The following is a 72,089-nucleotide window of genomic DNA, read 5'->3' as shown; positions in this document are numbered from 1 at the left end:
CTACAGTAGGAGCAAGGAAAAGGTGGTGAGCATTGTACCTGTTTATAAATTGGGTGAGTCACCAGTACAGTTTGTGTAACCATGCTTTGTTATGCTGATAGGTAAACAGAAGGCTTTAGCCTACCCACAGCTAATGCAGATACTGTTAAGGAAGATGACATCTGCTGCAAGGTGGCATTTCATTTGGTGAAGGATGGAAATTCAACTGTGACCCCTTCCTGTTGTTTAGAAAATGGGAAAAAGTGAAGTGGGAAAGTTAGGTATGCAATTAGTGATTTATTTGCTAGCACTTCACTGTTTGCTGCTATAAACTTATTCTAAGATGGGACTGCAAGTTTAACAAGCTGGAATACCTACGTGAAGTGCACGAATGTATCATGCTTGATTATAATCCTGTTGGACCAGTACTTGAGTTGACACTGTATCCCAGTATGACTATGGGCTTTTCTGCACAGTGTAGTTCAAGCACCTGGGCACAAATCACCTCAGTCCTATGGATATGTCACTGCATTAGTCTGGGACTGTATCCAGGTAAGAGACAAGAGTGCTCTCATAAAAAATCACATTTCTAAACTGCTTTAAACCTGCAGAGAGCTTAGGCAATCTGTGGTGACCTTGTTTCTAATAAAGTCAATGTGTAAGGATGAAATATGGGCACGTCAGAGAGATGCAAGTAGCCGATTTGAGGAAGAGCTAGGGCAGAACGAGAGTGAGGGGAAGGAAGAACAGGATGGCTATGGACTGCCATGGTTTGCCAGTTCAAAACTGGAAAGCCTGAAGCACTCTGGCAATTTCCTTCTGGCAACCTTAGCTTCCCTCTGTCTACAGGGTTGGGGAAAGCTCCCCACATTGTCCCCTTGAAGGAGCCTTCCAAGGAGGATGCCTTTGCCACAACCACCATAAATGGAAAAACAGACTCTCCAGCTCTCAGAGGCAGCATCACCTCTATTTGGTTTAGAAGTACATTGCCTGCAGGATTGTGTCTTCAAGAGCTACTGCCAGAATGCCCTGTGTGATGACTCATACCCTCCAGGTGCACCCTGCTGCGTTAATGCTGCAGCAAGAGGCAGTAAAAGTGCTTTGCGCTGTGTTGCATCCAAGGTTTGGCATCCATGGGAACAGATGGGAGGGAGGTATGAGCATGGATGGGAGCATTTGCAGTTTGCAAGGCTGCGGTGTCAAGCATGTCTCTGAAGAGAGTGCCAGGTGCCCTAGGAGTTGGTGTCTCTGTAGAGAGCTGGGCGCCTTGCTCTGAACCCTCAGGTGCCCCAGCCATTAGCATGGGTAGCCCACTGCCTCTCACATCTCATAGCAGTACAGCTCTGGAGTGGGAAAAGGCAGCTTTGTCTAAGCCAGATGCTCATTCCTGCTCTCCCATGCCCAATTTCACACTATAGCAAGGATGTAACAAAGTAATTACGAAGTTGATGTAGGAAGAATGTTTAATACTTGAACAGACAGATGGTTTTCTACTTAAAAGGTTTATTTATATTTCTTGAAGCAAAAAGAATGGGGTAAACAGAATATAAGACCTCACAATCACAATTTATAAACTATGTATTATATATATCTGCCAGTATTTGTGTATGCAAAGGTAGATATAACAGCAGGAAAATATTAGGGCTTCAACTGACAGTGCTTAGTTAGGTATACTCATAATTTTTTATCAGTGTAGATGCATTCATATTAAAACACTGAATGTATTTATTGAATTGTATGTTAGGAAAAAAGATACATTTGAAGTGATGCAAAAATTACACATAGCTTCAGCCTAAATTAGGACAGGACTCTGAGTAAGTCTGAATAGCAGAACTCTTCAGTCAGATCATGACTTTTCCCAAAGTCACTTCTCAGAGTATAATTTTACTTTAAGTACAATTCAATCCACTTACGTTTCACAGTTATAAACGGTCTCCTTTTTTTTCTTATTGCATAACATTTTGTGGCTTCCGGCTTACATTTCTCCTTGACAGACTGAACTTAACTCAAAAGGAACAGATACTTATTTTTTTTTCTATGGGAAGCTTAGCAGTGAAGTGTGCTTCCTTCTTAAGCTCTGTCACTGACAATTACTGGAAAACAAAATCAGGACAATGTTGACTAGTCCAAAGTTCCTTTTCAAAACTACCATCTGCAGTCAAGAGCTAATTAACTTGCTATATTGACTCAGAGTTCCTGGGGAGGGGGGTGGGGAATCAGAGGAAGTTATCAGCAAGGCTGTTAATGCAAATTTCTTATTTACCAACTTGCTGTTGGTACTTATTTACTGCTTGGTAAGAAGTACCACATACTATTAGCGAAATGAAAAATGCGTTGCTTATAAATTTGAGATGTTTTCATTTAGAGTTGGCTTTAATGGCTCTTTATTTCTCAGTGTCATTAATATGCAAATAGAAAAACAATCTTGTATAAGCAGTGATCATGATTCATTTACCTGAACACATTTTCTGGTAGAAACGGTGGAACTCATTGTCATGAAGAAATAACATATGTGGAGGTAGGGAAGAGAAACTAGCAGAAAGGGGATATATTGTGTTTTGGATGCGTAGGGTTGAAGTTTCTGTAATGAGAACGAACAGTATAGAAGTTTTTCAAGAAGATCTCACAGATTCAGTAGCTATTACTGTACCCTGCAGATCTAACTTTGTTTGTGAGATGGCCCTGCTCATGGGTTTGCAGGGAGGTGTGCTCATAAATATCTCGCTAAGATAGGTGATCGTGCTTGCATACTGCATGTACTGGAGTGTCACTGAATGGCAGGGCTCTCTGGTTCCTGACACAGGTCAGGGCACCATCCTGGAAGTTTCTGTGGCAGCTTAGGTTTCTTTTAAGGAATAAGGAGTGGATAGAGGCCCGTTGAAAAACAGAGATCCAAATTTTCATTTGGCTAGTGATTGAGTAGTTCATGACATCTTTACTGGTCGCAAGTTTCTAGAATACCATTTCAGTGAACGCCTGACTGAATATTTAGGAAAGGCAAGGTCTGTAAGACCCTTGGCTTACCTAAATGTATAGGACATATTTAAATTTACTCACTGCAGTTAGTTTCACTCATTTTGGTGAGACTATTTTCTGTCACATTAGACTTGAGGACTTTATACAGCAAAGGAAAATTGGTATAACACAGATCAGATAACAGAGACTAAATGAAGCATTTCCTGCACTTCCCTAAACCCTTTTCGATACATACAACTGCTTAATAAAAACAAAAAGCTTTGAGCATTATGTATATGTAGAGTGTGTGAGCACTACACTGAAATAACACCTAGCACTTTGGGGGACAAAAATACCTCCCATATCTGGGATAACTGTTAAAGAGTTCATTTGAGAAAGCTGGTACTGAAACCATTATCCCTTTTTGGTATTAAGACCCTTATTGCTGGGATCTTGCAGGTGGCTCTCTGCATATTTGAGTGTCACGATTTAATTAAGCACTGCACAATGTTGATACAACTGAAATGGAGTCTCAGGGCCCAAGGTCCTGACTCGGAGCACATTAATGCCATCAACTGTCACGGTTCTGGTTCAGGCTATATATGAGTTGAAAATCTTGAAGAAACCTTCCTGAACTTTCCAGGGAATGTCAAAGGCATGAGACAGACATATTTTTGCTCTTTACAACACAAAAGTAGCTTTTCATTGAAATTAAATCCATCATTCTGCTTATAAAGTATGTCTCAAGACTTTCCAATTTCCTTTATTTTGAATAACTACTGAAACAATTGAAGTATGGAAGAGAAGTATATTTACAGGGAAAAGAAAGCTGTTATAAACTATCATGTACCCTAACAGAATGCAACACACCTACATCACTTAGAAAAGCTTTTTCACTAAAATACCATGTAAAAAAAGAAGTGGCAAAGGAAATAAATTGTATGAAAAGATGAACATAGCCTCCCATGTTCGTGTTTCTGCCTCCCTCCTATCATCTTCTTTTGCTCCTCTTCCATATGTGAGGGATCCTAGACTTCTGTTTTGGTTTCCCAAAGCATTGTCTTTCCTTTGCATGTATTCGAGAAACTACTTGATCCACGTAGCCTGACTTATTAGAGAGAGAAAAGAGATCACCTCGCCTCTGAGAGCAATCAGTTGTGTGCAGCCATGCCCTCACAAAGAGCAGTCATCAGGAGAGGAGAGCGAAGAGCAGGTCACAGAGGCAATGTCAGATGGGAGATGCTTTCCACAAGGATCCTTGGGGGTGGTGACGTGGAATTCGCTGTGGCTTAACAAGCCACAGAAAGCTGGTGGTCAGTGAGCAGGACTGAAGGAAAGGACCTGGTTTCCAGGACACAAGGAGGCACAGGCAAAGGAGGACATAGGCAAAGGAGGACACTTAGTTACAAAGTCCTTTTCTTGATCTACTTCAGTTTGAATTTTCTCTTTTTTCTAAGTTCTTTTGTCCATGGTCTCAGAGCTTTAGCTCATTTGGGGTTTCATAATGATTTTTTTGTTAAAGTCATATACAAAAAATTAATAAATGATTGCATTCTTTTGCCATGAGAATAACCAACAAAAGTAAGATTTTACATTTGTTCCTTTCTTCCTCCTTTCCCTTAATTTTCTGTCTTTTGTAAGTGCAGAAAATAGAGGGGGCAGGAAGACAGGAAATAAAAAGTTGAAACCCAGACAGGGCAAATTATTTTTGTCACTTGTGTAGGAAAATGAAAAATAGTTTAAAGGTTTCCATCAAATTACATTGAACACTTCAGTTAAATTGCAGTTATCATTTGTCAGGAGCTCTAGTTTGGGAGTGCCTTTTTGATTTATGAACTGCAAAGTTATTCATTGAAAGAATATGCAGATTTCTAAGCTCCGAAAACAGAAAAGTGAGCAAAAATTTAAAATTCAGCTTATCAGTTCGTTGAGTTACTCAGTTACAGCATCGGTAGCTCACTTTTGATTCTGGGCAGTGACCCCTAGTGTCTTGCTTTTATGGATTCTCTGGTGGCAAGAGACTTGAGCTGCTGAGCTAGAAGAAGAAAACATGATCCACGGGGCCTGGTGACACTGCAGTTATTGCTTCCAGTTATCGCACTGGACTGGTGTAATAGAGTCTGTGGAAAATTGCTCACTGTGCTGAACTGGCCAGAGAGGGGACTGATATGAACTGTTGCTCCTCTGTAAAGATAATAGTGATTTATTGGGTTAAGTAACAAGGCTTATCCTGCTGACACCAACCACCTCAGGGGCAACACAGAGAGAGAGAAAGCATTAATCATGAGGACAACAAGGTGAAGCTATTTGTAGCTCTTGTGTACACCAAGCCAGAGGTGTTTTTCAAGGTACTGGTTGGAGCAAACAGTTGTAGTTCTTGGCTTCTTGTCTTTTGTTTTAACTGGGACTCATGACAAAATAAAGAAATGCCAAGTTCGGCTACCGTTTCAGGAAGTTACGTAACATACAGTCTTTTCAACTCACTGGTACAGTGAACACAAATGAGATACAAATCTGTCAAGAAAAAGCTCCTAAGCAGCACTACCTTGCTGATGGCTATTTCACATATTTTGAGCTCTCCACCTTTGTTCAGTTCTGCAGAGCATAAACAGAAGTTTTGTCTGTCCTTCCCAAGGGGCTCCTCGATTAAGATGAATCCGCAGAGCAATGCAGACAGAGAAGAGGATTTCTGAAGGGTATTAGTCAAAGATAATGCAAAGTTTTCAATGTATACCTGAACAGTTGCTACTGGGGAATCACCACTCACCCCCTCAACAAAATCGCTGTGATTGCAAATACAAAGTACTGAGATGAAAAAGATAAAAAAGTGGGAAGATTTGGGAGTAATGAATACGATTAATGTAAACATGGTTATTATTTAACCATGCTGATGATACACAACATTAAGTAGATAACAAGGTCTGGTACATGTAAGTGAAGCCTACTGTCCCTATAGCGTTATCTCTGAACACTCTGCAGAAGAGGAACATACAAAGGTCTCCATTTTACAGACAGGGAAATGGGCGCCTGGTGAGCTGATGTTGTTTATCAAGCTGTTCGACAGACAACTCCAGCAGTAGGAATTGGAGCTCATGCTTCTTAAGGCAAATTTGACTTTCTATCCACAAGGTATTTTATTCTCCGTTTAAGTATATTCCTCAGTAAAACATCCATTGTACAGAAAAATCTGTATTAGGTCAGAAAAATTATTTAGGGAAAAGACTATTAACAGGGATATTGCTTATTCTGTCACTTAATATACTGGAACTGCAGAAAGCTTGTGAGGCGTAGCCTTCTCTTGGTACATATAAACACTAATGACATTCGTTAAACATAGGCACTGAGAGGGCGAGTCACAGACCATTGAAATGAGTGGAAAAGGCAACCCTTGGTTTTCATAAGCTTTGTATTCACTTCTGAGAAAGATGGCCTGGGCAAAATCTCCTTTCTCTTCTGACTGATGCACAGAGCTATCCAAGGGGAACCACTAATGTAGTAAAATTGTATCAAGCAAGACATCATAAGGAACCATGCTGAGCAGTAGTGCCTAAAAGGTTTCTTTTACAAATATGAACCTCGTTTCACTTGTGAAACTCACCATTTGCCTACAAACCAAGATTTTTTAAAAGGGAAGAAGTAGCAAAAGCAGGTATGACTTATGATAAATCAGACCCAAAGTTCATGTATCTGATCTGATGAACTTTGCTTTAGGGATTTGAAAATGCCCAGATCTCATTGTTGTTTTGGTTAAAAGCTACTGTCTAAGCTGTCTCCTGTTGTGTTAGGTTATTTTGCTGCAAGGTAAATGATTCAATACGAAGACATTCTGCAAAGGCTCCTTACCTCAGCACGGAGCAAACTATGTCTTCAGCAGTTTACTATTCATAGCTGCTGACTGTGTCAGGAAAAGTCAAGGGCAGAGGAAAAACTGAGATGCTAGATCAGGTTCCACTGGCACAAATGATCAGGTGCGGATTTGCAGAGGGACATTTGTCACTCAGGTTTGATGAACCAGTTTCTGTTTCATAAGAAACTGGGATTTTTTTTTCCCCTTAGAGGGTTAACAGATGTTTATATATCAAAAGTACTCTAAGTCTGGTTACTGCTGAATGTCTCCAAAACCAGGCAAGCAGCCACCCTAGCTGTAGCAATATGTTGACGTTGTAAAAGGCTGTAGGTATATATGAACAAAAGAAAAAAAGAGAGGCGCGTGCTGCACTGCAGACAGGTGACAAATAGTTTTAAATACTAGCTTGGTATGCTACGGGTCAGCTAGATGGCATTTAACATGCTATTCCTACCATGTTAAATACTAATTAAATACTTTTATTTCATATGGTTCTCTCATCCAGTAATATACCAACCCTTTTCAGCCTTTCAATAACAATTTAACACCCTCATGCCAAGCTGTGGAAAATTATCTTGCAGCTGCAGCATCTGCTCCCAGGCTAACTCTGTAGCTAGCTGTGTTTATGGTATTAAAGCCAGGCCTTCATACACTTCTTTGTTAGCAGCTAAAGGACTGTGGGATCTCTCATTTCCTCACCAATTTTCAAATGAGAGGTGTTTGATTAGGATAAATGTGTGTTTGTAATATTTTAATAACAAAAAAAACAACCCACAGTAAAATTCCTAACTCGTCCTCTTCATAGGAAATTAATATTCATGGCGATGAATGAAAGCGTGTGCCCATTTTGGGAGAGAGAAACTTTCGGAAAAGAAGAGCAATGACATCTTTTTGCTGGTGGTCACAATTTATTACATGTGATACTCTGCTTTTCACTTATATTGATGTAAATATTTTGCCATGGATACTTTTCAAACAGAAAGAGGGCAGAAAACAAGGCTGTGTGCTACTTCTTCTGTTGTTTTTAACCCTGGAATATTATTTTTTCCAAAGCAACAAATAAAGTTATGTGTCCATCTACTAGTACCTTGAAAGAACATACTTTTCCAAGACTAGAAATTTGTACTACTTTAGGCAATGTCAAAGGTTGGCAGAGTCCCTGATCACCTCTTTTTTCAAAACAAGCAAACAAACCAGAGCAGGCTGCACATGTGGCTCCCAACCAGCAAAACACATACGTGCGCTGTGCAGAACATCTACTTATCCTTGGCTAAGAAGTCCGTGGCTTCCAGGTGATGAGATTACAGGCCTTTTGTGTCCCTGCTGTGCACTCAACACTGCTTTCATTTTCAGATACTGTCTTTAATAATTCATTATTTCTGCTGCTTCTAATCATAGAGATCTCTTCCTGAGAGAAAACCTACCTTGGTATTTTCTGGTGATAATTTCTTACAATTTTGTCATCTATGGCCTACCAAAAGAAAACGGTTATGTGTTAGGGAGCTGATTACTTAGGAATGTATTAACTATTCTTATTCTGACCAACAGTTGTCCTAACCAAGAACAATGGCAATAGTCAAAGCCTGAATCTTTTGCAAAATTTATACAAAGAATGATGCATCTTAGCAGGAAAAAATGAGAACAATGTTCTGCTTTCATGTTAGATTGGATATGGATTTTGTGAGTAAGAGGTAGGATGGCCTTTACAACAACTGCAGCATTTTTTTCAACATTCCAGAGATTTTATTTTTTTGGCCTTTCTTAAATAAGGGTGAAAAAAAAAAGTAGATTAAGAACTACTCTTCACAGCTCGCTTTCTCTTAAATTCATAAACAGTCACTCACAGAAGCACTGATCCCTCAAAAGAATTCCATGTGTAGATAATCTTGTAATAAATTCTGTCCCATTATGATGTTATTTTCTGTATCTATCATCATTAGTAAAACACAGCTGTATATGGGTATAACAAATTAGAGCTGGTTAGGCATCATCCATCTTTTCCTCTCCTCCAACAAATGCTGTTTGTGCAAGCCTGAATGCTTCAATGAGAGAATTTTAATTTTGCTAAAAAGGAACAAAAATCATTGAATATTTAAAAACAAATGACCTGGTGAAAGGTGAGCAGCCAATGAACTGAAATCAACATTTCTGAGAATCCTGTCACTTGAAGACAAAAATCTGGTTTTGGCTGGATTTCGTCAGTCCAGGGGAGTGGTGATTACCTGCTTGCAGTTTTTTGCAAGATATAATTCCAGAATTTTTGATCACCTTGAGTTGCAAGAGAACTCTTATCATTGCCTGATTTTCTTTGTTCAGGACTATTATTATAGTACTTTTCATGTTATTAAAAAAAAAATTAATATTGAAAGACGGTCCCAAAGAAAGCTGATTATAGTAGCTTCATCCTTCCTAAGATATAGGAATGTTTAAAATACTCTTTACTTATCCACTTACAAGCTCATGTAACTGTTCAAATATACTAATTTCATTTACAAGATAGTATTGTTCCTATTTTATGATCACATACTGAAAACCTATTATTATATTTCATGATCTTATTTTAAGACTATTACATTTATCTTTGCCTTTCTACATTACTACCACAAATACACTGCACTTACAGCCTGTGATTAGTTCTTTTATGTGTCTCATCATATTAAAAAGGTATTATAGAAATTAATATCCCAAAAATAAGTTGCTGCTGCTAACATATCTGGATGTTTTCCACATATATATTTTTGAGTAATTGCTAAACCAGGAAGTCAAGGTATAGATAAATGTTGGGATGCTATATTTTAATTGCCTTTCTCCAAACTTGTTGCTATCCCAAAGATATTCCTCTAAGGATGGGAATACAATTCAGTTTGTATGAGACCTTGACAATGAGAGGCAGTTATAGTGGAGCTGGCTATAGAAATGAACGGCATCTTGGCGTTGGTTAGACATTGTTTTCCCTGCAAATCTCAGCTCTCCGTAGACTCTGGCTTTGTCCCCTATTTTCAGTCTGATCATACATCTGTAGTGGAGTTTTGAGGTGTTCAGTGCATGCCAGCTCAGGCATTAGCATATAAGATTCAATAAACTGGTTGTATCAGATTTTAAAAAATGCTTCCTGGTGACAAAATTTACTTGTTCACAGAAAGCTCACAAAGTTACAGAAGGTATTCTGAATCTTTGAGTCTGTTTTCTAAACGTATGTTGGCACTAAAATTTCAATACTAACGTACAATTACACCTAGCGTAGACAAGGTTGATGAAGGCCCTTGATGATCAGAAGACATGGCATTTATAGGAGGGCTGCATTTCCTTCTGTAGTTTATTCAGATGACTTTTCAACAGGAGTTGTTGGGAACATCAGGGGCACCTATGGGTACACCACAGCCCCATGCATGTGCAGTTTGTGTTCTAGGGTGGAGGAAGGTTCCTGTCTGTGAGCTGGTCATGGAGAACGGTGGAGTTACTGGACAGATTGGTTACATAACACCACAGCGAAGAAAGATTCGATTCAGATGACATAGAGTGAAATATATTCCTCGTTGTCCTTTCTTTGCTACCGGTTATACATTTTCCTTGACAATGGAGTATCTCATTGCTTATTCAACAGCCTGTGTTCCCTCCATCCCTTTTTACTGCAATCTTCCTCCCCTCACAATTGCCCTAAGCAGTAAGTTTTTTAAGGAGTCAGCCTGGCATCGGCATGATTTTATTATTAATACTGCTTCTTCTGTGTGGTTTAGGATTTTCAAGACAATGTGCTTGAGGGAGGTCGGCTGAGCCGGGCCCATCCATTTTTCTCTCTTGCAATATTGCTATAAGAATGATTTTGCTTCATCCGATCTTGCTTCTCAAATTCATGATTTTTAAGACAGCCACTCAGCTGGTGTAAGTTGAAACCATGTTACTGGTGGACAGTTCAACTTTCGCCTGAGGAAAATGTGCCTGTTTATTCATGAATCAGCAAACTTTCCAGCTAGTCTGCGAAGGAACTTTTTCTCTAAAGCAGCTATGCTTTGTCTGGTCTGCAACACTAGAGGTGTGTTCTAACAGTAGTTACTAAAAAGACCAAGCACCTGTAACTCTCTGTATTTGACACTGAAGTGTAAAGATAAGATGAATCAATGCAACACGTTGCAAATTCAGTTAAGGAATATAGCAATACTCAGAGCAACTAACTGCTGAAACACAGCTAGGATTTTTTCTTGGAATTGAAGATGATATAGATACTTGAACTGTTAAAAGGTGCCAATAGCAGCGCAACCTTAATGAGACTTGAATTTGACTTCAGTTGTGTCAAAGATGAAAGGTAGGACCATTGGCTCAGTGGGGCAATTCCAATGCCACATGAAGGTGGTAAGAAAAAAAAGATACATTAAGTCTATGGAAGGAAAAGGCTTGACAACGTCTATAGTATTGGGTATGGTTGCATGTTAACCAACTGTATGATCACAGCACCATGGCAAAACGTTTTTATTCTTTAAAGAGTGGTAGGAGGACCTGACTGCCTGCAGAGCACCCTGACCTCAGCCCTGCTGGGAAAGCATTGCACGGGAGATCTTCTATCCTAAAGGGTTTGAACTTAAGCAGATGGAGGGTCTGTCCCCGTATAAGATCCAGTTACATGTGAAGTGAGACACACAGAAATGAGATACCGAATTTCTGTTCAGCTAGGAGTTGATTTCAGGGCAGCCAAATGCTCAGATAGGTGCTATCATTAAAAGGCTTGGGCCAAAGTGGGTCACTGCAGATCATGCAGAGAAGTGCAGCAGAGGCCAGGACTGAGTGAAACCTGCTGGGTCCTAGTTTAGTGCACTAAATGTAAGATCACAGTCATTTAGCCGTCCTTGTGTATTTTATCTTTGCTCCCTAGAGTGAAATTATTTTTCCCCTGTATTTTTCCCTTCTCAGATGTTTGTATCGTACTACATCCCTTTCACATTGTTTTCCCATTTCCAGTAAATAAATGTAAATCTGACAGATTCATCTCATAGATCACATTTTCAGATCTGACAAATTTGTGTTGGACCTTTCCACTATAAAGCATCAATGTAAGCTCCCTCTCACAAACACAGTTTTCCAGCATATATGCATAAAGAGAGATGGTGAATATTTCTCCTTTTGGTACACTATCATCATTCTGAGAATTTAATTTAGTTTCTTCTAATTTATCTTTCTTTACTGCCAATTTCCAAATGCACAATTCTTTTTTCTCCAGTAGACATCACTGTGGGGACCATTGCTTCCTTTGTCCCACACCCAGGGGCACCTTTCTACACTGTGCCTTTGTGCAGCCTTAGGCTCTGTTCCCATCAGCTATCAGCTAGCCCCAGCTGGGAAAGCACAGTACTTGGCCACAACACTTTCCCATTAAATCAATAAACCTTTTTCAATGGGTCCTTCTATTGCCTTGCTCAGGATGAATGAGTGAACAAGCAGCCAGGCATATTTGTCTGACATCCTAAAATCCATGCACAAAGGATACTGGGCTTTGAGAGGCTCCCAGCTGCAGCAAGGTCCTACACCGTGGATTCGGGGTTGCCACTGTCCCCACCAACCATCCCACACTTCTGGAAGATGCTGTCCATCCTCAAGCTGGGTTAACTTTATCTGCTCCTCAACCAGCACCTGAGCTGAGGCTGTCTTCAGCTTCTGTTATGATAAACTGAAATGAAAATGCCTTGTGGTGGGTTTGCAAGTTGGTGGTTCTTCCACAGAGAGCGCTGTGGCTGCTGGGAGCCTGGGTGCTGGTGTTTGCTGATTCCCACAGCTGCCCAGTTTCCCTGCAAGGTAGGCAGAAACCCAGCAAGGTCACAAGCTAGAGCTAGTTTCACCTCTTGAGGGCTGACATATCAACTCTACTTTTTAAAGATGCTGTTTCAAATATGTGTGAGGCAAATAGAAAACCACCGTCAAATCTTCCCTCACGTGAAGTCATCCCGTAATAACCACAGGACACCTCAACCGCATTTAGTTATTTTACATTAAGCATACTCTCTTATATTCCTCTTTAACCAACTACATAAATGTGCATTTTGTCAGTTTAAAAGCAGCCAGATGTGTAAATATGTGGTTGACTGGCATTCTTGGCCGACTTGATTACCACAAATTGGCCTTTTAAAATACCAAGGTGGTGCAGGGGGAAGGCATTGCAACAAGTAATTTGTAAGAAGCCAGCCATTTTGTACATATACTGTTTCCTAGCTGTTTGTGGCCACCAGGAGAGTTATCCCTACAGATGTTTTGCAAACAGACAATGGCAATGCTTTTTGCCCCGATCCTCTGAAGCAGTCCTTCCTGACACAGCAGCACTCAGCTCCCCAACCCCCTCCCACCTCCATTACCAGTTTTTCCTCATTTATAGATGGTGTCAGCAAGCCCACAATCCTTTTTCAATTTATTAGAGTCTTTAACTGTTTTTGCATGTAATTCTGCAACTTTGTGATACAGGGCCAGCTTCCAAAAGGCACAGTCCCAGGGGAGGGTTGTTAGTGCTGTGTATCGCTCACTATTTGGGTCAAAGCTGCTCAACCATTATAATCCTGTTTCTATAAAGTACAGCGTTCCCAGCTCTTACTTAAATGAGCATTCCTTTGCTGGGCCAATGTGCTTTAATACCTTCTCTCCTTGCGCAGCAGCTTTAGGGACACGCCATAAATGAAAAGCAGATACAACGTATATAAATACAAAGAGTTCTTTTAAAATAAATGGAGGACTCCATAAAAAGGACTGAAGCACTGAATTCGGTATATATGCTGCAATATTAGCTCCATGCTTGAAGGTCCTTCCAGAATTAGGATCATTTTTGCAAGCGTTTGGCAGGATGTTTTACAGCTATTTAAAAACACTCTTTGTATCCTCAGTTACAAACATTTAGTAGTTCCTTTTAGCTACATGTTTAGCACTGCTTTTAGTATGGAAAAAGGGGAACTCCTGGAACTCAGGTCAGGCACAGCCTGCATGCATTTCATACCGCTTGCAGCTGCTGAATGGCAGAGAGAAGGTGTGATGCAAAAAAAATTAGCCATCATTATTTTATACGCTGCTGGGTAGTGGCACTAAGCAACTTACCTGAGATATTTCAAAGTCCCAAATGACCCTTGGCCTGGAAGTTTTACCTCAAGTAAGATGAGTAGCTGAGCACATCTGAGAAATAATGATCTGTAAGAGTGTGTAGAGATGATACTGCATCAGTTTTGTGAAAGGTTCCCTTCAGCACTGAGACTAAACTTGCATGCAAAGCATGGCTCCTGTAAGGGTCTTAAGAGACGCTTAATAATAACTCTTGCTTCTGCTATATTTCAATTTACAAGGCTTTTAAAGAAAGCTTGTAGTTTATTATTCCCAGGCATGCTATTTGTGTAAGCAGTGGGCAGATACAGCCCGCACTGTATGTATCTTGTTAAAAGCTTTTAATAATACATGATGAACCAGACAGAGAAAGGTCAAGTCAATGATTATAACAAGACTATATAAAATAAGTTCCATTAAAAATTAAAACTAGTTGTTTTCCTAGTACTTATAACTGTTTGTGTTGTTCCTTTGCAATATTTTAGAAACAAATTTGCTTTGTATTCTTCTAGATAGCACATTGCAGATGTGCTGAGAGTAGCCATGCAGAGTGGAAACAGTGGAAACTCTGGTGATCTGTCAGCTCGCATTACACAGTTAGCTAGTATTTGTCATCTTCTTGTATGAAGTAGATGCGTTATAGTGATGCCATATACAAAGACTGATACTTTATCTTTTCAACACTAACTGACACCAACAAAAGGAACACAAGTGCTTTGCAACCAGAAAGGGAATTTTCAGAGGTCAAGGGTGAAAGAGTATAATTTATCATTTATCTTCATTTCTGGCATTACTTTATTGTTGAAACCAGTAGGGAGTCCCAGCCATTTACTCCAACTCTTCCCTTAAAACATTTAATGACAAGTAAGAAAAAATTGAGCAAAGAGGTCTCTGAATTCAATTACTGGTGGTTTTTTATTTTTGTTTTCTCTTGTCACTAGGTAACATCACCAAGTCATGGTGACCATCTTGTCAGTTATTACACAAAAATCCTAACATTTCTGAGGTAACAAACATTTCCCCCCACTCAAATTCTGCAGAAAAAAAATATTAACAACTGTAATCTGAAGATTTTGACTATCTTAATTGTTATATCACCTCACAGTCTGGATATCACAAATTTCTGTTATTTTTTATACGTATCAAAGTTGGGCTCATGGTACCCAGCATGGACCGAAACCTGACCCTGCACATAGGGTTAAAAACCGAAGATGTTACCTCAAAGAGGTAATAAACTTCTGGCTACATTGTTTAACTTTATTTATGGCAGTGTGCATTTGGTCCTGGCCTAATTGGGGGTTAGTTATTAAATGTAAAAAGATGGTTCAACAAATGGAAGAGATGGAAAATTGCACAAAAGTTACATAACTGTGTTTCTGAAAGTCTGTCATATAATCTACCTTGCCATTAGTCTGTCATCTTCATTAGCATCAGGAGGATTATTTTGCTTTATCATACCTGTGTTTTTCCGTATAGGGACTCTGGCATTTAATTTTAATTACCTCAGCCTAAGAACTATGCCCCTAGATAAGCAGGTACAGTTGTATTCAATCTAACTTGCTACCAGGTTGTTCTATATGTCTTATAACAAATTCGTATTTTGAATTTACAAATACTAGTGTCACAAAAAGGGAAAACTTGTACAAAATTTACCATACAGGTCTCAAATGTTCAATATCCATCAGATTTCCAAAAGAACATTTCTTGCAACTAGCAAAAGCAGATGATATTATTCGATTGAGTCCTGACCCAATCCTCCAAAAATGACTGAAATGACCGAGTTTTGGATCAAACTCTTGGAATTTCTTCAGCTATGCTTTTGGCACACTGAAACAATTTGTTTGAACAATATTATGTATCTTTACACCAGGATTACAAATGCTTCAGCAGATACTAAATAATTACAGTGCTGAAGAATGAAGTGTTTCAGATTAAACAGTTCCATAAACATCTAAGGAATCCTACTTCATAATTGACTTGGACATTCAACTGACTGAGTCTCACCGAAAATAAGTGGGACCCTGATTCCTTGCTGCATATCAAAATATGTAGCAATTGCTTCTGGGAAGGATGAAGACGGAAAGTTACTGTGTATATTTTTTAAGAAGTTAAGAACCCAAACAATAGTTTACTCCAAGCTCTTTTCATTCATATACAGTAACACCAACAAAAGCAAATGACTTGAAATGATTCCAGGTTATATCTCATGATCTGGTAACTGATTACGTGATGTATTCATCCTTACTGTGTAAGGTGGCTGTGTAAGTGCTGCAACCAGCTTCCAGCTGTGCTAACATGACCTGCTCGCTGTAACAGAATCTCATAAGGGGGCCAAATTTTGCCATCTGTAAAGACAAACAGTCCTTCTGGTTTTCTTTTTCTCTCCCAATTTGAATGGATAACATGGACCACAACTAGGGATATATGAACTTCCTTAGCTCAACCAGGTTTCCTGAATCTTTGTCAAGTCTCTAAATAGAACTTAAAATTTTGCTAAGTGCTTAACCTTGGGTTTTTTTATCTCTATCCTTCTGTTCTATTTCTTCATGGCAGCAAAGGATATGGGTTTGCACAAGAAAGACAAAAAGAAGCCATAAGGCACACAGAGCTTAGACAGATGAGCTTGGTCAAATGTTGCTGTTAGTCATTCAAGGTAACACTAGTCCTAGCTGCCTGTCTTGCCCTTTTGGTGGAGGTTGCTGCAAAGTAAAGTCAGCAAAAATGAACCAGTTGCTCCTGTCAAGATCCTGGTATTTTAGTACATACTCACTGGCTTAAGACAAAACAGTGAAATCTCCCTGGAAACTGCATGGCTGAAGTGCAGGTTCCCTTGCAGGCTGCATTAGAGGGCTGGCAACCTCTGGCAGTGACACTGGAGAGAAAGCTAGATAACATCTTAAACCTTGTGAGGTTTTCCAGTGCTCATCAGTCAAAACCTGTATTTTCCTCTTTTTTCTGCGCTGAAGTGGAGGCCTGAAAAAAAGAGGATTGCTAGTTTTATGCCAACAAATCCCATTCTTGGGGATTAAATGCTCTTTGAGGCTTTATGATCCAGAATTACTGTCCCCTAGCTATGGAATATATGTCTTTATAATAATTCCACAAATTTTATAAGCCTACATCTAGCTGGGCCTCCAACCAGAATGAGAATTATAACTTCATCTGAAAAAAGGATTATGACTACACTGCCCTACCATCACAGAGAAGTTGTTCCCTGAGGACTCACAAGACAGGGCTCATAGTTGCTGAATTTCATGAAAGAAGTAAGTCATAGTGACACAGGTGCCAAAAGGAAGAATTACACCGGTTTTTCAGCTGCATGCAGCACATACTTGAAACAGCTTCTTCCTAATTACCAAAAAAGGATCCACAGAACAATGCTAGACTGCGAAGTCTTCCTTCATTTTCACATGGCTCACGCCGCCCTACTTACCACTGCAGAAAATGACCAGCTCATATAGCAACTTGTGGAGGCTCATTAACTTGTTGCTTTGTGACGCACATCTGAACTATTTTAAAGAAGTAGAAACAAAGCTCTTTCTGTGACTATGTTATCATAAGATGGTTACCCATAAATCTCTGGAAAGCCATGAAAACACTCCTCAGGGACAAAATAATTGCTGATGATTCAGTCAGAAAAGTGATAGTAAAGGTTAACTGTGTAGAAAAGAGTAATTCTCTAATAGAGTTGTGGTATAAGGAAACTAAAGTCAAAATTCTGTAGTTTCTAAAGCATGCCAGAATTGAATCAGGCAACTTTCTAAAAAGGTCAATCTAAGCCATATAAACCAAAACTGTATTTATTAAATACGTTGGAAATAGAAAAACATCTTTTTTTTAACAAGTAAAATGAAAGAGGCTAATGTATGGGGGTGAAAAAGGACTTCAGTAAGGACCTGAGGACCTTCATGAATAAATTCACCACCATTTAAAAAAAAAAATCTCTCACAAATTCTAGCCACAGATTAAGAACCTTTAACTATTAAGTAACAAGGAAAAACCCCACAATTCTATTCAGACCAAAAAGTTGATATAAGCCATACAGGTCCAGAGTAATTTGTAAAATCTCCATATAGCTTATACAGTTCTGAGAAACCATTAGATAACACTCTAGAGCTCAGCTTCTGAAATTCTCTAAGTGAGATGACAAAGAGAGATTGGAAAGGACTGTCAGAGAAAAGGTGCACTGGAAACACTGGAGAGACAAGAGGACAGACAGAACTGTTTCAGAGCTGAGGTGAAAACAAATAGCTTTACAGTGAGGTGGCCCGAGCAGGCTGAGAGGGACTAAGCAGTTTAGAGGCCATACTGGCTATGCAGAAAACGTGTGGATTGCTCTTGACTACATGAACCCATTCTAAAGAAGGTTTCAGAAGAGAGAAAAAATTAGAACAGCAATATACAAAGAAAACTGCACGCAGATCAAAGCATTCAGTGTGCTTTTGAGAAAGCACAAGTTGTACTCTAGGAGATATGCCTGCATGCTCGATGCCATTTGCTTCTCTTTAAAGTTTACCTTTGTTCAACCTTTGTGTTTGTTTTGAGCCTACAGCTACTGTACAGAAGCCATACCAAACTGATGATCATTGCCTCCCATTCCCTACATTTTTTCTAGGAATACCACTATATCCTAGTTAAAATAGAGAGGTGGGAAATCAGAACTACACTTAACATTAAAATGTGAGCATATCATGAATGTATACAGAGCATTTTAGTTTTGCTTTCTATTGGTTTCCTAGTATTGTAAAATATTCAATTTACTTTTTGGTTGTCCCTGAGCAGTCATATTCCTAGGACTTCTACAATGTCTCTGTGATCTCTTTCCTGCATGGAAATAGGTTAGAGTCGATCACTGTCTATGTAAAATTAGTATTGCAGCCCTTTGCTGGCAGCAAAATAAATCTTATTGGATTAGGGCATCTCAAAGGGAACCGACAATTCTCCCAAGAGAGATACCAACTAGAAGTGTAACTGTGTGTATCTAGTACTTAGATTAAACCATAAATTAAACCATAAAGTGTTTTTTAAAAAAAAAGTAACATCATACTGATGTTGACATCTTTAACATATTCATGAATCAAAATCAACAAATACAAGCCTGAATATAATTTGTATTTTATTTACTGGACTAAGTGACTGTTTCCTTAAAGCCTTAGACTTGTAGCCATACCTTCATCCTAGAGTTGAATGAAGGAAAAGCAAGGAAAATGGATCCATAAGCTTAGGATTACCACAGAGGAATCCAAGAATTAATCATATAGTGATATAAATCATCATCAGCAGGTCAGGATCACTCCTCAGTGCTTGAGATAAAAGACTTCCTTCAGAACTGTGCTGGATAGAGGTGGATTGATCCTTAGGGCAGTGAGGAGGGCACACAATAAGCTCACTAACCTGGACTTCAGGAGACCAGACTTTGGCCTCTTCGGGGACCTGCTTGGTAGAGTACCATGGAACAAAGCCCTGGGGGAAAGAGGGGCCCGAGAAAGCTGGTCAATATTCAAGGATCACCTCCTCCAAGCTCAGGAGTGTTGCATCCCAACTAAGGAGGAATCAGGCAAAAACACCAGGAGGTCTGCATGGATGAACAAGGAGCTCCTGGACAAAAACTCAAACACAAAAAGGAGGCCTGCAGAGGGTGGAAACAAGGACAGGTAGCCTGGGAGGAATACAGAGAAATTGTCCAAGCAGCCAGTTAGGAAAGCCAAAGCCCTGATAGAATTAAATCTGGCCAGGGACACCAAGGACAACAAGAAAAACTTCTATAGGTATATATGTGATAAAAGGAAGATAGGGGAAATGGAGGCCCTCTCCAGAAGGAAACAGGAGACCTGGTTACCCAGGATATGGAGAAGGCTGAGGTACTCAGCGCCTTTTTTGCGTCAGTCTTAATCCAGCACGTGCTCCAGCCACACCGCCCAAGTCACAGAAGGCAAGGCATGGGCTGCCAGAATGAAGAACCGCCCGCTGTAGGACATCAGGTTCGATACCATCTAAGGAACCTGAAGTTGTACAAGTCCATCGGACCTGACAAGATGCATCTGCAGGTCCTGAGGGAACTGGCAGATGAAGTTGCTAAGTCACTATCTGTCATATATGAGAAGTTGTGGCAGTCCAGCGAAGTTCCCCTGACTAGAAAAGGGGAAATATAACCTCCATTTTCAAAAAGGGAAAAAAGGAAGACCCAGAGAACTACAGGGCAGTTAGTCTAACCTCTCTGCCTGGCAAGATCATGCAGCGGATCCTCCTGGAAACTATGCTAGGACACATGGAAAATAACGAGGTGATTGGTGACAGCTGACATGGCTTCTCTAAGGGTAAATTGTGCCTGAGAACTTTGGTGGCCTTCCATGATGAGGTTACAGTGATGGTGGATAAGGGAAGAGCAACTGACGGCATCTACCTGGACTTACGCAAAACATTCAACACTGTCCCACATGACATCCTTGTCTCTAAACTGGAGATACATGGATTTGATGGATGGACCACTCGGTGGATAAGGAATTGGCTGGATGGTCACACTCAAAGAGTCACGGTCAATGGCTTGATGTCTGAATGGAGACCAGCGACAAGTGCTGTTCCTCAGGGGTCGGTATTGGGACCAGTGCTGTTTAACATATTTGTTGGTGACGTGGACAGTGGGATTGATTGCACCCTCAGCAAGTTTGCCGACAATGCCAAGCTGTGTGGTGCGGTCAACACGCTGGAGGGAAGGGAAGCCATCCAGAGTGACCTTGATAGGCTGGAGAGGTGGGCCTGTGCAAACCTCATGGAGTTCAACAAGGCCAAGTGCAAGGTCCTGCACCTGGGTCAGGGCAATCCCAAGCACAGAGACAGGCTGGGTGATGAATGGATCAAGAGCAGTCCTGGGGAGAAGGACTTGGGTGTGCTGGTGGATGAAAAACTCAACATGAGCCAGCAATGTGCGCCCACAGCCCAGAAAGCAAATCACATCCTGGGCTGCATCAAGAGAAGCGTGGCCAGCAGGTCGCGGGAGGTGATTTTCCCCCTCTGCTCTGCTCTGGTGAGACCCCACCTGGAGTACTGTGTCCAGCTCTGGGGTCCTCAGCACAAGAAAGACATGGACCTCCAAAGGAGGACCACAAAGATGATCAGTGGGCAGGAGCACCTCCCCTTTGAGTGGGGGCTGAGAGAGTTGGGGTTGTTCAGCCTGGAGAAGAGAAGGCTCTGGGGAGACCTTATAGCGGCCTTCCAGTGCTTAAAAGGGGCCTTTAAGTACAGGAAAGATGTGAAAGGACTCTTGATGAGAGAGGGTACTGATAGGATGAGGGGTAACAATTTCAAACTGAAAGAGGGGAGATTAAGGTTAGATGTAAGGAAGAAATTCTTTCCTTGTGAGGGTGGTGAAGCACTGGCACAGGTTGCCCAGAGAAGCTGTGGCTGCCCCCTCCCTGGCAGTGTTCAAGGCCAGGCTGGATGGGGCTTTGAGCAACCTGGTCTAGTGGGAGGTGTCCCTGCCCATGGCAAGGGGGTTGAAACTGGATGCTCTTTAAGAACCAAATCCAAACCAAACGATTCTATAATTCTATGATTATAATGATTGGAAGAGACGACTGATTAGTCTGCAATGAGATGGCTTCAGTAACCTATATCTACCAAGTAAAACCACTGCACTAACCTTAGGACTAAGTGGCTGTGGAGCTCTTGTGGGGAAATTGCATTCCCACCAGAAGCGTTCAAAACCACTCTTAAAAGCCCTTCTTCTTCAACTGCTTGTGAGTTCCACCACCTTGGTCAAAACCCTGGCCTCCTAGAATTTCTTCAGGCACCAGCAAACACACAGAAAACAAGGTTTGGACCTTCCTTTCTTGTACATAAAACACACATCTGCCTGAAATGACCTCTGAATCCTACCCAAATTGCCTCAGAACATTGCTCTTAGTAAATACAGCTATGTTTACCATATTCAAGTATGGACATGTCTTGTGAACATCTTGGGTCATTAGAAATCAAGCACAGTCATCTGAGTGCAATACTTAATTCCAAACACCAATGGCAGACACTGAATCTCTTCGCTGTCCTTCCTTACACATACATTTGAATTTCAAATACTAGTTTTTGCCTGCCCGTATATAGATGCTGAAGAATCGTGTTAGACATAGATATAAGGCAGCAGACAGAAAGCAATGGTAAGGTGTGGCGACTAGGAGACTGAAAAAGATATTAAAATACGAAATTGTAGACTTCAGTAAGATATATCTGGAGAAAGATTTGCGTTAATTAGGACCTAACAAAACCTAGTATTGATATTCATTACTGGCTTTTCAAAACTGTGATCAAATCAAATTTCTGGAACCAAAGACAAGGGCTTCTTGTGTGAGTCCTAGCAAAAAAAAAATCAATTTTTCACGTTGCCCCTTGTGTTTACATGTTTAAACACTGCTACTGGTTACCATTTAAAATATTTATTACAGTTACTGACTTTAAGTGCCTATATACACTCCCAACTACCTTAACTAAAACGAAATAATATTAAATCCATGTCTTTAGTTGCTAGGCATAGCCTCTATTAAATATAGTGAAAACTTTCAACACTGAGGTAATATTTGCTACTTAATAAAAATGAAATTGGAAAGTGCTAATTTATGGATTTTGTAAGCAGGGAATCCCATAGAAAGAGGTGCTTTGATGTGGCTTAAATGAGAAGAAAGGGAACGACTTCAAGTCAAGGATATCAGCAGTTTCATTAAGTCACTAGAAAATTCATGGAGATTATTAATTTAGTTCATTTATACCTCCTCCCTCTCTTCTTCCCCCTCCTGCCACCTTCCTCCCTGGCACACTCCCACATACACACCAATATTCTGTGTAGAATTAAAAAAATCATTCTTCATCCTTGGACAAAAAGGAAAAGTAATTTTCCTGCTATTCTTTGCTATCATTGTTTTGCTGTTACTGCTTTACAGTAACATGCTGTGATGCTGTCAGCTCCGCCAGTAGAGCTTTCCAATTCTCCTAGTAAAACTGAAAAATGTGAGTAGCAAGTAGAGGCATGTCCAATTTGTGCAAGAGATTGACATCCCGCTCTATGTGTGGGCTTCCCGTCTCAGGACCCAAGGTTTTAATTTGGGCCCATCTCTATTTCTAGATCTCAAAGTGCTTTCCACCTGCGACCATGAGCTCCCTCCAACCTCCTCTCTCCCCTGCAGGACAGTTGGCATAGGACAGAGTGGAGCCACTCTCCAGGCGTTCACCGTGCAGGAGCTGATCACCATCTGCCTTCGAGTCAAGTTCTAACATGACTTGAAAGGCTGTAGCACACAACCAACGTGCTCCACACCTCCTCCCTCCCCAGTGTCATCTCAGCTGCGAGAAGGTTATCAGATACTTGGAGGCACACACTGAAATGCTGTGTTTCTTTGAATTAACAGTATGTTGGAGACTGCCTTACAGTTCAGGATCAGATCCTCTGTATACAGGGAGAGCCCAGCAGATGAATCACTGATGGAAAAGAGGGGACATGCATTCAGCAACACCCCACCCCCACATAAGTTTTTCTGGAAAAAATGTGGGGGTCAGATGTTTTGTAATGATGCACAAATAGCATCATAATTTTCCAAGGCTGTGAGACCTTCTCTCTGTGCTAGCCAAAGTGACTGATGCTAAGCTCAGGGAGAGGCCTTACTTCAGATCTATTTTAGACCAGAAGGTGTTTTTAAGCCCACGCTGCTCAGCTACTCTACCACAAATGCTGTCCCTCACTGATTGTGCTACCCCTCACTGATTGTGCCGCCCTGTGCTTTGTCTAGTACATATATTCTGTGACTCATTGGAATGACCAAATAGCTCAAAACTATAGTTCTAATTTAAAAAGTGTGTTGATAAATGGCTTCCCTGCTTTTGGGTACTGAAGCCACGTTGTGCCACTTGCATTGTCCCTTACAGCAGCCCCACATGAGGAAAGCAGCACCATAATTAAAGTAATGCATGCCCTGAATCTCAGCCCACACAGAAGAGAGCAGCTAGCTCTTAGGAAAAGCAAATTTGCTTTTGTGAAGGAGCAATTCCCAAAGAAGGGCCCAGCGTTAAGTGCCCAGTGCTGTGTATGTGAGCTTGTGGGCCTGTTTCCAAAGAAACAAGGAAGCTTTCATAGCTGCCATCATGCTGTTTGAGCATCTTACACAACTCCTGCTCTTCAATACATTCAAATCCTACTGCATACACCTACCATTAACAGGCATCCAACACAACACATACTCTGAGACAGCAAAGACACATCCCAAAGTCAAGTGAATATAGACTCCAGGAATGAAATAGGGAGATTAATAGATGGCCTTGCTGTTGCATGCCATTGAACCACCTGCCTTTTCATTTCACCGATACTTGGCTGTATAGAAAGCTAGTGCAAATAAAGTGTGCTGCATCACCCATGGTGGTCACTTTCTTTGTGGTACAGAGATTATGTCAGGTAGTATTTCTTGATGTTAAGAGTGTGCTGTTTAATTATGAAGTTGATATTTTCAAGAGTTTCAACAAGTAGCCGTGACTGGTCAGTGCTGGCATGGGAATCGCTGACTTCACTAGGAGCAGAGATGGGCTAACGGCCCATTTAAAAAAACTCACTGTATTTGCATTTCCTTTCTGTTCTGACAACCTGTTGTAGTTTGACCCTGGCTGGATGCCAGGTGCCCACCAAAGCCATTCTATCTCTCGCCCCCCTCAACTGGACAGGGGAGAGAAAAATACAACAACAGGCTTATGGGTTGAGATAAGGACAGGGAGATCACTCAACATTTACTGTCACAGGCAAAACAGACTTGACTTTGGGAAAAAATGTAATATATTACCAATTAAGTAATGAGAAATAAAACCAAATCTTAAAACACCTCCCCCCCACCCCTCCCTTCTTTCCCAGGCTTAATTTTATGCCAGACTTCTCTCCCTCCTCCCCCCAAGAGGCACAGGGGGACAGGGACTGGGGTTTGTGGTTTGTTCATCACACTGTTGTGTCTGCCACTCCTTCCTCCTCAGGGGAAGGACTCCTCACACCCTTCTACTGCTCCAACGTGTGATCCCTGTCAAGAGAGACAGTCCTCCATGACTTCTTCAGCCTGAGTCCTTCCCATGGGCTACAGTTCTTCATGAATTGCTTCAGCATGGGTCTCCTTCATGGGGTGCAGTCCTTCAGGAACCGACTGCTCCAGCGTGGGCCCTCACCTGTGAGGTCACAAGTCCTAGCAGCAAACCTGCTCGAGTATGGCTCGCTCTCTCTCCATGAGTCCACAGGTCCTGCCAGGAGCCTGCTCCAGTGCAGGCTTCCCATGGGGTCACAACCTCCTTCAGGCGTCCACCTACTCCGACATGGGGTCCTCCACAGGATGTAGGGAGATATCTGCTCCACCGCCCATGGGCTGCAAGGGGACAGCCTGCCTCACCATGGTCTTCACCACAGGCTGCAGGGGAATGGCTGCTCCGGCACCTGGAGCACCTCATCCCTCTCCTTCTTCACTGACCTTGGTGTCTGCAGAAATGTTTCTCTCACATATTCTCACTCCTCTCTCTGGCTGCAATTACTGCTGCGCAGTAACTTTTTTCCTTTCTTAAACACATTATCCCAGAGGTGCTACTGCTGTTGCTGATGGGCTCACCCTTGGCCAGCAGTGGGTCCATCTTGAAGCCAACTGGTATCGGCTGTATTGTACATGGGGGAAACTCCTAGCAGCTTCTCACAGAAGCCACCTCTATAATCCTCGCACTACCAAAACCTTGCCACGCAAACCCATTACAGGAATGAAAATATTTTAAAGCTGGTGCAGTGTACATTTTTTATTTTAGGTATTTTTACACACAGCCTACCACAATGGTAAACTGTGAGAAAGCTCCACCAGAGTCTTTGTTAATCCATGGAAGGATAAACTCTGTGCAGACTTCAGACATTAAGTATTAAAATGTTGACACGCATACTAGCATGAGAAAGTAAAGAGGTATTCATGCTTCTTTTCCTGTAGCAATAAACATTCCAAGACAGTTGCTGATCAAAAGCCTACATACTATTTTTGTGAAAGATGTTTCATATATTAGGATATGAGCACTGTTTATTTAGGTTAGACAGACTTTGAGTTTATTTAGTCTCTAATCTTTGACAATACCTCATTGCAGATTTTATGTCCTGAACCCACATATATAGAAAAAGCTATAGAAAGTCTTACAGTAAAGAGGACTATAACTATTTCTGCCATCTCCTATCCTTGTTATTTGCACCTGGATGGTTGGTTTTGATCTTTTGGCCCATGTTTCTGTGCTCACACCTGCCAAAGCAGTACGAATAAATCTGCAAAAAAGTCCCTGTGGTGAAGGCAGCGGTCTAGGGGCCACTGAAATCAATGGAAGATTTTTTTGTTTGTCCAGAACTGGGTCCAAATTTCATTGCAATGTTACATGCTCAGTAAGCTTGGGGTGAAATTGAACAAATTGGACACAGCTTAACTTCATTTGGATGTTTCACATATATTCTTGGGCCAGTTCATATGGTCATTTCTGTCCTCAGAGCAGCAGAGAATCCCATAGATAAACTGGAATTATAATGTGTAAAATGCTCTGATGGTTTTTTTTTCAGTCAGTTAAATCAGCTTATTTATTTCATGTATAATGAGTGGGTATGTACAAAAATGACCGTATTTTTCTAAGTAAATTACTATCTCAGGCTAATACTAGACATTTATATGATTTGAATCAAATGTTCAATATTGATGAGAGGTGGTTGTTTTGCATTGCATATTATCCTACTTTATAGAAAAATAAATTATCTCCCTTAATACAGGCAAATCTGGTAAGAAATCTTCTATAAGAAATCTTTTTCAGCAGAAAGCATCCAATTATCAAAGCCAAGGCTTTTTAGAAAGGAGCAGATCAGAACAAAAACATCTGGAAAACACATCTTTTTACCAAAATTGTTAAAAAGCCTTGTTTTAATATTTTTCTAAATTAAACTCTTAAAATTTTGTTTCAAAATTGTAGCGTCTGTGACTGGTACATGGATTACAAATGTGCAAATAATGTAAATGCCTTTTAAAGGACTTATAATTTGAAAATAAATCTTCAGATAACCATAACAAAATCTGAGCATAAGCAGGCAACTTTTGGGATTTGAGAGAAAAAGCTGCTGAAGATCAGAAAGTTGGGGATCTGGCACAAATTTCACTTCATTACCTGTGCACAAACAAACATCATGACTGCAGAGTCACAGTAGGGGAGGTTGTTCATTTACGCACACTAAACGCAGGTTCTTTTTGTGATATACAAATGATATCAAGCTTTTGCTCAAAAGACCAAAGTCAAAAAACCCCCTTCTAATAGATTTAATTGCATATGATTTTTAAAGCATATTTTACAGTTTTCTTTCCTGTTAAAGGCAGAAAGAATGTCTCTCAGTTCTAGCAGATCTTGCCATGTGTTCATTCGTCATCATTTGCCTGTGAAATGTCTCATGAAGTCTGTATTTTGAATAAAGTCTTCCTACTCTTTTCTTTCCTGATAGCTTAAAAAGAAGTAAAAGAGATAGGAAGGAGAGAAGGGGAGAACAGGCAACCCCTTTCTACATATCCCACCAGCATCCTCATCTGGAAATTCCCAGGACATCAGGAGTTTGGCCTTGGCAGGAACAAGATAAAACCAGCAATGACAGTGTCTTTCACACCCGCTGGAACTCTTGTGCTACCAACATAAGAACTCCATTGCACAGCACGTAATATTTTGTATTTTTGGATTTACTTTCATCCTGAAGAATACTGTGCCTTTGGAAACTAGGTTGGAGGGTGGCAACCATTGAGCACATATCATGCTGAATAATAGGAGGAGGTGGTGAACGCCAACCCTTCCTCTCCTCTCCTGACACAGAGCAAAAGGAAACACAACTCTGAATGCTGAATGACTATGCAGTATAATTAGGACTTCAGATTTTAATTCCAGTTTACACAATTAACTCCTTAGCAGTCTTAGAGGGTTATTCAGGTGTATAAATAGAGATGCCCCATGTCACTTTAGATGCCCCAGGGTATTGGAAGTCTGTAAAGGGCTGGCAGATACCAGACAGGAGCTATAGGAGATATGAGTCTTTCCGGAGCCACAGCTGGAGACCAGCCAGAGAGCCTAGCACACCTAAAATAGCATAAGGTATCTATGTTGGGCATCTAAATCCCTTTTCTGTTCTCTGTTTAGAAAAGTGGACTAATTAAGCCATTGAAATAAATTGATCTTTCTAGGTAGTTGAGCAGTTTTCTGCTACGTGATGCTGGCTGTACATTAACAACCAAGTTTTCATCCAGACTTCCTAGGGCACTTTTAGGAATTACTGCACAGATGGGGTACTGGGGCAAAGAAGAAGCTGCAGCTTTTGGACATCACACAGCTGTGACAGTAATGACAATGTGGTAACTATAGTTATTACTTATAACATAATTTTAAAATTCACTATATTAAACTATTACAGTGCAATTGAATGAAATTTTAGTGTTTTCCATAACCTTCAGATATCCTCCCAAAAGAAACAACAACATCTGCACCTCCAATCCTTTGGATATATGTGCCAGTACAGTCACAGTACTGATGCTGGTGTCATCTCTGCAATACCTGCCATTCCTTACTTCATGCATTCCCTAGAATAATGAGGCCCATCATCTTTTGATGAGACTGTGGGAGTTGATATTCCCAAAATACAACATTACACTATCAGATAATCACTACTACTTAATACTGCTCTAGGAAGACTATTTCTGTGAAAGCTACTGGGAATACAATAGCAACATGGGAAAGTCAATACAAGAAAGTATCTCTCTGTTTCTGCAGGGAATAGAAAACGTAATTAGGGACAAACTCAGACAGTTAGAAACATTAAGTCTGTTTTTATAAGACTTTATAAATCTACAGAGCTGGACTAGTGACAGAAGCCAAGGCAAAGATTATCTTACCCTACTACATGTACAACAAAACCACTTACCAAGAAAGGCGCAGCCTTTTTGGCAAGGGTCGGTATCTTTGAACAAACCGGACATTCCAGCAGTATAAGAGAATAGCTTGAGTATCTTATAGCAGCACAGAAATGGGGGCAACATTTTTTCTGACGATGCTTTGAGAAAGGATGTGGCTAGCAGGATAAATGGAGAAGATAAAAAGAATCAAGAATTATTCCTCCTTTCTTGAATTATCATCATAATTATTTTTCCAACAACAGAAAAATATAATCAATAAGCAGCTTTAGAGCTCGTTAGAAGTAAAAAAATAAAAACCCAAAAAACCCCCCCAAAAAACCCCAAACCAAACCAAACCAAAAAAAAAACCCAAAATGCAGTGGTTCAAGTTCTCCTGGCAAGATTTTGTCGTTTTTATTCAGCTTGTCACATATCATTACTGACTGAGGCTGATCTGCAGACAAACAGTGATGTAAAAGAGATGTAAGTCTTCCACTGGGAGGGCTCAGACCCAGAATTCACTGTGTTAATACATTGTGCAAGACAACTAAACATGTTTAATTAAATATTTAGGAACTGCCAAGATTCTATATTCCGGCTCAAACTCCTGGTAAGAAATTTGGTGAGTGTTTATTCTTACCATTTTTAGTTAGAGAGCAATTCAACAGCCAAACCAGACCCCCCCAACTTCTGTAAGGTGCCAGTGGTTGCTAGCCCATTTCACCTTGGTAGAAGTTTGGTATTTATTTGGTAGGTTCTGTGGCTTTGCTGAGACCTAACCTGGTATTACATCTGTAGATGAAGGAAGTAGAAATGGTTGCATGGAAGCAGAGTTGCAAGCTCGGTTTTAGGCTGAGCAGCCCTGAAGGAGGAACATGTTGAGCCCAGAGGTGAGAAAAAGGAACAAAGAGTTTTGGGTTGATTTTTATTATCTCATCATTTTTCTTGGTTGCTACAACTGAGCTTAATGGAAGCAGACTTTTACAAAGCCTGTAGGTTGTACTTACAGTGGAAAGCAGTTATCGGTAGGGCTTGGAGAGTAACAAGAGCAGCAGCGGGTCTTTCTGCAGCTTCCAGCATTGCCGTCAGCACTGATCTCAGCTATAGAACTAGCAAGGGCCTATTTGTTTCCAACATAGCTGCTTTACAGGCTTGTGAGGAGTCACAAACGTGACTTACAGTTATCAACAGAGCTGCATAACACCATCACTATTACTTTAAATGGATCCTGCACTTCGGAACTTATTTATAACCTTTCAACAAAGGATAGAGCAGAAATGATCTTCCCCACCTCCCTCCCAGGGTTTGTGGCCTAATTTTGGGTAGTTATACAGGGAAGCTTAAAGCCAAGGAACCTTCTTCCAAGTCTCCCAGATTCAGATAGCTTACAACTATGAGTACTAGAAATCAGAAGAGAAACAGACCTCACTTCAGGACTCAAGTCTGTGAAGTCAAGCAGCTACTTCAGATTTCTTTCACAGGGTAAAAAGGATCAGAGACAGAAATCATTACCAGCCTTTGAGCCTATTAACGCTACAGCAGCAGGACTATTGACTATCAGCTGGGGGGAAAATGGTACACACTTGCCTGTTGTCTCAAGAACATGTGAAAGATGGAGTTGATTGATTTGTTGAGGTTTTTTTAGAAATTCAGTTTAAATGTAACAAAATGGGATGTTTCCCTTCTCCAATGTAAAAACAAAACACAACCTACTGCAAGTTCAGGTACATTTCTGAAACCTGCAGAATAGTAGCTCTAGCAGTGTATCAAACAGACTAAGCCTAATACAGAAAAACTGAACTACACAAGCGCAGCTAAATCCTACCAGAATTTAAGATCAGCCTTGATAAGCTCTTACTCTCCTCTAGTTACATATTTCTACAAAACCTTAGTGTCAGTTAAATTTAAGCCATTGATAAATTGTAAATTTCTTCTTGATTTTTTCTTTTCCCCGAAAAGGAGATGCATTAAATTCCTGTAGTACTCACATGTGTAAAAGGCACAGAACTTCAAACATCTTAGATTTTCTAAAGTCTTTGAATCAAACATATCTGACAAAGAAACCACCCTATTCTCACAGTAAAACCTTGGATTACTTTAACTAAGCCTCTGCAATTACGAGTTCCTTGATAGATCAGACAGTTTGGGAATTTTAAACTTATTGTCATAACCCCCTAGAACCCTGGAATATTCTTTAATATTTTAACTGACATTTGCTTGTTTATAAGGAAAGAAATCGACCATCTGCTTTCCAATTTAAAGCTTGGACTATAATATCCTCTTCTCAAAGAAACCTCTATTCAACAATCCTTAGTTTCTTCAGTCTTTGTCTAGCAGAATTGTAATGATTTGTTGTTCATACTTATGGATAAACTCAACACTTGACTTGGCCAAGGACATTAGATAGAAACATTTTAAGAAGTCTGAAGTTTTTAGATGTTCAACTCCCTAATGGCTAGCTTTTTATCTCTGTTTGAAGAAACAAGTTAGTGTGAGGTGTTTCATTTTCTTCAATATATTTATATTTTACTGCTTGTAAGCATAGCTCATGGTTTGCCTCTGAAGTAAAGGAAATATTGCTTTCCAGGTAATTTAATTTCTAATACTGACTATAAAAGGGACATTGCAAAGATGGTCCTGGGGAAAAAACATTCTGTCAAAAGTCCATGCCATTTACAAAAGATCAAGTGCTGCAGGTGAAAGGTAAAGAAAATGGGATTTAAGAGACAGGCTAGCTCATATAGAGCATTATTTAAAAAAAAAAATTATCTGTACAGCAGCTCTTTCAAAATGGAGATAGAGAAGCTGCAGAGGTTGCCAGTTTCATCATATGTAACTATTTAGGAGACAACTCTCCTAAACAAATCTCATACATTAGTTTAAGGCCACGTTTTTCCTAAGGAAGGTTGGGCATGTTTTTGTCCAGGCTACAGACTCTATTGCTTGCAAAGAAACAAGGAACAAGTTCCAGTAGCACATCAAGGAATCAGGGGGTGCAGGATGTTCTCCAAACCCATCAGTTTGGTGGGAGCTGAAGATCAAGCTCATCTTATGAGTAAGTGTTAACGCTTGTGATACTGGGCTTACTGTCCCAGAGATGTACCCCCTCTTTATCCATATATAAGCTGTGCTATTTTAGACAAGCTAACCAGCTGAAGCCTGAGCATCCCAACTAGACGTCCCACACTGACCACCAGAAACTGCATTTGGAGGGAATGGGAGGAAAGTTCAGCTCTCCTTTGAAGCAAATCCTCTCAGCAAGTCCTTTAAATGCCTGACTATTCCACTGAAACTACTATTAAGTGCAGTGCTGTCTGTATGGCACTTGATTATGCATTTGCTAAGAACCAGGTTGAAGCAGGAGCTCTCTCATTTGTTTTCTGGCAGGGGGAGGAAGATAACAATGACTTATGGTTAGTACTTAAAAAAAAAAAAAAAAAAAAAGATAAAAAGACAATGAACTGTGAACCAGTTAGATGAGGAAATGTAGGAGGGAGGAATTGCTCTTTCCAAATAATTAATTGCTGCAATTTCTGTCTCCCTGCACAAATCCTCTCAGGTCACTTTTATTAAAAACCAAGTGCAATTTTGGGCCTTCAGAACAAAACTTTTCTTCAGGAAAGACAGAATCCTCTAGTGCAGGCTTACAGGTAAAGGAAGATCAACTAATTATAAATTACTTTAACCACTATTTGTCAGTGCACTTAGGAGAAGTATCAGTGGTTTAGAACATAAAATGGTGCAATGTATTCACTGATGCACTCCAGCTGCTTTGCCTTTCTTTGGCAAGACTCAGAGGCTATAAAACTGCCTTAGCCTGGCTGGTTTAAGTGTAAAGGTCTCCTGCATCACCAAGGCTGCACAAAGCAGCAAGAGCATGCTGGTAAATTCAGCCCAGTATATTACCTTTAATACTTAATAAACAGAACATAGAGACGAAAAAGCTGCAAGGCTGATGCAAAGATTTAAAGAGGAGGAGACAAGGACAGCAATATGCTTCACTTCAAGGTCAATTTGTTAAAGCATATAAGTACCAAAGAGGAGTTTTGTACACCCTGTCATAACAGTAATTTAAAAGCACTGGGAACATATGGGAACTACATGCATGGCTGTAGCCAAAGCAAGGTGCAGGGAATGCTTTTTCCTCCTACTTCTGCCCAATTTTGTCAGAAAATCTAGTTTGAGGACCAATTTGCCTTGTGCCTCATTGGCACTTATTTTGAAATCAGCCTACAGACGTCGCATAAACAGGACAACTTCACAGGTCTGTATGAACCTTTCAAGAATCCTTTTGAAACATTACATTTAATATCTCTGTAATAGATTACTGGTAAACATGTGCTATCTCTGAGACTACTCTAAGTCAAGGCCAGAACTCATTAAACCTTCATTTCAAAACCTGTGCTGTAGGTTGTGCATCACTCACCAAGGGTATCAGAGATTACTTCCCCCTCTCCTATACTTTTATAGCTTGCTAATAAATTTGAAATGTAAAAGAGCAGATGTTTGAGAATCCTGGCTCTAAAAAGCAACATAAAATCGAAACTGTATCTGCAGCTACAGAAAACATTGGTATCCTCCTAATACAAAATTACTGAGGAAAACTCTCCCATCATTTTTTACCACAGGTTACACACAAAAAGAGGAGAATTTAGGCTGTTACACTGCTCAAAGGGAGGATTAGAGACAGACACTGGCTGGTGTCCAATACCAGGTTAAATGAGGCCTGGGCTACACTGCCTGCTTCTAGAGCAGGAGACAGAGACAGCAGGGTTATAGTGCTGGCGTTGGGTCATCAGAAGGAAAACATGGTTTTGACCTTATTCTGTATGGTGAAAACAACAGAAGTTGATTTTGTGTGTCCTGTGACACTTAGGTGTCTACTACTACAGTTTGTCACTGAAGTCGAGGTGTATTTACTCAGCAGTGAGTTTCTGTGGCAGCAAGGTCAATAAGCAAGGTCAGTGTACATCACTTCTACTTTGCTTTAGCCTAGCGGCATAGGTCTTCAGGGCTGGGAGGGCCATTTAGTGTCCTTTAATATACCTTTCTCTCCCCAGGGCAAGATCAACTCTCTTCTGTCATTTCTGACAGAAATTTGTTAAGCTGCTTTCAAAGGCTCACAGTAGCGGAGACTCCATAACCTCTATAGCTCATGTTTCAACATATCAGTGTCTTGACTATTAAACTGAATCTTCTTTACTGTAACACAAGCCTGTAACTTTGCAGCTGTCCGATGGCAGTGATATTATATTCCAAATATATACGATAGAAGAAAATCTGATCACTATGGTTCTTTCCTACCAGCAGATAAATGTTAAATTCTATCAAGTGTCCCATGGGCAATAGCATATTCCTCACAAAACTGATGAAGTGAGAAAGTTTGGGTAAATGCCTCTGTCAGTGAAGCATCAGCAACCAACCTTTTTTTTTTTTTCCCCAAAGCTACTGATGCTAATTTGATCTGGCTTAAGCTGTAAGATTGTACGAGCTTTTAGTGGTAAGTATTGATCAACTGCAGCTCTTTAAAAATCTCTCTGCAGTTCAAAAGTTATATGCATGGGAATTCAAATCTATTTGATTGCTTACTCAAACGTTCCCCATTTAATAAAAGGAGGAATGAAACATAGGGCAGTCAACAGTTGCTTGAGGATCCTCACCTTGAGATTTGGTGTTGAAAGATGATTAGTTCCCCCCAGTGCCTCAGCTTCACTACAGGCCTAATAAAGAGCCTTTGCTGATTCCACTGCTTACCCTGAAATATCCTGGCTTCCTGCAGGCTTGGAGAGAAAAGGGTTATTTTACAAACATGAGGTTGTCAGACAATATTTGAGCTAGTGCAGGTTAGTGGGATTTGGCAAATGGAAAGTTTTACCTTTACAGGCAACAAGGAATATAGCTTGTTCCTTTTAATTGGCAAAATATGCAATAAATAGCAACATGGATTTGCGAACAGTACATCTTGTGACAACACTGCTTTTATATAGAAAAGGCCTGAGGATGGGTTTTAATGCACAATTTTAAATGTCAGCCTTTTTTTTCTATCCAGTACTGCTTTACCTATATCAATAACCTTCTACCAGCTTTAATAATGTGAAGATATGCACAAGGGAGAAGTGTTTCTTAGGAACAATGATTCAAATTAAATTTCAAAAAAATCTTTCGCTAAGAATTTTCTGTGGTCCCAGGTAGAACCGATGCTGAAAACAGGGGTCAGAGGGGGCTAGCCCTCCTAGCTCAAGAACATCTGAAGAAGTTGTGTTTCCATTCAGGTGCAGAACAGACAAAACTTCCTGCCTTTTTTTTTTTTTTTTTTTTTTGAGATAGCACTCTGAGTAATCAGTTGTAGCTTCAAGGATATACATCCTCTGTCTCTTGGGGAGAGGAAGCTGAAAAATTACCTTTTCTTTTGACTGGGGAGTTTTTGGTACCATACATCCACATGGGATTAATGTGGGAGACTTCTGCAGCTCTTGACTGTCTGGCCACACCTGACACCATGTTTGCTAAACTAGAAAAACCAAGATGATGTGCTCTTCTGAGATCAGAATCCCACCCTCAGGAAGGAGCTCAAATCAACTGAGCTGTTTGACAGAGTCCAGTATATATTTTTGTCAACTGGGTATTTCAAGCAGTCTTAACAGAATTCACTTTTAGCTTATCATGTCTAGACTTCTGCTCTCAGATTGGTTTTAATCTGTAGCTCCTTGAATTATTGTTGCTGTTCTAGCAAGAGCATGTCTGAAATAGTCACTTTGCCACTTCAGAATATTTTTTTCTATAAATTTTCATGCAGGACTCCAAACTTTTAAAGGTAATTTTACTCTTCCTTGAATCCAGCAGACACTGCAAATCTTGTTTGAAATTCCAAATTCTATCAAGTATTTACTTTCTTGACTCTTAATAAATAGCTAATTTCCATTTCATTGATCCTCCATCCTTTTCCACAGGTTCAAGTCTTCATCTGTCTGGCAGGTATCACAGAATTGTCACAGATCAAAGGACACATGGTCCAGACTTACAGTGCACTTGTAATTTTAGATCTCAAGTTTTCCAAATTTGTAAAAAGGCTCACAGATTTTATCCAAGGCCTTTTAATGAAGTCATAAGAAAACTTGTGCTTGGTACTCCCCATCACTTGGAAAGCAGAATATGTATTGCTGGCACGTTATCTTCCAGGATAACTTTATGGAGCAGTGTGTAATAAGTCAGTCCTCTGTCCTCTGTTTTTACCTGGCTTATCCTTAATTGTCATGAATCCATGCAAAGCAGGTTGCACTAAGTATCAAGACTGGAGCCAGATATCATAAGTTGTCAACATGAGGAAGTCATTTTGGCCCTTTGTAGTACTTCTTGTCACAGGCTTAATACTCAGAAGTCTGGCTGATTTCAGGGCAATCTCAAGACATGCTTTATCACAGCAAAGATTTTCTTCCTTTTTACAGGGTGGGCGTGTTCACTGTGCCATAGAGGAAAGCTGTGGTAGAGCAATTCTCCAGGTGCCAAGACAGTTCTCAGCTCCCAGCTGCCTTACCGCTTTGAGCTCCCTCTGTTATTTGCCCTGGCTTTCTGTAGGCAAATACCTGACAGGCTTATCTCTGTAGCCATAACCCCTGTGATAACATTGGCTTCACTCTTCTCTCATTGCTAATTCTCAGACAAAGGAGGCTTTGCAAGTTTGTCATTTATTTCACACTTGCATTAGGTCTGCTTCAGCTTTTGAACACCATATCAATGAACAGACTGCTTTACTAAGGTCCAAACAACCAGCTCTGGTTCCTTGTTCTCACCAACTGCCATACCGAGTCAAACCAGCGGTCCCTTCTCGCCTCCAGCAGGGACCTATATGGATACTTTCCAGTGAAAGATAGTTAAAGAACATTATTCTGGAACATACTCCAAGGTGGAGTTTCACTCTCACTTTCCAGCAATTCATAGCTGAGCTGAGTTCTGACAGCATGGACAGTGTTCCATGGACTGATGATCAAACCATAGAGTATTTTTCTCATGAAAAATAGTTTACTGTGTTTCTGCTAATTGTTTCAGTTCTGATGTTGAACTGCTTTTGGGACCCTTCATAATTATTTCAGTTGGCGCAAAATTGATCCAGTTTATGTTTGTTAGATTACTATAGATTCATGTTCCAATACCAGCATCACTACAGGTTTTATCCAAAGATCACTGGTCTTCTGCACACCTCTAAGTAGGCAAATATGTTCATGTACATAATTAAGCTACTATGCAAATGTGCTCTTTTCCTATAAAATAGTGCTTCTTTAATATCAATATCTGAGAAGTGATTGCTATTTAGCTACTTAATTGCTAACCTTAACTTTCAATTCACAGAAATAATACATGACCATTTACCAATTTGTTTTCAAGTACTCATTTGCTTATTCAGTAGGGTCAATATTTCTAAGACCTTAAACCTGGAATTAATTTCCTGTGGGTTTACATTTGCACTCAGGCAAAGCCTGACTGATTTTGTACTTACCTCTCTTGGAAGAAACATCTACATTGCATTCTTTCAGGACTGTGAGAGGTAGTTTTGGGTTTTGGGTGGGTTTTGTTTGTTTTAAACTGTTAGCCCCCTATTTTTGCATCCAACTTGGACATGTAGAAATGAAGTGTTATTTTTCACTCACATATACAAACATAATGAACAAGCACAGGTTTTAAACTCTATGGCCCAGGATCATATACGAATGGTTCCTGCTCACTCTCCCCTAGCTGAATTATTGCTGCAGCACTAGCTAACAATAACAAAATTATGCTGCAGATAAAGCTTGGAATCCACATAGGAAAGAGGTTTTTGGTTTATAACTAATATTCTGTGCTATGAGGGATACAGCCCAAGACCTGTTGTCTGGTACGCTCAGAAACCTTGGAACTGTGCAAAGTTACTCAAACTGATTTTACTGGTTTGTTTCCAGCCAATTTACATAACTGGGCTGGTATAACATTGTTAGCAGGCACTGGTGGGTCTGGCCCTAAAATCTCAATAAAGAAGTTATTCTTGATGAAGTCAAAAGTTTTTGCAAACCATAGATTTGCCTTGGATAGAAAGCAAAATATGCCAAAACTAAATTGTGGGTGACTAAGATTCTTTAAAAAAACCTATTCAAGATACAATAATTAGATCAATCAATGCATTTTGATTAACTGATTACCACCTTTCGACTGCCAGTGGCAGAAATAACCTTCTTCTATAAAATCACAAACTCATTCAGATTAAAATTGGGAGCAGATGGAAAGTTGTTTCTGTTATTGACATTTCAGTTCCTGAATACTCTTCAAAGGCATGTAATACTGCTACATTGTAGTGTAATTGGAATAAAGCAACAAAATCAATCTCTTTTCACTCCGCAAAGATTATCATACAAAAGGTTAGCCTGGCATATGACAAATATTGACAACAAGGAGTGCATAGATTTCTAAATGTCCTTTTGCAGCATTCTCAACGCATACAATTGAGACTATATACAATTTCATTCAGGAAACAACTCTTAGTATGAAGAGACTTACTAATATTTCTATATGGGGAGGTCGAATAGAATTAGATGGTATAAGCTCATGCATCTCAAACTAGTTTCAGTAGGATTTCACCTGTCTTTCACAACAGAATGTAGATCACAAAAAAACCCAAATTTTGAAAGAAGGTAAGGCAGCTATCATGCATTATGTTTGTGTAAGTTGCTCTGAATAATTTCTTCAGCCTTTAAGTGGTTGAATCTGGATTTTGCACGTTTAATTCATATTGACCTATCCTGTTTTCACCAAAATGGCAGCTAACATCCTTTTGTTTTGAGAAATATGTTAACATAAGTGTAGTATCTATTGTTTTTAAATGTTCTGTTTTCCCACACAGAGAGGAAGAAAATTAACTCTTCTTCTAGAATTGTTTATGTTACTTGGAAGAGAGTTATTTGTCTACACATATAGAAGCAATGCCCACAAAGAAACCACAGTACTTTGAGTTTTCAAAAGAAGCACCTGCCCATCAGTTTCACAAACTTCTCAAACTCAAGCAGAGTTTCAAACAGCCTTAAGCACATACATGGATTTTGACCTGAAGCTCGTCTGTTTTAACCGGTCCCCATTTAAAGTCACATCAAGCTTTCCTTTTGATTTAGAGTTCTAACTCTGGAAAGGGTGTATGTCAATTCAGACATATCTGCTGCATAGATAGTTCTACAAAATTCACACAAAGTAGTGTCCTGAACCCTGCTTCCATATTCATGTACGTATAACTGCGCTGTTAAAATGGTGATTATGTACATGATTTTGCATCATAATCATGCAAAAATGTTTCTCCAGATTTAAGTGGGCAGGCACTTTATACAAAGTCTTCAAGTTCAAGGCTTTAAAATCACAGGGTTGTTTTTATTATAGAGCCATGCTCTGTAAAAATTCTGTTTAATGGCAGTATAATCTCACTGAAGTCTATTCAGTGTCATTTGGACTCAGCATGGCCAGAAGTTCTAAGTGGGGAAACATAAAGGCACTGTTAAGAACCAAAAAAAAAGGTACTGAAGAGTTGAGATGACATGTAGTCTTAAAAACACTGCAGTGCAAAACATTCAACTATATGTTTTAGAAACATAAGTGAACAATACAAATCCATGTTCAAAATATCTTTTGAATTCATCTTGTTTCATAGGACAAAATCATTCTTAAACTGCACTCCATTAAAAAAATCTTATGAATTCTAAAGTTTTTGTTTATTTTCTGATTAATTCAAGAGAATGGTTACTACTTTCTGGGTTTTGAGTGCTTTCTGAGGCCTTTCATCGCAAGTTGCTTTAGAATGCTTTCTACAATAGAGATAATGCCATGCCTCAGAAGGTAAATATTTAATCAAGGGATTGCTCCTCAACTCTCTGATAACATTGTTTAAATATATTATTTTATTTGAGCAGCAATATAGAAAAATTTAAGTTGTTTTGCATCTATATCCTTCCTTCAAATTAATACAAACTCCTATAGTGTTTAGTGTATAAGAAGCAGGTACATTAATCAAACTGACAAACCAACCATTTTCAGCATTATTTTTCAGCACAGTACAATACCAAATTGATATGAAAGATTTACATTTGTCTTGCTCTAGTTCCCTGGCATCAGTACAGGACTGGAATATATTTGCTCAAGTAGCGCATTTTTACTCACTTTTACAGGCTTCGCTGCCTGAGATGCAAGAAACCCTGACTTGAGGTCACTTTGATCTTGTTTGGGAGAGAGAGAGAATGTTCGTAGACACAGACTTCAAGATTCTCTTTGTTGTCTGGGTCTCAAGTATCCGTTAGGCGTTTATGTGCAGAGGGATAGAGCATGTTTCCCTCTGGACAGAGTGGAGCTCGTTTAGAGGGACAGCTGAGAGAGCCAGGACACATGCAGGGCTATGTGGCAGGACAGACTGCAAGACCAGACACCCTCAAGGAACCGTGGCACTGATTTTGCCATTTTCTACAGCATTTTTAGAAAGGACCGGGGAATTAAAGCTTATGTTGGCTCAGTGTCAGGAGATGCTGTTTTGCTGATCTAGTCACCGGGCGTTAAGAACAGCACAGGACAGCACTTGACATTTGTTTTACACACGGAAACTTTCTGCAGACTTTAATAGGCTGAAACAGATATTCAAGAGATCTAAAGGACCTCTCTGGTCCTCACATCCTGGTCTATTAAAGGAGGCTTTCCCAGCTAGGACAACAAGTAACTGACTGAAACTACCGTGGAGGTCTTATGCTTTTCCTAGCAGACAAGGACAAATGATTGCTTAATTACAAAGAATCCAAATATTTACTATTAATAGCAGTTTCTCTGGAAAGTTTATGTATCTCAATTAAGACGTGCAGTTTAAAAAATGAGATTGGATCCAGTCTTACAATAGCTCCCTTCTCTGCTGCAGACTACAAAGCAGAGTGCTCCAGCGGGTGCTGGCCTTGCCTGGACCTGCAGACACCTACGTGTGCTGGGGAGATTTTGCCTCAGCAGATCCTATTGCGAGACACCCCACAGGATATGGTGGGGAGGAAAAATGATAAACAAGATACCTCTGACCCTTCCCAAAACTTTGTTCCCACAGGGAGGGGAGTAAGGGATCACAACAGGCAAGGGCTTTACTCTCTCTATTCCTCCACAGGGATAAATACAACATTCACATCCTCACCCTCTGCCCAGCACCTGTGCACAAGGGTCTGAAAGAGCTCACTGCAAGTCTTCACCATGAAGTTTCATTTTTAGCTCGAGTGCCTCCAGGCGCTTCAGAGTGAAACATAGCTAGATTGCACTTCAAACTTCATAGCACAGGAAAGGGTAGCCAAGGTTACAGAAAATCCGGTTACACACCTTCCAGATGAACACTGGTCCAAAACCCAGTACCATGTCCTTGCAAGGTTTGCGTGAAACCGCTGAGGAAATACATGTGCTGCCATTAGCTGTTTTGTACATCAGAAAGTCAGGGGATGCAATCACTCTGGAAACCTAGTGCACACTTCAGGTAGACTTACATATGAAATTAATACAGTAGATGTGTACTCCATTTATTAGTAAACAGGTGGCACTCTGTAGCCACAAAGTCAGGGGTTGCAAATAATAAGAAAGCTCTTTTGAAATGAGCTGTCATACCAACTCTTACTGATTTCTGGAAAGAACCACTCTGAAATTAATGAAGAGTCTGGCCAAGACTGTAACAAGTAGCATTTTTAGGAATGCCAGAGGCCTTTTAAGCTGAGATGCTGCAAGCATGAAATACAGGTAGGAATGAAGAAACTATGAAAGTGTTGGATCACTGTATGGCCGGTGCTCAGGAACAGCACAGAGCTAAACTGTAGGAACTGTACAATTTATTAGCTTTACTATTTTGCAACCTCTTTTTTCATATAATGCAAGTTTATGTCAGTTAAACCAATGCAGCTTCTAGTACTACAGAATACACTTCTATAAAAGGCACTTTAACTCCAGTTTTGTCATCAGACATCTTTTGTGGCCCTTGAGAAACAAACAAGTCCCTGCAGTCAGTAAGAATAAATCTGGTCCCTGTCTCCATGGGCTGCATTGGATACACAGGGGGCAATGCGCAGAATGTGGGATTTACCAGTTTGGAAAGAACAAGGTTATCTGCTTTTTATATACTACATTTACTGCAGGCATTATCCCTATTTAATGAGTTTTCCACTATTTGATTGTTTCTGGATATTTCTGCCACCTTAAGGTACAAAAGCCCGCAGAGTTACTGAAACAAGCAACAACAGTAGGTAAAGGTTTCCTGTGTCCCTGAATATAATTTTCTGAGCAGAGAGATGATCTCTTAGCTCTCTAGAAAATCTGAACAGAGACCCTGCTCCAACACTTTCTTCTGCCCCCACGCTGGCCCAGCAAATAGCAGGGAGCCTCCAGCTACCAGCCAAGCTAAGGAGCTGCTTTTCTTTTTGGGCTCAGCTATTCATTGAGACAGTTGGCTAAATGAAGATAAAAAAGTTTAAGTATAAAGCAAAGGCCCTAAAGCTCACTGATGAGTTTAAGCATGAGCTGAACAGCTTTGCTGAAACAAGACTTTCTACAAGATATACATTACAGGTACATGATAAGGTACACCAAGGAAGAGGACAGATATATAGCCTCAGGCAATAAGGCTAACATCCAAAGCTCAGTGGAACTTAGAAGAGTTTTTCCACTAGTTTGCAGACTAACTAGTACTGTTGGGTTACGTCCTAGCATAAAATAGTTCAACAAATTAAAGCTGAAGACTGGTTGTTCATTCTGCAAAAACTTGCTAACAGGCAGCACTGAAACGCCAATAACGCACGCTAGGGAATTCTTCCCCACACCGATATGCACTAACAACTCCATTAATTTTAATAAGTAATCATTTGTGACCAAAGAGTAGTTACACTTCTAGTTTTAGGCTGGGCAATTTGAAATTTTCTTCACTAGGTGTCAGAATAATTTGTTTTATATGAAAGCCTAAGAGGCAGGAATGAAGATAGGCTTGTTCATTACCTAAATGATATTTAATTTTTTTTTTTTTAATTTCTAAGCCAATCTGGTTTTTGCAAAACCAGTTACAATTGGCTATTAATTTGCATACTCAAAAAAGCTATTAAAGAAAGCAATATAATTTCTTCTTCTCCAGTGCCTTAGCTGAGTGCCTAATTCAGTGTTTTGAATAAATTGAACGTTGGGGTGATTTATGAGTACAGAGAATGCATTTTTGGTTTTTTATTCAACTACTATTAAACTGAGTTTCCTACCCATGAATTTAAATTAAAATGACAACAGCTGTGTTTAAGTTTTATCCACACAACTGTGCTGAATTAAATTAATATTGCATTTTATAGGATGTGTTAGTACAGTTAAAATGTCTATGAACAGAGACAAATAGTGAAGGCTGAGTATTTCTTCTTTACTTGAGTGGTCTTATTTATAAAATCCAAAGCAATTTTACAGAAAAATTATCAACAGTTTCAGCTAAGGCAATTTCACTGGAAAAGGAAGATTTCATCTTTCAGTTACAAGACCCCAGAGATGTTTCACAAATAGTTACACACGCTGTTTTTGTTTTTCCTTTTAGTATCATCTTGTTTCTCCCCACTGCTTTAAACAAAGATGATGCTGTTTTTACATACAACATAAGGTAGAAAAAGAGTATGAATGTGAAGGCACACCTAAGATTAATGCAAACTCTTTCTGAAGAAAGGAGATCAATTTCCCTATCAATGCCTGTATTGACGGAGCACGAAGAGTTAAAAGCCAAGCTTCACACTAATACATACGAAAGCAAACTCCATTGCTTATACTTGATCTACACCAGCATAACTGAGACCACAATCTCATTCTCCATTTGAAAGTGTAGATGAAACGCTGATTTCCATGTTGTGCTGTATTTTCTCATTTTCACAAACACTACTATAGTACTTACACAGAAAAAACCGCTTTCAGGATGGCTGGACAAATGACTATTCATTATTTCTAACCTAGAGCCATTTTGCTAAGAGTTTACTGGGGAAGGGGGAAAAGACCTGGATATACCTGTAAATTACTTTCCTTGTCTCTTGCTGAAGAACAAAAAGAAAGAATTTTCACAGATGCCAGCAAGGTGGGAATCCAAATCACCATCTTCCCTATTTCTTTTTTTGCCCAGAGTTTTAAATAATGCTACAGATGTAGTCAGAGACCTGCAGACCACTTTTCCTTAATAGCAGATTAAGTTTTGAATATGTATAGTCTTAAGTGGATGCTTATATTGCCTTTAAATGAAAAATAAGAGTGAGCACATTGACCCCCATCCTCTGCTTCATACCAGTTTTTACTGGAAAGAGTGTGTACATGTAATATCCATACAATTATTTATTTTGGAATTGGCTTATAAGCTTAAAGCTGAAATACTTTCCATGCAGATGAATCCTAGAACAATTAATGTTTATTTTTGAGAGCTTTAGCTTCAGTTTTCATAGATGAATAAGAAGTTCACATTCCATGGGAAATACTCACTTAGCATCCTCAGTTAGCCGTCTGAACTGGTTACATTTGATTCACATTTTTCAGCCTTTTTGTAAAACCTTAACAGCTAGAGATCTACATAAACCAAAAAACATAAGGACAAAGATCATAGGAAACAAAGCAGCTTCAAGCTGATGTACGAGCACATAGCATCTATTTCTGAGATTTGCTGATAAATGAAGGTTACAACAATGACTTGGCATAAAAATTATTAGGTAGTTCTCTTTAAAGTTATAAAGGCTGCTTAAAACTGGGACATTTTTCTCTATGGCATTTGTACAGCTCTTTACAAAACACTGTATGAAAATAGTACTGCTTTAAGCCTAGCAAGTGAAACACAGATGGCTCTTCCAAACAAAGAAAAAGCATGAAAGCAACATAGTGCACAATTAAACACTCATATTAAAGACTGAACATTAGGATGGAGATGCACAAGCCACCTATTATTAATTTCATTCAAGTTACATTAAAATATCAGTTTTCTATTGTGAAGCTATTTCCAACACTTAACATTATTTCTCAGCAAGTGTTACAGGAGTGTTCTTTTTTGTAGTTTCTGCTGCTCTGAAGACAGTAAAGCATCCAGCTCTGGGATTAAAATCTAGAAAAGGACTGATACCAGCTTGGCTGCATAAGGCTGTTTCTTTCAAACAGCCTTCTAACATGGCTCATCCACCTGAGTGTTGTTTGGAGTTCAATGGGGAGTTGGTGTGCCAGGGAGATCCAAGGAGAGACACATAAGAAAAACAGGGAAGGTGCAAACAAAGTATGAGTGGTGCTAGGTCCTCCTTCCCCCACAGTTAACTTGTGATACAGGTGGGCTGCTGGACAAGGGAGAGAAGTCCTTCACTTACTCCTCTGAGATGAGATTACAAAATTCTCTGACCTCAAACAGTGGAGATCAGGTCTCTGCAGGACAGTGCCTCCCAGCTCCATGCCAAAACACACCCAAGAAACACATAAACCAGCGTGTTCTGACTGCCAGTTACAAGGCACACTGCCTGAAGCCTGACATTATTTTAGGATACTGCTTTTTACTGCTGCCTTTCAGGGGTCATTTGGCTTACGAAACCATTTATTCTGCTTCATCTGTCGTCTGCCATTGCCCATAATATTTTATGGCAAATTCCATTTGAACTTTTTTCTGGTAGGTGGCCATAGATTGTCTTGTGATGATCTGTAGTGGCTATCATGCAGGGGTAAAACACAGAAGCAAAGATGACACATTAAGTCACCTCTAATGTACTGATGACACTACTCCAGTATTTAATAAAGCCAAGTAGTCTGGTACAGCCTAGTCAATTCCCTTAGAACTTCCCCTCCTTCTGCCTCTGTTCTCTACAGTGTATACGTATAGAATCATATCTGCCCATAGATGATGCATGTGACCCTGAGTACGGAACACCACCTTTGACACATAACCTTTATAAAATATAGTAGAGCCCCTTCCTTCTTTGGGGACCTCCTGCACAACTGCTGAAAAATTAGATAAGTAATGTACCCTTGGGCAGGGAAAGGCATTTGCTGGAGGACACTCACCCAAGCCAAGCACAGCACCTTCTCCCAGAACTACCTCCTCAAGCTCTGCGCAGAGAACCACAGATGAGAGGATTCAAAACAATTACATGGGTGTCATTTGACAGCAGGCCGAGCCTTCACGCACAGATAACCTGACTTCCAGCTTTCCTACAGAACCAGCTAGACCTGGACCCAAGGGATGGATAACAGTGCTAATATTTCAACCCAATGCAGTCTCAGGCACAAAGTCTGTATGGGCCAAATAGGCCACTACACCTAGATATATGTTCCAAAATTGCATTGAAACCTACAGCAGGTAGGAGGAAAGCATCTGCTGGTGTGTCTAGAACAACAAACTCTGTTAGAGCTAGTCTGCATCAGAAAAAAAAAAAAAAAAAAAAAAAAAATCAGTGTTGGGCTCTAAACTCCCAGTCTGAGCAATTTCATCATCTGTACCAGATCAAACCAGTAAACCACTAGCAAGTAGGATTCCATTAATCCTTACTCTCTCCAACAGTAGAGGGGGAATATTAAACTAGATGAAGTTAATCTGAGTGAGTTCAATCTTGCTTGCTTTGAGAAAAACGTTTAAGAACATGAAGAACAGTGACTGGCATATGCAAACACAAATGATCACAACAGCCTTCAGTTGTGAACGGAGTGCAATGATTTCTCACAAGGGTGTTTGACAGCAAGAAGTCTTCTATTGTTTATTTGCAGCCTGCCATGTACAATCCACATTTGTCTGAGATACATTTTGCAGTAGTGCCAAAATCTTGTATTTTATTTCTTCCTGGTCCTCAATGGAGAAGTGTTTTCATGCAATACAGTGTTCTGTTTAGACTGATACCTGTGAGTACTTTTAAGAGCAGAGAAAATGGTAGCAGTTGTTTAAAAAAACACCCTAAAAATGCTGTAGGACACATCCCTCCACCTGGCACTCCCTTGTTATTTATGACTACATGCTTATTTCAGGACTAGGATCTGTATTTACATCTCTCCCACAGAGGAAGGCTCTAACTTATGCCCTCTTTTTCAGAACTATTACACTTTATATGGCAAATGTCTGTATTATCCTTAGGATAACTTTCTAGCCAAAGAATTAAGGTACTTAACCTGTGGGTGAGTCACACAAATTTCAGTCCCTGCCTAAATGAACGTAACTATTAATACAAAATTTTGACTGTGTCATCTGTGTTCTTGGAGGCTTTTGACATCTGCCTAGATAAAGCCTCAAACAGTTCTAACGTCAGAGCTGACTTTGTTTTGAGGAGTTTGAACTAGAGACCTCATGAGGTCCCTTCCACCCTGAATTATTCTGTGATGATCAAGTTACAAGATCAGCAAGAGATTTAACTTCAAAGATAAGATTTACTGGTTATTAGGGTACTCCATCCTGGGAAACTGACAATACAGTTCTTTAAGCAGGAGGAGTCTAATACAGCTTAGCAAAACACATAAGCTTTTGGGGCTGAGGCAGAATTATGGTTGAACACTTTTCTTCCATTTCTGTGACTATCGCCCTGGGCATCTCACCCTGATATTTTGGAACATACAGTTAAAAGCGTGCAACACATTTCAGGATAAATAATCACAATTTTCAACAATTTTGTTATTTGCTAAAACCCTCTGGCCAGTTCTATCTTACTGAAGCTTCATCTGCCACATCTCTGCTGAGGACGTTGAAGTAATATCTCCCTCCATCAGGAACTCCTGGGAAGTACAAACACAATTTTCCATTTATTCCTTACTCAGTGTTAGAAGCAGTCCCAGGGACAAGGGACCATAACTTCCTCGAATTCCCAGAGCTCTCCATACTTTAGGGCCATATTGTATTCCTCATTCCTTTAGCAGGGGAAGTCTCTAGTTGAACAAGACTTTTACTTAAGAAATACACTAGGTCCTTATTTCTGATCTCTGCAGGAAAAAATCCTATATTTCCCGGAGTAGGACATTTATGCTCATACTATTTTAGAAGAGCTTATTTAAGGAAAACAGCAAGAGCGTGGGGAAGACATTTAATATGCTACTGCTTTTTCCAATTAAATATTGTGAATATCCTTCAGTTAAAAGCCTTTTTTCAGTCATATAGTCATGTGGGATGGTGAAAGCAGTAGCAATTCTTAAAAAGCTAGTATTTTCTGAAGTGTGTGAAAAGAGAATAAAAGATAAGGAAAAATAATTTTGCAATAGGTGAAATTATTTTACAGATGAAACATGACTTCTTGCTGAGCTTTTCGTACTTGTACTTTATATTGGACGCAAGTAACAGAGGTCTTGGGAATGAAATACTCATCATTATTAACAACTTAAAGGGGAGTTTAAAGGGCTTATCTACAATGAATTATTCAAGAGCTTCATGAATTAAACTACTGAACTTTTCATGTTTTTTTACCACAACGTTGTTCCACATTGGACCTCCCAGTCAGGTAAAACAAGTTAAGTGTTACTAGTAAAAGGAATTAGCTGTTACAGCAAAATTGGTTTTGATGAGAATATGAAGGGCTAGTTTTCCAAAAGGTTGATATTAGGCCAGAAAAAGAAAGGGTAGAAAGGCAAAATTCCTAAGAACTGAAATGTGAATAGCATTACTCTATGCAAGTGCAAGAAAGCAACGGTGGAAAAGAGCTGTTGTTGCATTAGAAGCAAGAGGAAAAAAAAAAATCTTAAACACATTATGCTGAGAGGTTTCTTACCAGCTGAAACCATTCCAACTTGCCCTCAAAAACACGTATGAAGCAACTACCAGTCACAGTCAAATGAGAAGAAACATGTCAGTTATTATTTCAGGAAACAGTTAGGCTGTAAATAATCACAGAGATATTGGAATATGTTTACCAGCTTTAATGTGTAATTAAGTACAATGTAGCAACAATTCACTCTAGTGAGGGCAATGTTGTACCTGGTTATTCACTGGAGTTTTCCTACCTCCCTTTTCTGTGAAAGTTCATTACTCCCAAACATCGGTTGTTAACAGCTACTGTAATTTTTACAGGCTGTGTTCCATTTGGGGACAGGCATTTCTAACATGCTGCCAGCTGGAGAATGCAGCAGTTTGAAGGTGCCTGTATTGCCTTGCCTTGCTGGTAATAAGGCAATGTTATGTTATGTTAAAGTTGTGTTCCTCCACTGACAGTCTGGGGTGGGAGAGTGTTTCTTTCAATATGTAAATTCTTACCTTAAGTAAGAATTGTGGGGATTGTTCCCAAATCTACTATGCCACAGTCTCCATGTGCTTTAAGACCCCTGTGCAAGTTAGAGTGAAAACCTGGGTCCATGTAGAAGGCAATTATAATGCAATCCCTGTAGGAACCCTACCTATGCACAGTATTTTTTTTCCTTATGTGTACACTCAAAAAGTGCCACACTGTAATGAAACAGCAAGAGAAAATGTCAAAGGAAATCTACCTCCTCTATTTACTGATGTAGCAGGGCTTCACATCTGTTATCAACATGCTGGCCATCATTTCAATGTTTTCATTCCATTTTTCTCCAAGTTAGAGAAGAAATTTACAATACTTATGTACAGCAATTATACACTGAAGCAATGACCTGATAATGGGGAATGAGATATTTCCTTAAGTATAATAAAAACTGGCAAATTTGTAGGTTATTAATCCTTTAAATGAGTTTTCAGGCAATCTATTGCTGATAGAGAATACATGTGGACACAAGTACTGCTGTTTGCAATGTGGGCCTCATGCAACACAATAGTTTGTACAAACTGTATAGAATACATTCAACTCCTGTTTGCCATCAAAGCATTTTATTAGCAGTGATTTACAATCCTAACTCTTCCCTCCATTAAATGCCATTCCTTAAGCCTCAGTTACCAGCAAGGCAAGTAATTCAGCCACTTTATCAAGAGATAATGAGTCATGAAAAGGAAGGGAAAGACTTTTCAGGTAGAGACAAATATGCCAAGTATTGTGTCCAAAGTGTTCACAGCTAGGTATTTCTATATGGGAAAGAAGATGCTCCTGCAAATAAATGATGCAAGATTAATTTGTGCAAAGCATTAAGAAACACACTTGTTCTTGTCATCTTGGTCTGTCCAACATCTAATGTGAAAAGGAACAACTTCCTAGGGGTGGAGCACTATGCCACTGACACTGCAATACAGGCTTTTGGACTGTATAGACTGTACTGTTTATGGGTTTGCTTTTTGAAAACTATATATTTAATTAAAAATTGAGTTTGCTAAGTTTCAGTGGAGCTGTGTACACTAAGAGCTTGTAAAAAAGTTAGGTAGGGTGCTATACAACATTTATTGAACTGGTGAAAAACTTTGCATTAGTGCACAGGGAGAGGGGATTTTTTATGGTATCAATTCACTTTTCATGAACTCTGGAATTAAATTTAAAAAGATGGATTAAAATGGCTTTCATTATAAAGGTGATTGCTGCATAATATTCAAGTAGCAATGGAGAAGAGATAAAAGATGATTCATTTGAACAAAATTAGATTGAAAGTTACCTTTTAACAACCAAGACCATTGTTCTAAACTGTCTATCAGTATCTGAACAACTTTGATCCATATTCTGCAATGTGAAAAAATGCAATTCAGTATAGTGATGCTGGGTGTTTCTCTAACAGTTATTTAATTTCTGAAGAATGGTCCTGCTTAAGAGCCAGTCTGTTCTATTGAAGTAAACATGCAGTGTGCAACACCAGGACCAAAATGATCTGTTACCATATGTATACATAAAGGAGGATAGAGCATATTTAGGTCATGAAATCATGTAAATATCTTATTCAGTACACAAATCAAGTGACTGTATATGGCTTATAACAGATGCACATCTGCTAATATCCATAAAAACCTCATTTGTTTGATGAAAGAGTAATTCCAATAGACACAGCTAAAATAAATAGCAAAAAGCAGGGTGCCATGTTTGTATCACATATCTTAAGATACAGCCTACCTATTATGTTATGCAGCATAAAAGAATTCACTTTGTATTAATCGCTAAGATTTTCTTCCCTAAATTGATAATGTGACATTTGAGATGTGATTTAATATTTTAGAGATAGTGCATGCAAACATACACTGGAATCAAAAGGAAAAATTTGTGAGTATATGAAAAAGGTCACAGATGAGAGCAACATACACTAAAGACCATGTCAAGGCTCTTAGTGATTTTTTTTTTTCGCTCCCCACCCCAGTAAAATTAGAGTGAAAGTGCAAGTTCCTTTTATCTTGAGTAAACATAATAAGGGGCTAAATAACTCAGTGCCAAGACGAAGTTTCAGAGCTAAATGAATATAGTGACCCAAAGGCTGTATTTTTTTGAAGACACGGTGACATTTCCATCTGTAGATAGAAAATATCTCTGTAGAAGAGAAGACATAGAAGGGAAGTCACAAAGGGTTAACCATGAAAGCAGATGTGTTTTTGCTTTAGAGATGTCCTATTTAGAGTAGAGAGAATGGGATGTTGAATGTCTCCTAGGAGCTGAGCTTCTTAACTTGTTATAAACAGAATTGGCTTCAGTGACTCAATAGTCACAGTAGAGTAGATTCTCATGACTTGCAAAATTCCTCAAATTGTAAATTTTCTGGAGAAAGTGAGAATACTAGAAATTACAAGGTTAAAAGGAGCAGCATTTTTTAGAAACACCTGAGCAATAGTACCATTTCCCTTAGCAATGGTTTGTGGAATGTTGCACAGGCTAAATGCAAACAAGTCAGTCCAAGTAACAACAAAAACTGTATCAACAGCAGCAGAAGCAACTGAATTATTCTAAGAGATACAGCTGGCTGTATGATTTCTATTCTCAGGCTGTTAAGAGAGATCAAAATCTTGTGGTACCTGATCATAGCTCTGCAGGCCAGGTCTGAACTGTCACTTGAAATTAGTGGAAGGAGCTTTATCTGCCTCAAAGTCTGAATGCTGAAGTAGACTAATCCTTTTGCTTTAAAAGGAATTTGCATGCTGGAATTATGGTGTATTTATGATTTAACCTAATTAACAAGAACTCTTAAAAAAGTAGTATCAGAAAGGCTGTAAACTAGCAACACTATAAAACGAGAAAAAGCTATTTGAAATAAAAATCACTTTAGAATTATTGCTCAGACTATCTTTTAAAATCTACAGGAAACTGAAAAATCTACATATCTAGTAAGAGTTAAGGATTTTAGAAGACATAGCACTGAGTCTAGAAAGATTGATAGTTCTTCTTTCAACAATAAGATATTTTTACTTTAGCATTAAAATCAATATATTTTAGCAGAAGCTGCCTAATAGTCCACTCTAGTGTTTGGATATCTGAACTCACTTTAAAGATTTTTAGGTGTGTCACATCCTAACATCTAAGCTGTGTCTGTTTTTTGTTTTGTGTGGGTTTTGGTGTTTTTTTTTTTTGTTTCAGATTTGGTTGGGTTTTTTCCACCTTCTCTCTAGACACCAAAAAAGAAATTCCTTGTCCCTCTGTTACTCGAGGGGGCTAGTAAAATTAAATAGTTATCACATAGTACCTTTCTCTAACAAGTGGGGAGACTTAAGGCTGTTCCTGACTTTCAGACCTAGTAAGTAGAGGAAAGCACAGGGGAGATCAGAGAATCTGGAAGAGAAATCTTCTCTTTGAAGTACTGCAGCAGCTTCAGGTAGCTGAGGCTGCCATTGCAGCTTAAGGTCATTTTTCAGGCAAGGGGAAGAAAAAAAAAAAGTAGTTTCACATATACTACCTGCCCCCACCCTCATTTCTGACTCATGAGTTAACAGTCATGAGTTTAGTGCACAGACTTCAACCCCACCCTGGAGCATGTGGAGCCCATGCAGAACATCGCCCCTGGCTGTTTCCTTCACATCCAGGAAGGAGGAACAATCAGGAGAAGAACCTGTCAGAGCTGGAAACCCAGGAAATTCCTTATGTGAGCAGTGAAGAGGGACAAGAGTGCAAAGCAATTTGAACTAAGTGCTCTGTGCCTAAATCTGACATTTGTTTTTGTTACTGTCACTCGGTCTCTGATAAAAAGCAGCAATGTATCAGAAATGACACTATCAGCACTGTCATATTGCTGCTATTTTTCTTATAAATGATTGCAATATGGGACAACATCAAGAAAGAGTTTAAGAGTTAATTCAATTTCAATTGAAAGAATTAAGAATTGTATGTCATGCTATCTGGGAAAGGAGAAATTGGTAAACATACAACTCTGGAGACTTCCAAGCAGAAAGGAAAGCAAGGCTAGGAAGAGAGTGTCTTTATATTACAAAGGTCATAAGCTTCAGCCGGCTTCATTTGCAGTCACTGTGCTTTCACAGTTTCTAAAAGCCAAAAAGAAACACAATGCAATAGCTTTCTTAAGAAGGGAAGAGTTTCTCCATGCACTCCTATTCAGTTACTTCAATGTTGCATTTGTTTTGAATGGAAACCAGGAATACAAGGCCCACAACAGGTATCTGTTAAAGATAGTTTAAGAAAATCTTAGTGTTTCACTTCATTTTTTTGAAATCTCGACTCCAACTTTGTTAAAGACAATCTTTTGCTTTATCAGAACAAATTTTTAGTGTAGTGACCTTGTGCAAGTTAAAACCAAGTATGGGTGAGGTTAATAAAAATCATAGTTATAAGAATTGCTCTGGATTTAGTGGATTTATCACTGGCATCCCCCCCATCTGCCCCAATGAAAGGATCAAAATGTCAATAAAGCTAAGATTAATCACCATAAGATCTGAAACAACCATGGGCCAAGTGCTGTGGAGAAATCTTTTCTGACAAACTCCAGCTGTGCAACTTCCTTTCCAGTAAGAGGTAATATTATTTGGACTTCTGAAAAACTACTTGCCTGGACCATGTTTTATGAAGGCCCATTTTTAGTGTTATAGCACAATAGAAAGGATCTAAACCACACTGTAAAACAACTTTCATTTGAAGTCATTCTTCGGTACTTTTCCAGTACATAGGAATGAGGTCCATTAAATGTCAAGTACAGCAAAGACTGCTTATCTCATTTTAAGCTGTGGGATGCTAACTATTCCATCATACTTTTCCACTGGACATATTTAATCATTAATATCACTGATTAATACCAACTTTAATGATTTTATTAATTAGTGCTCCTCTTAAGAGATACAAACACCACTTAATTTGAGTGCTGCAAATCAAAGTACTTTACACGCAGTAATTCTGTGGCAGATCTTCAAGTGACTCAACAAATTCTCTTGAGGCTCTGATTTTATGCTGAATGACTACAGTGGTCAGACAGTATCAACTTTCAAATTCCAAACTACTACATAATCTAAGTGAGCGGAAGTTGTCTGAAAGTCCTTAGAAATTTCAGCTGGTAGGTTCCCTTCCTTGCTGAACACACCTAGAAAACAATTATTATAATGATTATAGGATCATTAGAAGAACAGTTTCTGTTTTGCTCAGTTAGCCAAAATGGTTTTAATAGTTACTTCCAAGGAAAGTAGAGCTTAAGACAATATAGGGTTTGTAGAGACATCGAAAGAACAGGTTTGACCGGATTGTAATGGTCATTTAGTCAAAGCTACTGACCATTAAATGATATGTACATAACATTTAAAGTTCATGGGTGAGCTCTGCAATTGTGTGCTGATGAAATTGTAAAGTATTATTCCTATTATTCCATCATACAATAAAGAGAGGACCTGTATTGTGGCCACGTGTCATGAATTCGTATTTTACTTAGAATCATTCTACTTCACTGTTTGAAACTCACAGCAAACTTAAGGTTGAAGTATAACATCACATATCAGCTAAAGAAATAGGTTATCCTTGAAACATACAGACAGCTACCCTGGAAACAAAGCAAGTTGATTCCCAACCAGCAATTTGAGTCCCACTGTGCAGTAAGTGTAAGTGAAGTCAATGGTATTGTGCTGTCCTAATTTAACCAGCCTCTTCGTTTTAGGTGTCAGGATCACCAAGTGTAATCTATCACAGATTAGAATTACTGCAGTTAGGCATTTTTGTTGATGTAGAAATGCGTAAAATTTATCTGCAGCTCCACAATTAAAACCTAGGCTTTAGAGGACCTGTGAATGTTAGTGTATCTTCAAAGCACTTTACAGATCAATCCTTTTCAGCATCACTCCAAGAGAGTTACCTTTATTTAATGGAGAAACACACTGCAGCACAAAGACACAGTGAGTCATCAGCCAGTTAAGTGCCTAGATACCATGGGGATGATACAAGAGCAGAGAACAGAGTGTCCAGAGCAGATCACATCAGCTGTAGCTAGTTTCCAGTACATTAATCTCATGTCCTTTCTATATTTAATCTTTCATATATTTGTTCTGTTAACCATTTTCCATGCCTATGCTACACTGCTATTCAGTCACTTCCCATGAATGTGCATCTCCTGCTTCCCTCCCTTGTATATGACGCTTAGTTATAGAATCACCCTGCTATCCATTATTTGTCTTATACTGGCAGTACTAGAAAACTGCAAACCTTTCCAGCTTCCTATATCCCTCTGAGCTTCCTTTCCCAGTGGATCCAGGCAGACAAGCTCTTTTTCCAGTAGCTCTTAGGAAATCACAGGGGAAGAGGGATAAACATTGAAAATGGGCTCTGCAGTTTCTTCATTCCTGAAGGATGTCTACTTTCCACTAAACCTATAGGGGCACAAACCTGAAGCAGAGCTCTGTTCATCAACAACTTGTATTGATTCCTCAAAGCTTTCACATATATTAGCAATCTTCAGAATACTTTTTGTGTAGTCATGAACAACATTTTCTAAGTACCCCTGCTAAACTGACTGTTCACATAATGTTTTTCCTTAGCCACTAAAAATTTAGACCAATAATATGCATAGCTCAAATTCTGTACTCAAATACTTAATATGGCCTCTGATCAATGGTACAGAGTAACACTGAATATCATCACAATCAGTAAGACCTTCATACACAGATACTGTGAAAAAAAAAAAATTATTTCTGTTTCCAAATATGTATTTCAGAGTTGAAGAGATAGGACAAAGGCAGAAGTCAGCATAGAGAATGTACACCAAATCCTGTGTTTCATAGCATCTTTACCAAGGCAAATCTTGTTAAGCAACTCTAATTGCCACCTATTCTACTTAAATCTAGATGAGATTGCTACATTTAAGTTAAGGACAGTTTGGAAGAGACTCAGGCAGATTCCTCTGACTTTTTCTGTTCATGAATAGAAAAGGCCCTTTTGTTCTAATGGATAATCACATGTGAAGCTCCACATAATATCTACTTCCTACATGAAATCACATTAAATGACATTGAACTGCCTTCCACTGCTCAGTTCCATATCTACTTAAGTTCTATAAAAGCACCCTGCCACCCAGAGAACACAGGGGTAAATATATACTTGAAATATGTTTGTTCTTCCTCCTCCGTTGCCTTAGTTCCTTTTCTGCAAAGTTCTATGGTATTGGTAAGACCACAACAAACCTGTTTAGACTTACTGGCTCCTTGTATTTTTTTGAAGGGCTCTTCCTTCTGGATATTAAGTTCTTTAAAACTCTGCAAGACTTTCTCTGTGAGGATAATGTGACCCTAAGGTTTAAATAGCCAAAATGTTACTGTAACACATGGTTTTATCCAAAAAATATAATCTAAACCTTTTTTTCCTTTGATAAAAATATGCAACTTTTTCAGCATGTGGTTTTAGTCCTGTTTGACTTCTTTTTCTGAAGTTAAAAAAGAAAAAAGTGCATGAAAATTTTATTAACATTCTTCAGGTGCTGTTTTTGTACACTTTTTCCTAAGCATTTGGTCCAACATTGTCTGCAAGCCTAATTGGATCTGTCCTGTGTCTTGCTCATAGGACAGTTCCTAGGATCTCAGTCAGGTTATAATCCAGACAAAGCAACAGATCAAACACTAGACTGAGAAGACAAGTCCCCTGTGCTGTATGCCTATCTCAGCAAAAGTTAGCCAAGCAACAGAAACTCAGAACAGCTCATGATCTAGATTACCACTGAGGAAGACCTATGCAACCAGAAATATATTACAGCAGCAGAACTGTTAAGCTTTTATTTAAACTTAAAATGGTAGCAACATCCAGCACGATAGCAGGAAAAAGAATCACTGTATGTGGAACTATAAATTAGTTGCAAAAACATCTATTGTATCGTCATGAAAGTGTCACACCTCTTCCAATGCTAAAATACTCCCCTGCAGCTTTACATTTCATTACATAGCAGTGAAGAAATTCCCTCCTGCACTAATTGTAATGGTTATTAGTACGTTATTTGGGCAGCTACTAATATAATAGTGTTACAGTTCTTAAATCAGGCTTCTGAAATTATGAACAATGCATAGCAATAACTCCTACATAGTCCCTCGGCATAGTATCAGGTGGTTACAGAAAAGTTAATGGAGATAAGTAGCAGTGAAATGATGTATACTATAGTCACATACACAACTGATTTTGAAACATTACTGTAGCCATAAGTGAACAAAATGCTTGCCTTCAAAAAAAAAAAAATCTTACAACCAGCATCCATCAAGCAGATTTCACTAAAAACAGGTGAATACTCCAGTCTTTCCTACGGCTAGGAAGCTTCAACCTCTCACCCTAAGACACGCATCCCAGTCTGACCCCTGGCTAAGGGGAGTTTCACTCATTTACAAGGCCTGCTGTGACATGTCCAGCTTCCAGTCCTAGAGCTGACTAAAACACTGGATACTCTTCTATTCTAGTATATGCGTTCTTTGATCAACACTTTTTAACCTAGTTGCCTCCAGTCTGCAGTATTTGGTGAGTTGTGGCTTCAGCATTTAAGCATTTGATTGCACTATGTGTGGAAGGGGAGTATGAGATTATTACCTATTGATAAGAAAACAGACCACCATTAAGCACAAGAAAGGATTCCATCCCAATATCATCCTGATTCAAGAATGTTTTCCTCAGTTGTGCAAGACAATTTTCTTTCAGGATAAATTGCCAGATGATTTCATCCACGTGCAAAAAAAGATAGACTAACACCCATACAAAAAGGGGAATTATCTTCTAAATCTTCAGAAATAACTTCTCATATGGAGCTAACTTACGTGTCATCAACTAAACACTTATTGCAGCATTAAACAGATGACTTACTAAACTGCTTTCTTGGACTCCCAGTAAGTCTGGTGGGAACTCTTCTCTTCCCACTGCAGCCACACGCACCAGTCCTGGCCAGACCTGTCTGCCACTGACTCTGAGGACAAGCAGGAGGAAACACCACCCTCGAAGCTGCCACAACTCAATGTGCTCAGCTGATATGTCAGAAAGCCATGGAGAAGGGAATTTGTTTTCCACTGGCATTACTGCAATATTTTAACACGGTCTAAATTGTTTAAGCATGTTACCCACCGAGGGCAAGTACTAGATACAGACACAGAAAGTAAAGCCTTTCCAAGAGGAGGTAGAGCCCCACAGTTGAGACGTTGAACTGTGACTTCAACTCAGAAGTTGTCGAATTTTACTTTACTGACTATGTTCCATATCATTGTTCTTGCAGACCTCTGGGATGTTTAGGACAAGCTAGAGATTTTCAGTTCTTCAGCTACACTACTGTAGGCTCCTTTTCTCCTACTCTTTACCTTCTGAGAAACTTACCTCCTACCACTTAACCTACTTCAACCTTGGCTCATGCCCTACCATAATATACTAACAGGGTAATACATAGGCTCACAGGAGGCAATACAGGATGCAGACTTCATATTTATGTGATCCTTTACAGACTCACAAGGACCACACGATTAATGCACCCCGTATTTTGAATTGTCTGGAGCCACTTGTACAATGGCCATGCCTTAACTTTGTACAATATAGAAAACATAACGAATCCATACTATGAGCAGGCTTGCTAATGTAGCTGTCAGAGTAATGATTTTTCTCTTTTCTTCAGAGCCAGGTAGTTCAAAACTGAGTTAGAAGATCCTACCTGCCAGAATCAGTTGATTCTGGACATCATCAATTTAGGGAGAAGGTCAGCAGAGAAAAAAATCATATCATATTTGCACCCTAGGCACAGAAATAATCCCAGATGCCCCAAGTACTTTAATAAAATGATCTGCTCTTTCACAAGGATAATGCTTTTGCGTTAAATATCTTTTATGCAGATTAGGCAAAGAATCCATTTAGACAGTAATTAATTTCTGGATATGTCCATATACCATAGGATGAGCAATGACCCAAAGCATTAAGCAATTCTTTTCCATCAGTCAAATGTTTATTAGAATAACTGCATCAGTTTAGACTGTTCACACAGAATATAATTGTCATCTGCAAAGACAACTGCATTCAAAAACTGGGAAAGCATTTATCTCATTTCAATGAAACACTATATGGGTGACATGGCAGATGTACTCATTTCCCTGTGACCATTCTCTTTTTCAGCATGCAGAGGGGGATCAGGAAATCACCTTCCTGGCTGACACCATGGTAGAGGTCTGTGAAGACTGGACGTGCAAGTTACATTTGTCTATGCATTCATTTTGTTGCCAACATAAGTAGTATTGGTCTTCTAGGAGTTAAAGCTCTTTAGGAGATCACATTTGATATGCTTAATATTCTTTTATAAAACCTAACCTTCCAGCAGCTTAGTTTTTTTCAGCTCACCAGTTTCTCACCTCCTGTATCATAATTTCAGTTGCTTTCTGCAGAGTACATCTTAAACAAACTAGCAGTAGTTCCTTAAATATATACATGTAGTATCATTGTGTGGAGTAGAAATCCTAGTGAAATGGCACTTGCTGTCTTTTCAGAAAAAAACATCTTTGTCATTTGAGACCATGCAGATGGCTTCCTGACAGAGAAATCTAGATTAATTTGCTAGTCAGATTAAAAAAAAATAAATCTGACTTAACACCATCAACTTTTCTGTACATATCTTACAAGTTTGATTTCTTTTGTCATGTATCAAGGCTTTCAAGAGATGCCACTAGAATAACAACTCAAACCCTATTTTGTTTTAATGCAAATTCCAAAATTCTGTCAAAAGGCTTCTCTTTGGCAACAAGCATTACCTAGAGTATTACACATTAAAGAATTGCTGACGAACTGAAAGGGAAAACGTGTTGCCAAATATTAAAGAACAGGCAATATTAGTATGTTAACTAAGACCAAAATTAATTATAAGCAATTTTTATACCTACAAGAAGAACTATAAATAACATTACCTGTTAGCAAGTCAGTTGTCACCACTGATGTGTCTGAGAAACAAATAATGGGCTTCAAAGTGGCTGCCTACTGATCAACTTATTCCAAGCTCCACGTATGTTCAGATGAACTGCAGGTCTGAAAGAGCATCACTTCATTTGAGAGCAGATTCCCTTAGATGCCAGTTCCACAACAGCACAAAATAGTCTCTCTGTCCTCACCCTGCCAAAAGTGAAATGTCAGATGTCCTTTAAAGCCACCTGTCTCCAAGACACCTGAGGCACCACTCCAACTCAAAACCAGATTAAGTCTTAAAAGCAGGTTGAACTAATAGAAAGCATTTGGTAATCTGCCATCACAATATCAGTTCTAGGGGTGTTTTTTCATTCTTTTCATAACCATGAGCTCCCTGACTGTTTCTCTTAAGTTATCTGAAAAGGTTTATATTTAGCACACGACCCCTTTCTAACCAAAATTATAGAAGAGGTTTATGAAGATTTTAAAATTCAGAATTGCAGCCTGTCAGTTTGCCTTCACACAGCTCTAAGCCCAGTTGTGAATTTGTGGAGGTGGAGGTGGATGTGCGGGGGAGTTGCAGCCTTCTTGCTGATGGGAAAAGATAAGCAGCAGAAAAGGATATCAGGTTTACAACATTAAGACAGAGAGAAGAGGCAACTCTAACATGCATATCACCATGGAGCACAGCAAGCAGAAGGTGATGTCTCTAAGGGAGCCTGTACATCACAATGACATCACTCCACAGCTCAAGGGTTGTCTAAAACTACATGCAATTTTAAACGCCAGTGTTGATGAGTACGAGATGTGCTTATTTTATAAAACGAGAAGTGGGTCAGAGCTCATCAGCTCACAGATATTTTTACAATCCATTCAGTCAGGAATTCTGAAAATAGGAGAGCTTCTCCTGAGCATACAAAGGAACATTTTAATCACAAACTTAAGTATGTTTCATGAAAGGCTGCACATAATTAACATAAGCATGTAAGAGGCAGTTAAAGAGATGCCTGCTTTTAAAAGCCTAAACAGGTGGTTCTGGAGCATGACAGGTTTATACCCTACCTTCACACTGTAACTCCTAGTTCACTTCAGTATTTTCAGGCTTAGACCCAATGTTTCATTGCATCAGAAGGTCTGGTCTGAGCTTTTAAGTGCAGAATATCTTCTGTATTTCTTTACGTTAACAGATAAAGTTTTCCTGAGATTCGGTGGAAGAAGCTGAAGTTAGATATATTCAGAGTATAAATATGGTGTAGTTTTTCTTTAATTTTACAGTAAGGAAAGCTAGACAGTGGACTGCCTTAGAGGGACACAATGTATTCTTCATTTCCCATGTTGAAGGCCAGAATGTCTTTTTACAGCACTCAATAGCTCCGAGGGCAGATGGGAAGGGCACAGGGGCCAGGTGCTGCTCTCCTTGATCATCAGCAAGTTTTTGGTTTCTAAAACCAAAAGATGCCCTTTGGGTAGCAAGGCTGGCTGGGAAGATACAAGATCTACTTAATGAAGTGGGACAAGAACATCTTCAACAGTTTTGCTAACTTAGTGATGAAGGTTTTAAACTAGGTTTACTGGTGGATGAAGACCAGAAACCAAAGAGGGAATAAGAAATTGAGGAAATGGGAGTAGTACCCACCCAACCGCATAACAAGGGAAGCTCTCACTCTTTCTGCAAAAGTGATGCAACCAGAGCGCTGTCTGAAGCGCCTGTACATAACGATGCAGCACATAAAACAGGAGGAGTCAGATCTGCATGAACCTGAAGAAATGAGTTCTAACTGGAATGACATGAAACAGATGGGATAGATCACACAGAGCTCCATAATGGGTGGATACAGGCTCTTTAGGAAGAACAGGCTGAGAAGACAAGGTTGTGCTCAGCGTAAATGCTCAATGCATAGAGCTTTGCTACAGGATTGGTGGCAGGGGGCTGAGAGCTTACAGACCAAAATTAGAGGATGGCCAAAAAGCTACAATGGAGGTCTCCTACAAACCCCCAGTCAAAGCCTCCTTTGCTCAAGAGAACCAAGGACTATGTTATGAGGCATCTTCCTTTGTTCAATTTCAACTACATAATGCTTATGGAAAGGGCAATATAGTGAGATGCAAGCAATCCAGGAGATTTATGGAACATGTCTGGAGAAAGATGATGCTGTAGATTCTGGACAGGCAGCTTGAGGTGGTGCTCTATTCATGACTAAAGAACTTGCTGGGGATGTTCAGGCAGTGGTAGCCTTTACTATGGTGATCGTGACCTGCAGTTCAAAAGCCTAAGGGAGTGAGGCAGGCAAGGAGCAAAGTCCCTGGCTTTCAGAAGAATAAACTTTTTTCTATACAGGCAAGTGGGATGCTGTGAAGCATTGTCTTGGGAGGTAAAAGGGCCCAGGAGAGCTGGCTGATCTTAAAGGACAACGTCAAATCACAGCAGCAGTCTATTCCAGTGTGATAAAGAGTGAGCAAACATGCCAAGAGGCCAGCTTGACTTAGTAGGGAATTCCTGAGTAACTCAAGTACAAACAAATATATGAAGTTGGAAGCTGAGACAGACTACCTGGGAGGCATAGCAAAGCATGACCTGTGCAGGCAAAGATGTAGCTAGAGAAGATAAAGTTGGACTGAAGTTGAAACCACTGTGGAATGCAAAAGACAAAGGCTAGTGGCAGAATTTTGTAGTGAAAAGTGCTACCCACAGTAGAGAAGGGCCAAACTAGGGAGCCATTAATCAAATGGATGTACATGGATCAATGGGACCAGAAGGGATGCACATAAAACTGGCTAACATCATTGTAAGGCCACCTTATCTTGAAAAGCTGTGGCATTTGGGCAATGTTCCCAGTGACTGAATACAGACAAATACCATGTTTTTCTTTAAAGAGGGCAAGAAGGATGTTCCAAGATACTACAGGCCAGTCTCACTTCACTCCCTGGGAAGATTTTGTAACAAATCCTCCTAAGAAGCCAGTGATTTGGAAAAGCCACCATGGATTTAGTAAGGGGAAATCATACCTGACCAACTTGTGGTGAGATGACTAGCTCTGAACCAGGAAAGAGCAGTAAGATACAAATGATCTTGAGTTCAACAAGTCTCCAATAACAACCTTGTAGACAAACTTGGTGGGATTGACTACAAGATAGATAAAACCTCACTGGACTGGCAGGTTTGAAGTGTGATGATCAATAGTTCAAAGTTGCAATTGAAGCCAATTAGTTACCATTGGTGTTCCTCAGGGGTCAATGCTGGTGTTGATGCAGTTCAACATTTTCACTGACGTCCTGAACAATGGGATGGAAGGTACCCTCAGCAAGTTCAGAGATGAGGTGTAACTGGGTTCATGAATGATGCAGTGAGGGATAGGCTGTTGTTCAAAGGGACCTCAAAAAGCTGGAGGAGTAGCAGAAACCTCATGAAATCCAGACATATGCAAAGTCTTTCACAAGATATAGAATAACCCCAGTTAAAAATAAAGTTTCAAAAAAGCCAGTTAAAGGAATAAATAAGAAATAAATGGAGGTACAGGAATTTAATGCCACTTTTACTCTACATATCTGCTAAAGGAAGGTATCTTTATGGTTGGCTAATTCAGTAGCTTTTTTGTGGGAGAGGCTACATTAGGGACTCTGCCACTGCAGTTTATACTTACACTAACTGCATTGCAATGGGTTGTGCAGGTTGGCTGTGGGAAGCTGCTGCTGTGCACTGCAGTCCATGGGAAACTAATAACTGATTCCACGTATCAAACTGTTAGAACTAGACCAAAAGTCGCTTTTTTCATTGCCATTTACCTCGGAGCCCTTTTCAGTATCAATCCCAGCTTCCCATTGAAGATTACTTGCTCTGGCTTCCTGAATAGGAGGCTGCAGATGCAGTAGGGAATGCATCTGCTAAAACTGTTCCCTTTACAAGAAGGAATATTTTGTCAATATCTGCTAGATGCAAATATTGTTTCACAGTGTTTCCAAGACTGAAATCACGCAACAGTATTTTGCTAAAAAATTAAGGCCATTGCCCTACCTATGGCAAGCACTCTGTTCTTCCAACTCTTGCATATTTTCTTTCTTCGTAACTCTAGAGCCTAGATAGAAATTCTGATAGTCGTGTCACTTTCCCATAGTCTTTTGTTTTCTGCATGCTACCATGCATAGAAATCCTTCCTCTAGTCATTTTCAAGTCATTGAACTGCCATTACAGTGATTCAAATTGTCTTAAAATCCTGTTAAAGGATTATGCAAAAGCCTCTTGGCAATGCTGTAATACATTAGGCTGCAATATGAATGTGTGTATATACGCACAGGGGAAAAGGGGGAGCAAAACAGGGGGAAGATTTTATGAAATTGCCTGATATTAACATGAAAGGAAAAACTGTCATTGTCAGAGCATAAGCAATGGGTCAGCAAAAATGAACATACACATGAATGAAAATGCTCCCAACTGAAAGTAGAGGGTCCTCAATAACCTTACAGTGGGTGGTCCCATTAGTTTCAGTGGTTCCTCCCACCTGCAAGCTGCATCACAGAACTGGCAGCCTCATTTAACAATTCTAGCAGTGCTGGGATAAAAGGGCAAGATTGAAAATGATGACAAAGTCAAAAAAAATGTGTAGTCTATTTTCAGGTTACATGTGGCCAAGGCTTTTGAAGTAAATGACATGAACAAAAGGAGGAAAGAAAAGGCTATTGAGAAATACTTACATTGGGAACAGAGTTAAAAAATAAAAAAGTCACTTCTAAGTGCCGATCTCCAAGAAGTAACTATATAGCTCAAATCTAGTGAGTGAAACGTTGCTTGGCAAGTGAACATTTATATCATAAAACATTGTAATTGCCTTCCTCATCAGGAACACATTTTTGTCTAGTTTAGTGGAAGTTGCACTTTTGGGTATGATTTTAAAAAGCCACAGCAAGGGTCTACCTCATCACCAAATTCTTCCTCTAATATTTGTAACTGAGGAATCAAATAAGAGCAATACTGAAGAAATATAGTTGTGAATTATACCTCGAAGCCAAGGTTTTCCCTATACAAGGAAAAACACGACAGATCTATATGCTTCTTCCTACATGTATATAGCTTTACATAACCTAAATATAGCATAGAAGATATTTTCCCTTAATATAAAAAGTTTGAGCCAACTACTGCTTTGGGACAAGTTCCTCCACATTAGGTTTTCAGGCTACTGGCTCATAAGACCATAAATCCATTTTCAGCACCTATTCCTGAATGTAAAGTACCAAGACCAGCTAAAGTAAACCAACAGAAACTCAGTCTGCTAAGGCAAATCTGATCATAAATTTGAATGACACTATCTTTGTCCCCCAAACCCCTTTGCTGTACCCAGTGTTGTCTGATCTTTTGCAGGTAACATATGGCTGGCATAAGTGTTGCAAGAAATATGGGTTCTGTTAACACTCAGCTTACTATTTCACCCCTGATGTAGACCAAATGCATCCTTCCACACTATGTAGAGAACCCAGATCTGATATCAGTGACTATGTATCCCCAGACAATATTTTTGAAGTGCAAATCTGTCTTAGTTAATAAGGGATACTTTTCCTGAAATTATTGCTTCTATTTGCAAACATTTAGAATTACTACAATCTCTGACTACAACAGCTTTAGACACAAGCTACTAAAAGGTGTTCTCATAGAAGTGAGAACTCCTGTCACATCATACACATGTATATGTAAGTACTCACTTCAGTTAGTAGTTTACTTTTCTCTCTGGTTTTAACCTTGAGCTCTGATCTAACCTGATTGTGTTCACATCTCACCTCTGCATTGTTACCCGTAAGACACCAGCTTACAATGAATAGCAAGTCAGGTGGCAAACTGTGACAGCATATGGCCCCTATTCCCCCCCCCCCCACCCCCCCCCCACCCCCCCCGCCCAATCCTTAGGGAATCATTTTACTCCTGCCACTTATCACCATAAGCTACACTTCCACCCCTCCCAACACAGCAACAAGACTGTGTCAGTCTCATCCCAGCTTCTCTGCTATATGTGCACTATGCATACTTAGGCCGTCCTTGTATCCTGCAGATCAAACCTCCTTTGGTCTAATAAGAAGATCCTAGTCAGATTTAGCCACTAGCTGCCCAGGAGAACAGCTAAACCAGGAAGCTTACTCGATCACTCAAAACCCTTAAAGCTGGATCTGGTTTTCCAAACAATATTCTCTAGTATGGACACAATGTTATAGGCTTGATAGAATCAAGGATCCTTAAGTTCTATTGCCTGTACTACACAGGAATTCAAGCTAGAGAATTATCCTCCAAACAAAAGTCCAGATAAATGAATTCTTAACACTGCTATCAAAGCACTAGTTTTAGTCATTTTTACTCATATCATATAGCAAAATCAGAGCTTGTACTCTGACACTTTTCTGTACAAGTTAAAACAAGACTCAAATGCCATCATTTGCCTTTGTCTTGGTCTAAATACAACACTAATTATTCCTGCTTTTTCTTTTAAGAAGCCTATCAACTTCCCAACCATTGGCACCAACATCTAAAAGGAACTAAGATGTTAAAGATGTTGCTTGATGACAGGGTTGAAATAGCTAGTAGAAGGGGAACTTGCTCTGTCAGGCTTGTTAAATGCAGCTTACCTTTTAACTACAGTAGGGTTAATTCTGTCTTCACTAATAACCAAGAATTTTAATACTTCCTGGAAAAACATGCAAGCAGATTTAGGTAGTTTTCACTGAGAATACACAGATAATGGTTTTTCTCCACCTCAGACCACATAATTCAAGGTGGTCAGGAAGGACAAAAAGCAGGGTAAATCTAAATTTCATGGAGGACACTTGCAGACAGCCAACTTCTTTTAAAAGAAGATATTTTCATTTAAAAAAATTAGTTTCAGAACGAAGTGTCTTCACCGCTCTTAATAAGGAAAAACTGCTCTTACTTGAAAAGCAGTTGTACCTATTCCTCTTCGGTGGAAAAGTAGAGGAAATCCGCTATTTCAAGGTTCCCCTTTTGCCTTCCAATGAATTAAGTTCAGTTCATGTCCAGAACTAAGTGAACCAGCCAGGAAATCACTTCCTTTACTACTCAAACTAAATTTCAAAAGCATACTGTCTGAATCCCTGAAGGGACCATTAAATCCACCCTTCCATATCCAGAGGGTCTAAGCATTTTTATACTGACTTGAAGATACCTGTCAAAAATAATGTAGGGCTTTATCTCCCCTGGAAACAAACTGTATAAACTCGCAGGAAATGTACCTTAAATGATAGCTGATAATAATGGTCTGATAAAGGTACTGTACTGGGACTTGGGCAAAGTTTGTTTTCTCATTCATTACAGGGTCCCAGCTCAATTTTGAGCAAGTTGGGTTTTTTTGGTCAGAGTTTTTATAGGAAGCCGTGTAAAATCCAGCCTTCACTTTCCCTCTTGTCTTGTCCATAAGCCTTCCAGGACTCTGTTTAAAAGTTTTGTGCTGCTATTGTAATAAAAGCAAATAGCAAAGTGTGGGAGACCTGGCCTTTCTGGTCTAAAGCAAATGCAGCAATAGAAGATGAACCTTCCATTCATTTAAAGGGGGTGCTCCCAAGTTTTTTGGCTTTGTACACTCAGAAGGGTAGCAGAGTCTACGTGCAGACTTAAGATAAGTGCTCTCATTCCCTTGGAAACATTTTTGTACTAAGTAGAACCATGCACAAAATGAAAATTCAGACCAAAACTATCTTTCAAATATGACTTAAGAGTTTTCTTTTGTGGCAAGCAATGGGAAGGGGGAAAAAATATACATGTTTTCCCCATGTAGTGTTATTAGTGATGTTTTCATTAGTAATTAAGACTGCAAAACAAAGTCAATTTCTATATGTAAACAACCACAATTTCTTCTAAGATTCACTTTCAAATTAAATACACTGTCCTAGCTATCATTGCTAGCTATTTAATAAGAGGTTTCTTAGGAACATAAAGCAGGAAGAGGTTGAGTTAAATTAGAGCCTATATTAACAAGCATCCCCTTAAGCAAGCAGATTTTCTGCAGCACATATATTCCTAAGCATTGTTCAATCATGGTATTTGAATAAATGAGACTGCTAATGGATGAAGTGCACAGTATTAATCCCACTTCTAGATACCCTGCTCCCTCTTCAACAACACAAGTGTTACAGGTTGATCAGCCATATAACTGAAGTGCCCAGGGGCAGCTGATTTAGTGCTTTCCATTTTCCTTCCTCTTATCCCTTTCCATCCAACTCTAGCTACAAAACAAACACATTTTTAAATACAGCTTCAGGCACCACAGGTGACAGCTCCTTCCTGCACCCATCAGCCTTGTAGTTAGGACACTCACTCCAAACAACCTCACTGCCTTCTCAGAAGGCAGGGGAAGCAAAGCACATTGCCTCTGGAAGAGGGGAGGGTTTCTCTTTTCCCAGTGAGGCAGTTCTGCCACAGAAACTGCAGGAGGATTTAACAGGAGCATGACCCAGGACCTACAGGTGCAATTACTGAGCCCCATTGTTCGTTTGCCATGTCTCAAGAAATCCAGTTTACAAAATGCACTTGCTTTCCACATTGAACTAATGTGCAACACTGAGAAGACTTAAAGACTCCAAAGCAATTGGCTACAGCAAAGGAAAATCTTAGAAATGTCAGATATTGAATTTTTATTCCTATTTTTGTCATAAGTCTTGCCAAAAAGGAGAACAGAACTCCATGTTTTCTTATTTTCAGTTCTGCTCTTTCCCACCAAAATTATCCTCCACCTCATGAATCATCCTCACAGTATTCTGCTTATACTGAATAAAACAATAGCAGAAGATGTTTTGTTTAAAGCTAGATAACTTGCAGTAATTTCTTTTTTAGATTCTGTTATACATACATTACTAATATATAAGTAGAAATTGTAAGTAGAAAGATCTGTTTTAAGAAACACACCTAGCATATTAAAGTTGTCTTAAGTAAACATGAAAGTTTCATAAAAATACAGATAGGTCATATGCTGAACTGGATGGTAAGAAATCTCTAACTTTCAGGGTAGACAAAAGAGTAACATCATTCATGGTCTGCAGGCTAAGGTAGTCCATCCACATTGCATCGTCTGGAGATCTCAGGACGCAGAAGGAAGTAGTAAAGCAGAAAGTCTATGCAGAGGTCTAGTTCCCATGTTAATGGTGAAGCAGTGAAGACAACCCTACCTTGTGATGGGGAAGTACATATCACATTGGCTGCTCTCAGGCAGCTGAGAGAAGAGGGGGTGCTGACACTTTTCCTGCCAACTCACCCCTCTTCCTCCTGAACTGCCATCTGACTCCGTACCAGACATTGTTCTTCCAGACATCTCAGATTTTCTTTTTGTTGCTTCAGGGTTTTACATGAATCAGTGCGTTCAAAACATTCATTTTCATGTCATTAAATGGCATATGGTATTGGGTCACTTGAGCACACTGTTAGGAGAACAACTGTTTTCAGAGGATAGAGTCTGTTGTCAAATTAGCAAGCAGATATTTAATTCCCAAAGTCCAGGGACAGTTATTCAGTATTTATGATAACTTTTGTAATACACAGCCTAAGAATGATTTTACAGTGCCTGAATCCCCAGTTTGCCTGTTCCATCCAATAGCTGGAGGACAGATGCAAGGGAAGATGTCTAATTAGCAGCTTGGTCTGATACCCTCAAGATTCCTCACTCATATGGGACTGCACATTGCTGCAGGTAAAACCTGTGCTGGCAGCCCAGTTAATAAACCTGTGAAGATTTATCTAAAACTATCTAAATTTATTTTACATCTAAAGTACAGGCCACAGCCCTGTATCCCTTACTTTCTGGCTAGGTTACAACACCCCAAGCTTCTCACATGCTCCTAAATTGTATCAATTAGTGTTCAGAAGTCCATGGTGCCTGATAGGATTTATCCCAGAGTACTGGAGGAGCTAGGAGATATTACATCAGGACTCCTCTCAATCATCTACCAAAGGTCTTGGGAGTCTGAACAGGTCCCTGCTGACTGGAAGCCTGAACACATTATTCCAGTTTATAAGGGCATAAAGGAAGACCCAGGAAAATACAGACCTGTTAGACTAACAGTACCCAGAAAAGTTATGGATAAAATCATACTGGGTGCTATTCAAAGGCATTTGAAGGACAATGCAACCATTAGACACAGTCAATAGAGGCTCCCAAAGAGAGTCCTAACTCATTTTATATGCATCTACAATAAGGTCACTCACCTAGTGGACAACAAGGCAGTTTTCCAGATTTTAGTAAGGCTTTTGATAACTCTCCCTCACAGTATCCTTCTGGATAAGTTGCCTGTGAGATGTGCAGGTACATGGTGTGCTGGGTGGAAAATGGTGTTAGATCTGGCTGGCAGCCTGTCACCAGCAGGTGTTCCTCAGGGCTCCATTCTAGAGACAATTCTGTTCAATACAGGAGTGGGATAGAAGCCCTTACAGATAAGCCCACATAGCCCATGGGCTGGGAACCAACACTAAGTACATTCTTTGTTTCAGTAAATATTCAGAGAATATTCAGAGAATTTTTATGTGTCATGACTACTCCCTCAGTGGGGACCAAGGGGTGATCTACCACAGCTGGCCTTACAGCCTAGTGGATGCCACTGCTCAACCCCCTGCTTGCAGTCAGGCTGAGAATAGAGCTGACCTTAACCCTCCCACAACATGGGACATCCTCCTGACTATGGGAGCAGTGTTTTACTTCCTTTTGTTAAGGACACTCAAACATGAAACAAAGTTATTCCCTTAAGCCCAAGCCCTGAAGGTTGAACATTAGGTTCAACCCAAGAGGCGTTTTTCAGCTTTTCACTTCCATAAGAAAACAGGCATACTTCAAACAAGCTCAAAAACACCCAAACAGTTTGATCTAAAGTATTAGTCACTCAGGTATTTTGAGCTGGTCTCACCCAGTACTTGCTCACATCAAATATCCTGACTTACACATTAGGACAAGGTGTTCAGATGAGAGACAGAAGCAAAGCAAACACTTATGTTTTCTTGAATTGCTGCTTCCAAGTGTTTTGTATTTGCTAACTCTTTGATTGACATTTATGCAAGTTTCAGGCATAAGTGTGTAGAAAAACAAAATTAACCTCAACATGGCAGAAACATATGTAAAATTTGTTCTTGTTTACAATTCCTAATATGTTCCCAAGAAGTTCCTAATACGTACAGATGTAGAGTTTGTTTCCCCCACCAATGTTATTGTTATCTTTATAGCTCTGACATTTATACATAAGCAGTGAAACCCAGTATAATTTCTCTTACTGGGCTATGTTCTATATTTCTGTCTACCAGAAGAGAGCTTTGCTTGCCTATATGCTGGTTTTATTTTTTGATCAGCAATCCACTCACAACAGTATTCTTACAGTCTTTTCTGTATCAAGACTGATGGTAGCTTTAATAACCAGGCTTAAGGTAAGGTAGAAGTTTATTCAAGAATTCCAGAAAATTCAGATTAAGCGAGTGCAATTGTCACTACTCCTGTCAGTTCTCAGGACTGGGGAAGATGTTATTTCTGTTCCTGTGTCCGCAAGACAGTGTGCCATCTACATTTACTGTATTCCTGCTAATGGTATCTATCCACCAAAAATATACTGTTCTGTTTGAACATTGCTTCATGAGTTCATACAAGAATAAGGTTTAGCCGGTTGGCACACATTATCTGTTAGGAAAGGTTGAAAGGTTTCGCTATGCCTGCTGTAGGTGTGTGCCTGTACTTCCTGGCTTATGGAGGGAGTTAGAGATCAAGCAACAAAATGCAGCAACACTGGCAGCATTTAGTGGTGATGGCAGGCTTTAGGAAGGAATCAACTGAAGTTAATGTCTGTGGTTTAAGATAACTCGTGGGACAGCTGAAACTTAGTGTCAGGCTTTGATATTTTAAATAGCAAGATGGCATTGACATGCTGAACTCTTGGAGAAGGTATAACACACTAACCCTCAAATAAATTTCCTAAACAGTAGAGCTGGCAAAGGTGTTATGAAACTTCCCCCTGCCCCAAAAGAATATATATAGCTATCCAAGTGCAGTTCAAAAATCAAAACTGACAAGGAAGGGAAGAAATGGGACTTAGCCAGCTCTACTGAGGAGTGAGCAGCTGTTCCCTAAGTATGCCTACTCCAGAGCTGGAGAACTGTACCAAATAGAAAAGTTTACTGTGTTCACTCATCCATTATTTGCCTTGCCTCTGTACAATGTTCCTTTTTTAGGATGTATC

The sequence above is a fragment of the Leptosomus discolor genome, chromosome 1 (genome assembly GCF_034619465.1).
Source record: "Leptosomus discolor isolate bLepDis1 chromosome 1, bLepDis1.hap2, whole genome shotgun sequence".
Taxonomy (NCBI): domain Eukaryota; kingdom Metazoa; phylum Chordata; class Aves; order Leptosomiformes; family Leptosomidae; genus Leptosomus; species Leptosomus discolor.
The sequence above is the reverse complement of the archived record's forward strand: the minus strand, read 5'-3'. Positions refer to the sequence as shown.